Below are 72089 nucleotides of genomic sequence, written 5' to 3' on the forward strand. Positions count from 1 at the left end.
CTTAAATTGAGAATAAGGACGTTAGGTTAATTGGCTATATGATGTTCTTAGTTAGATAAATGTATTAGTAATGTTATGAAGTTAGGATTCTAAGATTATGTTGTTCTATTTTCAAGATAGACCCTGGGAATGATAATACGAATGTTTGTGGGGTTAATGGAGCAGGGTCTTCCAGTATGGGCGACGGTGATTTTGATGCAGTCTTGAGCAATGTTGCTCAACAGGTTATGGCTAAGATAGCATGGAATTCTAGGAAGCAAGGAGATGTCCGTCAATGGACCAGAGCTGCACTATAGAGCAGTTCACTAGGATGAATCTTCTTGCCTTTTCAAGAAGTGCAAACTCAATTGTGGCTGAGAATTGGGTCCAAGAGATTTAGAAGATACTGACAGTGCTGCACTACACTGATGAACAGAGAGTTCTGTATGTCACATTCAAACTGACAAGGGAGGCTGAGCGTTGGTGGTTTTCTATAAAACTCTTAAAGGAGCAAAGACCAGTACCTGTAGTCATGACCTGGAGTCGGTTTAAAGAGATGTTTTTCGACCGATATTTCCCCACCACTACTAAAGAAGATAATGTGGAGGAGTTCTTGAATCTGACCCAAAGGCACCTGACAATTCAGCAGTACGCGGCAAAGTTTGTTAAGCTGTCCCACTTTACCCCGTACATAGTCCTAGATGAGGCGAAGAAGGCAAGAAAATTTGAGAGAATTTTAAGGCAAGAAATCTATGAACAGGTAACATTTTTGAAGGTGCAGGATTTTGCAAAATTGGTAGATAGGGCCGCCGTAGCAGAGACGAGTAGGCAGAGGAGTGTCGAGGTGTAAAGTAAGAGGAAAAGGCCCACGTCTCCTGGATTTTAGGTGGATACTAGCCGAGGCCCATGGAGGATAGGCAGGTACAGTGGGGGACAGAGACAAGAGATGGAAAGCTGTGGATTTCAGGGCGAGCAGACTTACCCTATTTGCCTTAGATATGGCAGGAGACACGTGGGAGAGTGTCAAGTGGGAAGGAATGTCTACTACCAGTGTGGTAGACTGAGTCACTTAGCATGAGATTGTCATGCGCAGCCAAGAAATGCTCCCGCCCTCAGACAATTTTGGGAAAACAATCAGGCACCCCAAACTGGCCAACAAAGGAATAATGCACAAGCGCGGGTCTACGCACTGACACTAGGAGGTGTTGAGGCGAATGGCGATGTGGTGACAGGTATTATTGCAATGCTTCCAATTAAAACTATTATTTTATTTGATTCAGGGGTCACACACTCTTTTGTATCTATGAGATATATCAAGTTATATGAGGTAGAAACTCAGTTGCTAGACACTGAATTATCAGTAGCCACACTGCCAAGATCAGTAATGAGGTGTCAATGGGTACTTAAAGGGTATCCAATGGATTTTCAGGAGAGAGTGCTACCAACTGACCCCGTAGTGTTAGACATGCCCGGATTTGATATGATATTAGGAATGGACTGGTTAGCCGCCAACCATGCCAACATTGACTGTCATCAGAAAGATGTGGTATTCAAACTTCCTGAAGAGTAGGAAGTCATATTTGTGGGGTCACGCGTGCGTTCCTCACCATAGTTAGTGTCAGTTATTCAAGCGAAGAGACTACTCCTAGACGGATGTTAAGGGGTACATAACTTGTGTAAAGGAAATACCAGAGAAAGAATTGAAACTTACCGATATTCCAGTAGTGAAGGAATTTTCAAATGTTTTTCCAAAGGAACTACCTGAATTACCTCCTGACCGTGAGATTGAATTTGCAATTGATTTGCTTCCAAGAACGGCACTGATTTCTAAAGTTCCCTACAGAATGGCTCCAGTAAAATTAAAAGAACTAAAAAATCAATTGCAAAAATTATTAAATAATGGTCTTATTAGACCTAGTGTATCACCCTAGGGAACACCGGTTCTATTTGTAAAGAAGAAAGACGGATCGATGAAGATGTGCATTGACTACAGAGAGATAAATAAAGTGACAGTTAAAAACAAGTATCCTATTTCCCGTATTGATGACTTGTTCGATCAACTCCAGGAAACACGGGCCTATTCTAAGATTGATCTTCACTCTGTGTACCATCAAGTGAGAGTCAAGGGAGAGGATGTTTTCAAGATAGCATTCCGAACTCGGTATGGCCACTATGAATTTTTGGTTATGTCATTCGAATTGACGAATGCTTATGCTGCATTCATGGACCTGATGGACAGAGTTTTTCTTCAGTATTAGGACTAGCTTGTAGTGGTTTTCATTGATAATATACTGGTCTATTCGAAGAGTTCTGAGAAGCATGAGACACATATGAGGCTGATAGTTCAGATACTTAGAGAAAGGAGATTGTATGCCAAATTCAATAAGTGTGAATTCTGGTTAGAGAAAGTTACATTCATTAGGCATATGGTATCCGGGGATGGTATCTCAGTAAATACAAGCAAGATAGAAGCAGTGGTGAATTGGGCGAAACTAAGGAATGTTCAAGATATTAGAAGTTTCTTAGGACTAGCGGAATATTATCGCTGGTTTGCAAAGGGATTTTCTAAGCTATTAGAGCCTCTAACACGGCTAACAAGGAAGAATGCTAAGTTTGAATGGAATGATGATTGTAAGCAGAACTTCTAGGAATTGAAGCAGTGGCTCGTCACTGCACTAGTTTTGACTATTCCATCAGGAGATGGTGGATTCGTAATCTACAGTGATGCCTCTCAGAAGGGACTCAAATGCATGCTAATGCAACAAGAGAAAGTTGTAGCCTATGTTTCTCGTCAATTTAAAGAGTATGAGAAGAATTACCCTACGCATGATTTAGAGTTGGCTACAGTGGTGTTGACTTTACAGGTCACGTCCGGTTTTGATAATGACAAATACTCCGGTATTTAATAAATATCTAGCTCATGTGCAGGTCCATATTAGCAGATCATTAATAGCACGTGAAAGCTCAAAGTTTGAAAACAAATTGGATGCTCTCGATTCAAACATTTTTGTAATGAAATTTGTCTGTAATAGTAATTAGGGTATTTCGGTTTGTAATAAGCACACACATCGCATGTATGGTTTATTTTGTGAGTTCAAACCAATCATAATGCAAAATGACCTTTTAGTGACCTTAGGGTTTTCCCTTTGGTCAACCAACACTGAACTTTTTTCGGTGTCTTCAAATTGGACCTCAAGTGACCTTAGGATACACACATTTACACATATATTTGTTAGACGGTTCATTAGGGTATGTATGCTTCAAGATTGGACCGAAATGCACACATGGTGCACTTTTGGTCGACCAGCATAGTCAGTTCATTTTGGCCTAGTCGACCGAAACCTCCCTAAATCAAAAGTTTGACCATCTGGTCGACCAAACTAGGTAGTTCAAAACGACCTAGTCGACCAAAACCTTCCCTCGTCAACATTTTGACCATTTGGTCGACCGAGCACTTTTGTTCTCCAACTACCTGGTCGACCGGAGGGTCTTCGGAAGAAATCCCAGCGGTTTGGTTGATCGAACCAGCCAGTTCAAAATGGCCTGGTCGACTGAACCTTGGAAAATTAGAAAATTGCCCTCTCCTGGTCGACCGAGCCTTTGGTTTAATATTCCCCTAGTCGACCGAACCATATGAGACTTGGTCGACTGAAATATTTCTGGTCGACCGGACCTCTTGGGTTGCCCTGATTTTTTACTGCAGTTAATATTTTTTTAAATAGGGTTAAATTGGTTAAAATGTTATTAAACTTTTTCAACAATCTCTAATAGGTCCCCAACGGTCAAAAATTCTTATATGTCTATATATACCCTTTCATTTAGGAGAATTAAGCATTGATTAGCAAACATACTCAAAAATTCTCTCCCAAGCTAAATACATCCTACTTCTTATACTCTTGAAAAAAATCCACTCAAACTTACCGTCTTTATCCTTCTATATCATTTGTAAGTGTATTGAGTGTTATTGTGTAGAGGTTTGCTCTCATTATTTGAAGTGCTTTGAATTGATTTTCTTATGAGAGCACAACCTAAGTATTCTTAGGAGGCTTTTCTAATAAGTCTATCCTAAGGAGACTTGTTAAACTTCCGAGTGTTGCATTCTCATTACAATAACTTAGGAAGGTTGTATTTGTTTTTGGCTTGCAAAAATATTTTCAAAAGTACTTAAATATCTTGTGGTATTCATATTAATATATTTGTAAAAAGATATTTGTGTGTTATATTAATCTTTGTGGCAATATCCATTCAAGTCTATATCATTTGCTGAAATACAAAGATTATATATATCTTACAAACCAAGCATATACACTATTCACGTGATCGACATATTCTGCCATTTGGGATATTTGAATCTTGCATGATATCTTTGTTTGAGCACCTTGATTGAGAACATCTTTAAATACAAAGATTGCTTGTTGACACTCTCACGTACGTACTACACTAATAGAAAATACCTTTGAGAGTTAAATTATCTAAACCACATTAAGCTTATATTTTAAATCGTCTGTGGTGTTTGTGATTGAGGGCATTTGGATACAAATCTGCTTTACATGAAAGCACTTTAATATTGTACCATTTGATTATATATCTGAGAGATTCCAGGCGTGGCCTGAGGGGGCGGTAATCCAGTTCGATAATGATTGGTGTAAAGGTTGAGGTCAACCCTGTGATAATTTGACCTGATTTGTATAGGTGGCGCTCAACTCGTTTAAGTGAGTAAGTTATTGTGATAATCCTTGTGCTGGTTAACCAAGGCAGGGACATAGGCAGTTGGCTGAACTTCGATAACATATCTACATGTCACCCTTTGTTTACTACTTTCTGGTGCTTGTGCGATTAATTAAATTGCTTCATTTAATTTCTGATATATGTATATTATTCGCATTAGATTGATCATAGGGTTGTGAACATACTACTGTTAGGAGGTTTACTTAGGGGTTAAATTTTAAAAATACCAATTCACCCCCCCCCCTCTTGAGATCATGGTAAAACTAACAATTGATATCAGAGTCACGAAGCATAGACTAGTTGTTATTTTACAAAAAGATCACATATGGCTCATAACTCCGTGACCCCTTTCCTTAAGGGACCATCTTCCACACGACCTCCTATTTTCAGCGGTGTTAATTACACCTTCTGGAAATAGAGGATGCGCATCAACTTTCAGAATACTGATTGGAAGGTGTGGAGGATTGCCTCTAAGAGAAACTATGTCCCTATGAGAATTGAGGGTGCAGCTAGGGTTCCTAAAACTGAGGATGAACATGATGATGATGATATGAAAGTTGTTAGTCTTAATGTCATTGCCATGAATATTTTATATTGTAGTCTTAATGTAAATGAATTTAACAAGATTATGACATATTCTACTGCAAAAGAAATATAAGATAAGTTAGAGGTCAGATATGAGGGTACTAGAGATGTGAAAGACAGTAGGATAGATATGTTGACTAGTGAGTATGAGGCCTTTAGAATGAATGTAGGTGAATCCATTCAGAGCATGTACATTAGATTCACACACATCATAAATTCACTGCATGCATTAGGAAAGACCTATCCTACATATGAGATGATTGGGAAGATCCTTAGAGGCTTACCTCCTGTTTAGGAAGCCAAGGCTACGGCCATTGCTGAGGGTAGAGACCTTAAGGCCATGAGCTTAGATGAATTGATAGGATCCTTAATTACTTATGAATTGTCCATAAATGAAAGACTCAATGAGCATAACGAGGCTAAGAAGGTGACTACACTAGAAGCATCTAATAACACATCTAGTGAGTGCAGTGAGTCTGACACTGATGATAAAATGGCTATGCTAACCAAAAAGTTTAGCAGATTTTTCAAGAAGAACAAAAAGTTGTTTAAAAAATATAGAGACTCCACTAGTGAGAAGGGGGAGTCCAACAAAAGAAAGGAAAAATCAACTGCAACAAGGCGGGGCACATCAAACCTGACTACCCTCTGCTGAAAAATGAGGCTAAGAAAAATAAGAAAGTCATAAAAGCTAGAAGTTCATGGGACCAATTCAACAGCAGGGACTCAGATTCGGATCATAGTGTCACGGAGGTCGCTAATCTGTGTTTGATGGCACACGAGGATGAGGTATTGTCTTCTAGTTCATCATCTTCTTATTATTCATCTGATTATTGTGATTCTAACAGCATGCCTACATTTAGAAAATTACAATTTGAATATATTCGTGTTTCAAAATTACTAGGCAAAATGACTAAAGAAAATAATGATTTGAAAAAGAAATGTGAAAATTGGTCAAAATTATTTAATATTACAAAAACCTCTCATGCCTCTATTTTAAAAGAAAAGGATATTGCTATTGTTGAGCTTGAGAGGAAATTGGAGGATAACTCCAAAATTATTTTTAAATTCACCAAGGGTAAAGAAAACTTTGAAAAATTACTTGGTGCCCAAAGAAACTCTTTAAGTAAAGAGGGTCTTGGTTTTAATGGTATTGAAAATGTTAGACGATCTAATCTTTACCTACGATACTTTACACGTGAGTCAAAATCTCATATTCCTCCTAAAGAACCTAAGTATAGATTGAAATGTTTTAAATGTAAATAGATTGGTCACATTCAATTTGATTATCCACTTAGGAATAAGCATGCTAGAATTAGGAAGGTATGGGTAGTTAAGGGAGATCCTGCTACTAACCCTTGTGGACCCAATAATACTTGGGGACCAGCATCAGTCACTTAGCTTATCTTGCAAGTATGCCCAAGATCATCCTCCTCCAAGGACCGGTGGTACTTAGATAGTGGATGCTCATGATACATGACCAACGACAAGGAAAAATTCACTTCAATTGTTCCCGAGGATAGAGGCTATGTGACATTTGGCGACAATGCCAAAGGACGTATCATCGGGGTAGGTAAGGTTGGTAAGGATTCCTCTCCTACTATTGATAATGTTTTGTTGGTTGATGGACTGAAACATAATCTTCTTAGCATAAGTCAATTATGTGACATAGGATATAAAGTATCTTTTGAAAATAACAAATGCATAGTAGAAAATAAAATAGACCACAAAGTGTTTTTTACTGCTGATAGACATGAAAATGTCTATGGTACCTCACTTGATAATTTAGTTTCACAGCAAGTAACATGTTTTTCTGCTATAAATGAAGCTAGTTGGTTGTGGCATAGGCGTTTAGGACATGCTAGCATGGATTTATTGTCTAAACTTGTTAGAAAAGAATTTGTTAAATGTTTGCCTAATATGTCTTTTGTAAAAGATAAAATCTGTGATGCATGTCAAATGGGTAAGCAAACAAAATCTAGTTTTAAAAAAAAGAAATTCATATCTACTACTAGACTTTTGGAGATGCTTCACCTAGATTTATTTGAACCTAATTCTGTGCAAAGTCTTGGTGGTAAATCGTATGCTTTTGTAATTGTGGATGACTTTTCCAAATTCACATGGGTGTTGTTTCTTGCACATAAAAATAAATCATGTGAACAATTCACCAAACTTTGCAAGAAAATTTAGAATGAAAAAGGATACAAAATCACTCACATAAGAAGTGATGGAAGCACAAAATTCAAAAATGAAAGCATAGAAAAATATTGTGACTTAGAAGGCATACCACATAACTACTCTACACTTAGGACACCTCAACAAAATGGTGTAATAGAAAGAAAGAATAGGTCACTGCAATAAATGGGTAGAACTATGTTGAATGAGCATAACTTACCTAAATAATTTTGGGCTGAGGCTATTAATATTGCATGCTATGTTATGAATAGGGTGTTAATTTGATCATCAATAAATAAAACCCCTTATGAATTGTGGAACAACCATAAAGCTAATATTTCCTATTTTCATGTGTTTGGTTGTAAATGCTTTGTGCTTAGAAATAATGAGCATCTAGGAAAATTTGACTCTAAATCTTATGAAGGTATCTTCCTAGGCTATACACTTAATAGTAAAGCATATAGGGTTTCAATAAAAGAACTTTAACTGTGATTGAATCGATTTATGTTGTGTTTGATGAGTCTAATCCATTTTCTAATAAAGATGATGAAGATAATATTGATATTAGAAAATACTTAGAGAAAATGTCTATTGAAAATAATGTAAGTGAAAATCAAGAAGCAAATGAAAAATCACTTAAAGATAATGAAAATGGAAATCAGGGGTTGCCTAGAGATTGGAAATACATTAGAAGTCATCTTATAGATCAAATCATAGGCGAACCATCCAGTGGTGTAGCCACAAGATCCTCCTTGAGAAATATTATGAATCATTCTGCTTTCTTATCCCAAGAAGAACTTAAAAATATTAAAGAAGTCATAGAGGATAAGTCTTGGGTGATGTCCATGCAAGAAGAGCTTAATCAATTTGAGAGAAGCAAAGTGTGGACCTTAGTTCCTAGGCCTAATGAGCACACCATCATTGGAACTAAATGGGTATATAGAAATAAGAAAGATGAGAATGGGGTGGTAACTAAGAATAAAGCTAGACTAGTTGCCCAAGGGTATAACCAATAGAAAGGGATTGACTTTGATGAAACATATGCTTCTGTTGCTAGATTAAAAGTCATTCGTATGTTACTTGCCTTTGCCGCTTTCAAAAACTTTAAATTGTTTCAAATGGATGTTAAAAGCGTTTTTCTAAATGGCTACATAAATGAAGAGGTATACGTAGAACAAACACCCGGTTTTGAGAATCATAAATATCCCGATCATGTTTACTGCTTGTTTAAAGCCATGTATGGATTGAAACAAGCTCTTAGATCTTGGTATGAGAAGTTTAATGGTTTTCTACTAGAAAATGGGTTTACCCGTGACAAAATTGACACTACACTTTTCATCAAATCCAAAAATGATGATATGCTCTTTGTTCAAATCTATGTGGACGATATCATTTTTGGAGCAACTAATGAAGAGTTGTGTAATGAGTTTGCCAAACGCCTGCAAAGTGAATTTGAAATGAGCATGATGGGTGAACTTAATTTCTTCTTAGGTCTACAAATTAAGCAAGCTAATCATGGAACTTTCATATGCCAATCTAAATACATTAGGGACTTGGTAAAGAAATTTAATATGGAAGATTGTAAAATTCTTGGTACACTTATGAACTATTCCATTAAACTTGATAAAGATGAGCAAGGAATCCCTATTGACGTAAAATTGTATCGTGGTATGATTGGGAGTCTCCTATATCTCACTGCTAGTAGGCCTGACATTATGTTTAGTGTGTGCATGTGTACTAGATTTCAAGCTGCCCCTAAGGAATCTCATCTAAAAGCTATTAAATGAATCCTTAGGTATCTAGTTGGGACTATAGAGTTAGGATTGTGGTACCCTAAGCATACTACCTTTGAGATTGTTAGTTACACTGATACTGACTTTGCCGGTAGTAAGGTTGATAGAAAAAGCACTAGCGGCACTTGTCATTACTTAGGACAATATCTTGTTTCTTGGTTCTCCAAGAAACAAAACTCAGTTGTCTTATCCACAACCGAAGCTGAATACATTGCAGCTGGAAGTTGTTGTGCCCAAACTCTTTATATGAAACAACAACTTGTGGATTTTGGATTGTACTATGAAACAATACCAATTAAATGTGATAATACTAGTGCAATCAACATCTCTAAAAATCTTATCTCACATTCACGAACTAAACACATTGAGATTAGACATCATTTTCTTTGTGATCATGTGCAAAAAGGAGATGTAGCTCTTGAGTTTGTATGCACCAATGAACAGTGGGCCAATATTTTCACTAAACCACTACCCAAGGATAGGTTCATACAAATTAGACGTGAGTTAGGCTTAATGCATAGTAGAGAAGCTTCCTAAACTTAATTGTTTCATAACTTGCATAAAGTTAGGGGGAGCTCTTTTATGAAAACTTTCCAAGTCTTAGCAACTAATTCTATTGTTGACTTATCTTCTTGCTTCAGACTTTGTGAAAGTTGTTTGTTGATTGTGTGCATATGTTATACATATATCTATTGCATGATTATATTGATTATCATCTATGTTGCATAACTTGTCCAATTCATACTCATATTGATAGTTTATTTGTTGTATTGGACCATACTGAACTGTATGAGTAGTTATGGATAAATTGTTAGGAAATTTAAACTCAAACAGGTTACGTTTATATAGGTTTACTTTTGAAAAGTCCGATTTACAAACGACACTCTACCAAAAATTTTCAAATTCTTTCCAAAATTATTCTTGTATAAATGTACTAAACACCCATTACCTGGGATTTTAATTCAAATGACCATTTTTACTATTGCCAAAAGGGAGAGATGGAAAGAGGCAAAATAATGGGAAAAAGAACTTATGTTTTTAAACATACATTGGATGCATATTGTGAGGAGAAGCCTTCTTAGGCTTAACCCTATATTTTTTTTGTCAATCGTATTTGTCACCATAAAAAAAAGGGAGAATGTTGACCTTATAGGTCACGCCCGATTTTGATAATAACAAATACTCCGGTATTTAATAAATATCTAGTTCATGTGCAGGTCCATATTAGCAGATCATTAATGGCATGTGAAAGCTCAAAGATTGAAGACAAATTGGATGCTCTCGATTGTAACATTTTTGTAGTGAAATTTGTCTGTAATAGTAATTAAAGTATTCGGTTTGTAATAAGCACACACATCACATGTATGGTTTATTTTGTGAGCTTAAACTAATCATAATGCAAAATTACCTTTCAGTAACCTTAGGGTTTTCCCTTCGGTCGACCGACACTGGACATTTTTGATGTCTTCAAATTGGACCTCAAGTGACCCTAAGACACACATTTACACATATATTTGTTAGGCACTTCATTAGGGTTTGTATGCTTTAAGATTGGACCGAAATGCACACATGGTGCACTCTCGGTCAACCAGCACAGTCAGTTCATTTTGGTCTGGTCGACCGAAACCTCCCTAGGTCAAAAGTTTGACCACCTGGTCGACCGAACCAGGTAGTTCAAAAAGACCTGGTCGACCGAAACCCTCCCTGGTCAACATTTTAACCATCTGGTCGACCGACCACTTTTGTTCTCCAACTACCTAGTCGACCGAAGGGTCTTCGGGAGAAATCACAGCGGTTTGGTTGATCGAACCAGCCAATTCAAAATGGCCTGGTCGACCGAACCTCAAAAAATTAGAAAATCGCCCTCTCCTGGTCAACCGAGCCCTTAGTTTAATATTCCCTTGGTCGACCGAACCATATGAGACTTGGTCGACCAAAATATTTTTGGCTGACCGGACCTCTCGAGTTGCCCTGATTTTTTACCGCAATTAATATTTTTTTAAATAGGGCTAAATTGGTTAAAATGTCATTAAACTTTTTCAATAATCCCTAATAGGTCCCCAACGGTCAAAAATTCTTATATGTCTATATATACCCTTTCATTTAGGAGAATTAAGCATCGATTAGCAAACATACTCAAAAATTCTCTCCCAAGCTAAATACATCCTACTTCTCATACTCTTGAAAAAAGTCCACTCAAACTTACCGTCTTTATTCTTCTGTATCATTTGTAAGTGTATTGAGTCTTATTGTCTAGAAGTTTGTTCTCACTATTTGAAGTGCTTTGAATCGATTTTCTTACAAGAGCACAACCTAAGTATTCTTAGGAGGCTTTTCTAATAAGTCTATCCTAAGGAGACTTGTTAAACTTCCGAGTGTTGCATTCTCATTGCAATAACTTAGGAAGGTTGTATTTGTTTTTGACTTGAAAAAATATTTTCAAAAGTACTTAAATATCTTGTAGTATTCATATTAATATATTTGTGAAAAGATATTTGTGTGTATTATATTAATCTTTATGGCACTATCCATTCAAGTCTATATCATTTGCTAAAATACAAAGATTACATATATCTTGCAAACCAAGCATACACACTATTCACGTGATTAACATATTCTGCCATTTGGGATATTTGAATCTTGCATGACATCTTTGTTTGAGCACCTTGATTGAGAACATCTTTAAATACAAAGATTGCTTGTTGACACTCTCACGTACGTACTACACTGATAGAAAATACCTTTAAGAGTTAAACTATCTAGACCACACTAAGCTTATATTTTAAATCATCTGTGGTGTTTGTGATTGAGCACATTTGGGTACAAATCTGCTTTACGTGAAAGCACTTTAATATTGTACCATTTGATTGTATATCTGAGAGATTCTAGACGTGGCCTGAGGGGCCGGTAATCCAGCCCGGTAATGATTGGTGTAAAGGTTGAGGTCAGTCATGTGATAATTTGACCTGGTTTGTATAAGTGTCGCTCCACTCGTTTAAGTGAGCAAGTTATTGTGATAATCATTGTGCTGGTTAGCCAAGGCGGGGACGTAGGCAGTTAGCCAAACCTCGATAACATATCTGCGTGTCACCCTTTCTTTACTATTTTCTGGTGCTTGTGCGATTAATTAAACTGCTTCATTTAATTTCTGATATATTTATATTATTCGCATTAGATTAACCATAGGGTTGTGAACATACTGCTGTTAGAAGGTTTACCTAGGAGTTAAATTTTAAAAATACCAATTCACCCCCCCTCTTGGGATCACAGTAAAGCTAACAAGTGGTGTACGCATTTAAAAATCTAAAGACATTATCTATATGGTGGGAAGTGTGAAATATTTACAGATCATAAGAACTTAAACTATTTCTTCATGCAAAAAGAGTTGAATATGAGGCAGAGGAAGTGGCTCGAGCTAATTAAAAATTATGATTGTACCATCAGTTACCACTCAGGGAAGGCTAACGTGGTAGCTAATACGTTGAGCTGTAAATCAAGATGCGCATCCATATTAGCAATAGTAACTGTACCTCAAATCGGAATGGATTTAGAAAGACTTGGTGTAGAGCTGGTAGAGGGTAGTCATCAAGCATCAATTGCTCATCTGGTCCTTCAACCAACTTTGCTGGAGAAAATTAAGATTGTGCAGATACAAGATGCAGAATTAGTAAAGATCAGAGATAGAGGGCAGAGCGGACATGGAGTTGATTTTAATATTTTAGATAATGGAGCTCTAAAGTTTCGTAGTAGATTATGTGTACTTAATGATGCCGAAATTAAAAAGACTATTTTGGTAGAGGTGCACCGTTCCCTGTTTACAATACATCTAGGAAATACGAAAATGTACAAGGATTTGCAGATATCCTTCTAATGGAGCAATATGAGGAGAGAAATTACTGAATATGTTAAACAGTGTTTGACATACCAGCAGATGAAGGCTGGACATTAGAGATCAGCGGGATCATTGCAACCACTTCACATCCCTGAATGGAAGTGGGAACATATTTCTATAGATTTCGTATCGAGGTTACCGCTCGTACTTTATGGACAGGACATCATCTAGGTAGTCATTGATAGATTGACAAAGACTGTTCATTTTCTTCCCAGCAGAGTTAACTACTTCATTGGTAAATTGGCAGAACTGTATATATAGGAGATAGTCATATTGCATGGAGTGCCTGTGTCCATCGTTTCTAACCAGGATCCACGTTTAAGTCTCATTTCTGGAAAATCTTACAGATAGCTTTGGGATCCCAATTGGCTTTTAGCACAGTCTTTCATCCTCAAACCGATAGATAGACAGAACGAACTATACAAATACTGGAGGATATGTTGCGTTCTTGTGTGCTAGATTTTGGAGATAGTTGGATTCAATACTTGCCCCTAATGGAATTTGCTTACAACAACAGCTACCAAGTCAGTATTAGGATGGCTCCGTATGAGAAATTATATGGTCAGAGATGTCGATCTCCGTTATATTAGGATGAAATTGGAGAAAAACATATATTAGGGCCAGAAATGGTACAGCGAGCTTCTGAGAAAATCAAACTTATCTAGAAAAGAATTAGAACAGCTCAAAGCCGACAGAAAAGCTATAAAGATACCCGTCAACGAGCGCTGTAATTTGATGTAAGTGATAATGTGTTCTGGAAAATTACACCACTGAAAGGTGTAATGAGATTTGGGAAAAAGGGTAAGCTTAGCCCTACGTATATTGGGTCGTTTCAGATATTGGAAAGAGTTGGCTTAGTTGCCTACAAGTTAGCGTTACCCGTAGCGCTATCCAAAATCCATGATGTATTTCATGTGTTCATGTTGAAGAAATACGTTCCAAATCCATCTTATATAATAAGTTATGAGGCATTGGATATTGGTGAGATCTTATCCTATGATGAAGTGTCTGTTCAAATCTTAAATCATAAATAGCAAAAATTACGCACCAAGAAAATACCACTAGTGAAAGTACTTTGGAGGAATCATGTAGTTGAGGAAGTTTTGTGAAAGTTAGAGGATGAAATACATCAGAAGTACCCGCATTTATTTAGTGGGATCCAACATTAGCTAGGGAAAGGTAATGGTTCAGGTAAGAAATCATGTATGTAAGAAAATTTTTGTACAAATTAATTAGTTGAATGTAATAGTTTTCTATTTTGATTGGTTTTGGCAGAGTTTTGATTTAATTATTGTAATCTACCAAAATCGTATATGTAATAACGATATTCCTCCGACATAAGTAAGGGTAATTAATAAAATTTTAGCGTTTTTCTTTAAGGTTGGTGCAAATGAAAAATGGCAAATTTCGAAAACGAACTTTTTATGAGTGGAGAATGTAACGACCCAGAAAATAGGAATAATTAGAAAATACAGGAAAAGAAAGAATTTGGTTTGGTGGGGGAGCAGAAAATTGTTGACGATTTTGTTATTACTGCGGCACAGTTAAGGGTAAAATGGTAAAAATGTTTGGTCAAAAGCCAAATTGTCGATGGTTTTGTCTTGCAGTGCTTAATTAAGTCCCGCAACTCATTTTCTTAAAGGAAAATCAAATATCTCTCTTTCTCTCTCTTAAGGTTGCAACTCTCCTTCCTTCTCTCCTCGATTTCTCTCCTGATTTCAACCCAAATTAGCTGATAAATGTGATTTCGAGATCCTAATGGCGATTATCTACAATTTAATCAAAGTAATTTTGAGAATCGGGCATTTTAGGCACCACTCCAAAACAAGGGTAAGGAGGTTATTTTTAAAAGTTTAACTAGATATTGGTAATATATGGGTCTAGGTACGTTGAATGACAGTTATTTTGGAGTTAAGTTGATTGAATTACGATTTATAAATATAGGCTTTATGCAAGCGCTGCAGGCATAGTACTGAATTCCCTACAGGCATAGTTCCAGGAAACAAGTAAGGGGATAAATTATGTCAAGTATTTTAGAAAGTTCACTATTTAAAATACAGTATTTGATTTAGAAATTATATATATGAATTATATGGATATTCAGATTTATGAAAACAGATTTAATATTATTTCTTAGAAAAATCAAATCTTCTCAGACAGTTAGTATACTATAGAATAATACTCAAATTGTGTGGCATGAGTATAGATATTTCATTGCAAATATTAGCATGTCAGATTATTTTATGGTTACATAGAACAAACATGTTTTTATAACGAATTTTTAGAAAATCTATAAACAGTACAGAACTTAGGATATTTTTAGTATATTAAGATAATTCAGTCGGCTTAGATGCTGTGATAATTAAGTCAACCCAGATACCGTGATAATTCAGTCGGCCGAGATATCGTGATATTTCAACTGGCCCAGATGCCGTAATAATTCAGCCAGCCCAAATGCCATGATAATTCAGCCGGCCTAAATGCTGTGAAATTTCAGTCGAGCCAAATGTCGTGATTAGATATATTTATAACAGTTTATTCAGAAACATTATTAAGACAGATTTTACACATAATCATGAAACAGTTATGTTTCAGTTATTTATTAAATGTATTATACGATAGAAGAACTCAAATGGCTTAGTTTAGTTTCAGAGCATGGTATTGTAACTATCAGTTCATATTAGTGCCACCACACGTCTCAGATAGAGTGTCGGTGTATGGATAGTTGATTGAGCACAGTGTAGTAGTGTGCACCCCCTGACAATGCGGATTAGGCTAGATAGGCCAATCGTACTTACAGACAAGTCAGTTTTGACTTAACATGGTAGGTCAACCATTACTAGGTCCCGCCTACGGGCTACACAACCCAATCATGTGAGGGTAATACATGATATCAGCTAGCTATCCATCTCGGAAATAATTTTACTATTATACAGATATAGCAGATAATTTAATATTATATAGATATAACAGATGATTTAAATGCATACAAAAATTTATTATGACACAATATGTCTATGTTGAAATATGATTTCTTCAAATTTATACAGAACATATTTACATGATTTATTGGATGCAATTAATTACTTACAATATATGTTTATAACACAATTAAACTCATGTGTCACACACTAATGCTAATCTATCCTGCTTATTGAGAGGTGTCTGACCCCAAAATTCAAACATTTCAGGAAATCCAGACAGACGAGCAAAGCGAGCTCCTAGATAGAGGAGGTTTTAGTACTACCCTAATTGCGGGGTGTACATTTGAGTTAAAAGAGGGATTTTGTGCAAGTCCCTAGAGTATTTTATGGATTTTTGGGGACGTATATGTAAAATTTTGAAGTTAGTAGGACTCTAGTATTGTTATAAGGTTCAAGTATATAATGTTTTCCCGCCGCACAGTTAATAGAAATTTATGAACAGGTGTATCACCGGTACCCCACTTTGGGTCTGGGTTGACTTTGTTTACAATTGTGGTATCAGGGTTTATTAAGTAAAATGCAAAAAAAAAAAAATAATATATATAACCAAAATTTTTCGGGGCATTACACTTTCATTGAAAAAAATATTTTTGAAGAAATATTTTATTAGGGTATAATCTTTGGAACATTCATCATATATATCTTCATTCAAAGAATGCAAAATTATTGTTTTGAGAAAAATACCCTTACTCACTTGAGCTTATTTCATATCATACATATATAGTGCTTCATTGTGTACATTCAACTTTTTGAGAAGCATTTCTTTATATGAAAAATTTTACATCTATTGTATTACAGGCGTGGTCTAAAGAGGAAGAGTTACCCTGTAAGGAGACCCAAATTGGTTCACACCCGGTTAGGAAAGTTAAGATTTGCACCATCCTATAAAGTGTGCACAGTTTGGCTCAGCCTAGTAATTGAGTTGAGGTGTCTCCGCCTCGTAAGGAGAGTTAGTTGTGGCACAACCCCGTAATTGAGCTGTGAAATCTCCACCCCGTAAACAGAGTGAAAGTGGCGTCGCTCCACCCGATTAAGTGATCAAATAGTGGAATCATCTTACTTGTTAGCTTAAGGCAGGGATGTAGGTAGGATTGGCCGAACCTTGATAACAAATATAGTGTTGTTTTTTCTCTTCCCTACTCTGTTTATTATCCGCACTTCAAATTCTGCACTTATATGTTTATGTTTAATTTATTTTGAATACTCTGCATGTCTTTAATCATTTGAATATTTGATTGAGTTTGTGATTGCTTAGAAAGGACCCTAGGTTGTGTAGTACCAGCTGCGGTTCTTAAAACAAAACACTTTTGACCTATGAATTTTTAAATACCCAATTCAGCCCCCCTCTTGGGAATACACCAATCACATCAAGCTCTAAATTAGAAAATGAAGAGTCGAGCAGGATAAAGCAAAAATCATATACTCCCACATGTTACTATTGTAATGAAGTCGGTCATATAAAACTAGATTGTCCACTAGAAGAAAGATTCAAAAAAAAAAAGGTGATGAAAGCCACTTCTTGGGATAGACACAGTACTAGTGGTTCAGACACTGACTCCAGCGACAACGAAGTTGCGAATATGTGCCTGATGGCACATAGCAACCATGAGGTATATTCATCATGCTCTTTATCGTCTTATTATTCTAGTAATGATTCTAATGTTGATAGCATGCCTACATATAAAAAATTGCAGATTGAGTATATTCGTGTTCATAAATTGCTTGATAAAATGACTAAGAAAAATGATGATTTGAAGATCAAATATAAAGATTTGTCAAAAGTTTATGAAAAAGAAAAGGATTCCCATTCTTCATTATTGAAAGAAAAATAATTGAACATTTCTAGTATTGAAAGAAAATTTGATGATAACTCCAAAATTATTTATAAATTCATAAAGGGCCAAAAAAATTTTGAAAAACTCCTTGGGACCCAAAGAAATTCTCTTGATAAAGAACGTTTTGATTTTAATGGAAAAGAGAATCACAGGCAAAAAAATCTTTATATGAGATCGTAAAAGAATCAAAATCATTTATTCCATCTAAAGATTCCTATAGGCACACTACATATTTTAAATGCAAGAAGATAGACCACATAAAATTTGACTGTCCTTTTAAAAACAAGGATGTTAAGATTAAGAAGGTCTGGAAAATCATAAAAGCTATAGGCACTAACCCCTATGGACCCAAGAGAATTCGGATAGTCACTTAAATATTTTTGTAGGTGTGTTTGAAGTTGTCCTTCTCTAAGGACAAATGGTACATGGACAACAACTGCTCAAGATGCATGACAGGCGATAAGGCCAAGTTCGCGTCCATCACACCAAAGTATGGAGGATTCGTGACCATCAAGGACAATGCAAAAGACAAGATTATCAGGGTAGGTAAGGAACCCTCTCTTGTCATAGATAATGTTTTACTTGTAAATGGTTTAAAGCATAATTTGTTGAGCATAAGTCAATTGTGTGATAAAGGTTATAAGGTATCCTTTGAACATGATAAATGCTTAATAGAGAATATATCCGAGAACAAAATACTCTTTTCTATTGAACAAAATGACAATGTCTATACTACTAGTTTTGATAACTTAACCTCTCAACATGTGAAATGTTTTTCTGCTATAAATGATACTAGTTGGCTTTGGCATAGGAGATTAGGACATGCTAGCATTGATTTATTGTTTAAGCTGGTTAAAAGTGAATTAGTTAAAGGTTTACCTAAGACACAATTTGTGAAAGATAAAATATGTGATGCATGTCAACTAGGTAAACAAACTAAATCTAATTTTAAAAAGAAGAAAATCATCTCCACTACTAGGTCACTTCAAATGCTGCACCTACACTTATTTGGTCCTAATCAAGTTCAGAATCTAGGAGGAAAATCATATGTCTTAGTAATTATTGATGATTATTTTAGATTCACATGAGTTTTACTTCTTGCACATAAAATGAAGCATGTGAAAAAATTTTTAAACTATGTAGAAATATTCAAAATGAAAAAGGTTATAAGATCACACACATTCGAAGTGATAGGAGTAGAGAATTTAAAAATCAGGATATGAAAAATTTTGTGACTTGCATGGTATATCTCACAATTTTTCTACACCTAGGACTCCACAGCAAAATGGAGTAGTTGAGAGAAAGAATAGGTCTTTATAGGAAATGGATACAACAATGTTTAATGAACATAACTTACCCAAATATTTCTGGGCATAAGCGGTGAGCACTTGTTGCTATGTAATGAACAGAGTTTTAATCAAGCCCACTCTCAACAAAACCCCATATGAATTGTGGAATGGTCATAGACCTAATACCTCATATTTTTACGTCTTTGATTGTAAATATTTTGTACTTAGAGATAAAATAACCTAGGAAAATTTGATACAAAATCTGATAAGGGAATCTTTTTAGGTTATGTCATAGATAGTAAAGCCTACAGGGTGCTCAACAAGAAAACTTTGACTGTTATAGAGTCCATCCATGTAGTGTTTGAAGAGTCCAATATCTTCTCTAAAAAAACTGATGAGGATGATCTTGAAATAAGAAAAAGATTAGAAAAATTATCCATTGAAAATAATGAAGATAAGAGCACAAATATTAAAAAATCATCTGCAAATGATAATCAATTAGAGAGTGAGGTATATGAACTACCTAGAGAGTGGAAATTTTTGGAGCGTCACTTCAAAGATCAACTCATGGGTGAAATATCTCGAGATGTAGTTACCTGATCATCTCTTAGAAACTTGTGTAACTACTTTACATTCTTGTCTCAGGAGGAGCCTAAAAATGTCAATGAGGTCATTGAGGATGAATCATGGGTAATGTCCATGCAAGAAGAGTTTAATCAATTTGAGAGGAACAAAGTCTGGACCTTGGTTTCTAGACCTGATGATTATACTATTATTAGAATTAAATGGGTGTATAGGAACAAGAAAGATGAAAATGGAATAGTTATTAGAAATAAAGTCAGACTAGTAGCCCAAGGGTATAACCAGGAGGAAGGTATAGATGTTGAGTAAACCTATGCTCCTATAACTAGGATGGAAGTCATCCAAATGTTATTAGCATATGCTGTTTTTAAGAACTTTAAATTATATCAAATGGATGTTAAAAGCACATTTTTAAATGACTACATCAATAAGGAGGTATACGTGGAACAACTTCCAGGATTCGAAAATCACAAATTCTCTAATCATGTGTATAGACAGTTTAAAGCCTTGTACAGATTGAAGCAAGCTCCTAGAGTTTGGTATGAAATGCTACGTGATTTTTTGCTAGATAATGGGTTTACTAGAGGGAAGATAGACACAACATTCTTCATAAAGTCTAAAAATGATGACATGCTCCTTGTGTAAATATATGTTGATGACATATTTGGAGTAACAAACGAAGAGTTGTGTAATGAGTTTACCAAATGTATGCAAAATGAACTCGAAATAAGCATGATGGGTGAACTTACATTCTTCCTAGGACTTCAGATTAAATAGGCCAAACATGAGACTTTTATATGCCAATCAAAATATGTTAAAGACTTGCTCAAGAAATTTAGTATGGAAGGCTCCAAAATTCTAGGAACACCTATGAGTACTTCCACCGAATTAGACAAAGATGAGCAAGGCATACCAATAGATGTTAAGCTCTACAGAGGTATAATTAGTAGCCTATTGTATCTGACTGCAAGCAGTCTTGATATCATTAAAGCATATGCATGTGTCCTAAATTTCAGGTTGCACCTAAAGAGTCATTTATTAGCAGCCAAGAAAATATATGATACCTTATTGGGACTGTCAAATTAAGATTATGGTATCCTAATCATACCTCTTTTGAGATTGTCAGTTATTTTGATGCTGACTTTACTGGAAGTAAAGTAGATCGAAAGAGCATGAGCGACACACATCATTATCTAGGATAATCTTTAGTTTCTTGGTTTTCCAAGAAACAGAACTCAATTACACTGTCCACAGCCGAAGTTGAATACATAGCAGTGGAAAGTTGTTGTGCTCAAACACTTTATATGAAGCAATAACTCATGGACTATGGATTGCACTATGACACAGTTCCCATAAAATGTGATAATACTAGTATAATAAATATCTCAAAGAAACACATATCACACTTATGAACTAAGCACATAAAAATTACACATCATTTTATTTGTGACCATGTACAAAAGGGGGACGTGGCACTTAAGTTTGTATGCACTGATGAGCAATGGGCCGGTATATTCACGAAACCTCTTTAGGAAGACACGAAAATATAATCACGGTATTCCTCCACCATAAGTGGGGGTAATTAATTAAATTTCAGCAGTTTTCCTCAGAGATTGATACATGAGATAAATAACAAATTTTGAGGACGAAATTTTATAAGAAGGGGAGAATGTAGAGACTCGAAAATTTTAATTTATGAAAATAATAAAGGAAAAAGGTAATAAAGGAAAAAGGAAAAAGGAAAGGAAAGAGAAAAAAAAAAAGGAAAAATTAATTTAAAAAGGGGCATCAATAGGGACTTGTCAACGAACCCATTGTCTTCGTCGACAAACGTTTTTCTTGGTCTCGTCGACGAGTACACGTGTCTCATCAACGAGGAGATACCAAGAGTAAAGAATTTCAGGTCATTAAGGGTTCATCGACAAACTCATTATCTTTGTCAACGAACATCCTTCTATGACTCGTCGACAAGTACACATGTCTCATCGACGAGACCATGTGGACAGCTATCTATATAAAGGTTCAAATCGAATTTTTAGCGAGAAAAACATCCCCCTCACTTTCTCTCTCTAACTTTCGGTTCCTTCCTCCTTCTCTCTTCGATTTTAGCTCCTTTTTAGCCTATTTCGACAATCAGGAATCACTACGATGATCTAGGGGTGATTCTCTACAAGTTGATCGGAGTGGATTGTTGATTTGGAGTCCTTAGGCACCACTACACAATAAGGGTAAGTAAGTTATTTTAAGGTTTAAATGATTATTTGGAATATGTGGACTCAGGAAATGTGTTAGATGATAAATATACTGGGGTTGAGTTGATTGAATTGGCAATAATGCGATTTCAGAGTTTTGAGTTTTAAACGTCACGAGCATAGTTTAGGGTTTTTCAGCAAGCTTCTCAAGAGACAAGTAAGGGGATAAATTAAGTCAGATATTTTCAGGAAATTAATTATTGAATATACAGTATTTGATTCAGAAATTTATATATATGATTTAGTATAGTTTTTGGGAATACTAATGTTGAATTAAGGAAACTTTGAAAATAAATTTAATATTATTTTGTTAGCAAACTATGTTTTTCCCAACCAGATAATTTATTACAGAGTAGTAGTCACTTGTGTTTGGCATGAGTATAAATTTTATTGTACATAATGGTATGTCAAAATATTTTATGAATTCACGGTACAAGCATGATTTGACAACAATTTTTAGAAAAATTATAAACAGCACAGAAAATTCTATTTTCAGTATATATATGATATTCAGCCAGCATGAATGTCGTGATTATTCGGCCGGCACAAATGATGTGATTATTCAGCTGACCCAGATGCCGTGATTATTTAGCCGGCACAGATGCCGTGATTATTCTACCGGCGCAGATGCCGTGAATAGATTTATATATATAACAGTTTATTTTAAAATTATGATATGACAGATTTTATACAAAAATATGAAATGAGATATGTTTCAGTAATATATTATATGAAATGTATTATATGATATCAGAATCCCTAATGGACTAAGTATGTTATGAGCACGATACCGTAGCTAGCTGGCCAGATCAGACAATATACCCCTGTGTGCCGACCCGAGAAGTGTTGCGGAGAGTAGGATGGGCGGACCATGTTGACATTAGCCTACAGTACAATCACACTATTCAAAAAATGTTGGGTCGGAAGCTGATTAGCCCCAAAATGTTGCAGAATAGGATACTCATTGTGTGCCGACCCGAGAAGTGTTGCGGAGTGTAGGATGGGCAGACTAGGTTGGGTGGGCAATCATGCGTAGTAATGTTATATTTGACTTTGTTAGGTCTAGCTCTCGGGTCGCACAACCTGATTATGCGGGTTTAATTCATGATTCAACCTTCCATCAAGGGTATAATTTTAGTAATATACAGATATAGTAGATGATTTATATGTATACAAAAATTTAGTATGATATAGTATGTTATGTTGATTTACGATTTATTCAGATTTATACAGAACAATTTTACTTCACTTGTCAAATGTAGTTGAATTATGTACAGATTTTCCCTACTTATTAGATACAGTTTATCACGAACAGTATATGTTTATAACACAATAATACTCATGTTATCACACACTGATATTAGTCTATCCCCCTTACTGAGAGGTGTCTCACCCCAGCAATGCAAACATTTCAAGAAACCCAGACAGACGAGCAGAGAGAGCTCCAAGATAGAGGAGGTTGTTAGTGCTACCCTGACTGAAGGATAAGTAGTTGGGTTGAGTTCAGGATAGATTTTTGGGACATGACCCCAGGATATTTATGGTCTTTTTTAGGATGTATATGTGTATTTTTTTTATTGTTATTATAGTAAGACTCTGGTATTGTATATAAAGCTAAGTAAATCATGGTTTCCGCTGCATAGTTGGTAAATATGTATGGACAAGTTTATCCCCGGTACCCCTTTGGGTCCGGGTTGACTTAGATTATGTTTTATGGTATCAAAGTATAATTATTATTGTTATGAAAATAAATAAATATATATATATATATATATATATATATAGCAAAATTTTCGGGACGTGACACAAGGTGCACTGCATAGGCAATGTCTAGTCTAGTGACAATGAGATAAATCAAGCTCCCAACAAGTTGTCGATAACGAGTAGCATTGGGAAGGAGCTCCCCATCAGTAGGACGGAGTTTGATGTTAAGCTCCAACAGACAATCAGCTATCTTACAATCTGTGCAAAAGGCATGTGTGAGAAGATCAAAAGGCATACTTGGCTTGGGTCAAATAGTAGCCATCAGAGATAGGGACAGCTCTAAGCTAAGGAAGTAGCTAAGAGAACTGAGGTCTTGTTTCTCAAACTGCTGACACAGAAACTGCTTAAGCTTATGAATACCAGAAGTATCATCACCAGTAATGATCATATCATCAACATAACGTAGTAGAATAGTGATGCCAGTATCAGTGTGGCGAGTAAAACGAGCTGAATCATATGAGCTAAAAGCAAACCCAAGTTGTGCAAGAGTGGAGCTGAACTTGGCAAACCAAGCACAGAGAGCTTGCTTAAGCCCATATAATGCACGTCAAAGACTACAGACCTTACCAGGAGGATGAAGATGAGGCTACATATATACTTCCTTAGCCAAATCACCATGTAAGAAGGCATTCTTGACATCCATCTGAAATAAAGACCATTGTCAGGCAAAGGCAACATCCAAAAGGGAGTGAACGGAGATAATACGAGCAACAGGGGAAAACGTCTCCTCATAATCAATGTCATACTCTTGAGTAAAGCCATTTGCCACTAAACGAGCTTTATGTCTTACTTTAGAATTGTCAGAGTTCATTTTCCTTTTATACACCCATTTGTTCCCAACTATAGTCTTTCTAGGAGGTAGGTAACCAGGTCGCAAGTATGAGTTTTTGTAAAGTGTGTTAAATTCTTCAAACATAGATTGCTGCCAAACAGGAACAAAACAAGCCTCGCGATAATTGCGAGGCTCGTGAAGAAAGTCAAGAGTAGAAAAACAGTGGTAATCACTAAAATAGGAGGTGCCCTTACCCTACTAAAATGACAAACATCCAAATCAGAGGACTCAGACAGAATGGATGCAATGGCATAATCATCAGACGGTCCAGGTTCGTGAGAGGTAAATGTGGAGTGATCACCTGATGAGCTGTCATGACATGCATTAGAGGAAAAATCTGAAGAGGGATTTGTGTTAGGGTCAGTGAAAATGGGAGAGTATGAGGGACAATCGAATGAAAGTGGAGACATACTAGTGAACATTTTGTGTTTCCAAAACTGAACATGCCGAGAGACTCAAAGACGCTTGGCTATGAGGTCATAGCACCAATAACCCTTGTGTTCAATGTCATAACCAAGAAAGCAACAGAGACGAGAGCGAGGTTCAAGTTTTGTATGTTTATGAGGTAAGAGTAAAATAAAACAAGCACAACCAAATACTTTGAGACGAAAATAATCAGGTACCTTTTCATAGAGGACCTCATATGAAAATTTATTGGAAAGAGTAAGGGTTAGAACCCGATTAATAGTGTAAATAGCAGTAAGAGTGGCTTTTCCCCAAAAGGATTCTAGGAGCGATTCCATCATAAGAAAAGTTCAGAGCAAACAGTGTCAAGCATGTGACGACGTTTACGTTCTGCACGGCCATTTTATTGGGAGGTGGATGGACAAGATCAATGGGACAAGGTGCCTGCCTCTTTAATTTCTTCAATGAAAGGGGTAGGAGTATAACTCATGGGGTGAGATTTTCTCTCACACTTAATAAGTGACCATCAGCCCCTTCCACAACCGATGTGGGATAACCCAACAATCTCCCCCTCAAACATCAGGGTCTCTCTCGGCAAGGCAACCATTGGGGTCTCTCCCGACACGGCACACTAGGGAGAATGTTGGTGAACCAGGTTCTGATACCATGTTAAAACTAAGAGAAGAAAGAAAGAGTTTTAAATAACTTCTGTATTCTTGTATATATAAAACTGTACAAGGATCATCTTTTTATAGGTGAAGGAGACAAGGTCACAAAGGTAAATCATTAATGACATTAATACTAATTACACAAATCATGCTCTAATTACACAAATCATGACCAAATCACGGAGATTGATTAATCAACTTAATTAGGGAGATATACTAACAATAAATAAGTAAAAATATAATATTTGAAAAATACCTATATCTGTACTCAATTTATAATGGCATAATAACAAATTGAATGAAATTATTGCACCAGCTTGTAGCGAGAGCTATAGTCAACTTGACAAATCGCCGTACGTTCAAGGCTTCAGGCACATTGGTCTCTGTCTTTTTGGTTTTTGTTTTTTTTTCTCTTTTCAGTCTATAATCCTAAATTGAATAATTTCAAATTTCAATGACATCACAATTGATTTGTGAAATGAAGTAAAATTTTAAATAGAGGACTTAAAGAAATTGAATAATAAATTTGATTCCCTTCTAAGTGATTATATTCTACTCATCCAGCAGGAGTCAATCATCCTTTCGCTTAAGATACAGGAGCATCGCCATCCAAGTGCATCTCCAATTCTTCGTCCCTACGCAACGTCTTTTGCATTTTCTCAATGAAGCCGAGCATGACTTGCAAAGCCTTCTCATCTAAATCCCAAAAGAAAAAAATATACATATAAAAAAAATATACTACAAGTACAGTATCTATTTCCCAGTGATTTGAGGTCATTAATTACCTAGTCTGGGTACTGTGTGGCCTTTGGGATGATTGATGACGAGAGGTTCTTCAAATGAATCTAAAAGTTTAATCCCATACTGCTTCAGGAAGTCCGTCTCTCCTGCAACAACATCAAACATGGTGACCCATTGTTGGACACTAACCAAAACAGACAAACTCATCATTCTAGAAGCTTGAAACGCCTTCTTCTGTTCAAATATCTTTGGCAACTTTTTGACACAACCTGTCTGAAGTTTAATTTATTTTTTTTTTATTAATTTTTTTTTTTTTTTTCAAAAGGTGAGACCGAAGTTGCCAAATTTAAAAGTGAAATCTTCAGGCAAAACTCTTTTAGCCTTTTCAGCTTTTTTATTTACTTAATAAAAATCTAAAACCCTCAACTTGAATTTAACTGTTCATACAAGAGAATCATTGAGCAAATTTTTGACAAGTAATGTGATGTTTGGACATCAGTTGGGTTTTCACTTCACTTCAAGGAAAAAGCAAACGGAATTGGTAAAGCAAAAATATAGGGATGTAGAAAAGGAAAAGTTGCAGAAATACCCAAAAAGTGGACGGACAGGCAGCGAATGGGAGAGGAATAAGCTTTCTCAGCGACCGATGATGATCTAAACATTGCCCCGCCGATTATTATCAGAAATTTAATTTTGGGCACCTTCGTCAGAGCCATTCCCTGCGATAATCAGTCATCCATCGATCGAATTCCAATTTCTCATCGTCATTTTCCGTCCTCATAATTTATAAATTTTAGAAGTTAAAAGGTGGAAGAGAAGCCTATGCATACCTTGGTCTGCAGCCCCGGCAGCGCCGCGGATAAAATGGCCCCCTGAATTGTTCATTAACAGCAGAAGTATCCCAATTTAAGGAAAAATAAAATCCAACAACACCAACAAGAATAATACTGTCAAGAGAGCAATTGATGAGAAAATTTACCTGTGAAAATCCAAGCAACCCATCTATAGGTCCGTGCTTTATCATGCAATCTTCGATGTACGCTAAGGACTCTTCGAAGTTCGTGTACTCTGTAAATTCCTGGCGAGAAAACAAAACAAACTCAGAACCAATTTTTCCCGCAAAGGAGATTTAGCCCTGATTGGAAACCGAGAAAGAGAAAGAGCAAAAAAAAAAAAAAACAGAGAGACGGAAATTGAAAGTAGTTAGTAAGGAAGACCGACCTTGTTGAACTGGAACCACTCGTAGTAGGGAGGATCGAAGATTCCTTCGACGTCGGACTTGCCTTGGGCGGGGAACGGAGCGTCGACGAAGACAAGATCTACATGGGAGAGAACCGACTCCGGCCACTTGGAGAGCTGCGCCTTGAGGATTCCGGCACTGGTTCGGAATCCATGGAGGCAGAGAAATCTGGGTTTCCTCTGGATCTCGCCTTCGCTACCCATGGCCACCGTCGATGTAGTTATTGCTGTTACTGCGAACTCGGCGTTGTGACTCCGGCAGTTTTGGGTGCGCCAGGGGCCCAGAAGCGGTGGGAACTTTTATAGCCGCAAGCATCGCGTTGGACATTGCTTGTGAACATTTGCGGTCCTTACTCGGGCGGACGCAGGCTTAAGGCGGCGACTTTGACTCCCTTCTGCCGCCTCAAAAGTTGGGGCCCTTTGGTAAATGTAAAAAATTAAGAAAATAAAAAAATAAGAACTAAAAACTAAAACCAATCATGGTTGAAATTTATAAAACTGACATAAATTAAAATTTTAATTAAAAGGATACTCATTTTCATCTTTAAAACAAATAATATTGTAAAAATATAATTAAAATTATAAATTTAAAATAATATATATTAAAAATTATTATAATAAAATAAAATTAATTATAATTATTTTACTTAATTTTTTTATTTGAAAATTTTACTCAAATTTTAGTTTGCAATGAAAATTTCACATGAAAGTATTTTGTAATTGATTTTATTGTTATTTTTTAAAATTTATATATGTATTTATAATTATATTTAAATTATGATCATTTAATTTTTATTTTAATTTAGAAGTATATAAAATAAATAATTTAATACAAAAAATTATGTCTAAGTATTAAAATTTCTGACAAGCTGTCAAAATAACTAAAAATCATAAAACTTAGCTTTCTATTTTTCAACAAATAGTTGAAAATTGGTAAAACAAATAGAAAACTAACAACATAAATAAATATGTTTTCTTTAATCTGTTTCTTCATTGTAGGAAAACAGAAACAGAAAATAGAAAATAATAACGCTACAAAGGGGACCCTAAAATTAAAGTGCTACTTTACAAGGACAGCTTAAAACTTTTAAATATTGTTAGTTTTTCTTTAGCACCTTAATCTACCATTTACTATTTTTTCTTATATTTCTTAAGAAGTTCCTTCAAAAAAATTATTGAAGATCTTAAATTTTTATACAAATTTTAAAATTTAAAACATATATACTAATTTAAGAACAAAAATTAGTAAATTAATCCTAACAATTTATATTTAGACATATTAACTTTGTTCGGATAAATGATATTGTTGTGAAGAAAAAAAAAAAAAGAAATCTCACCTATCATTAATATTACCTCTTGATATTAAATATTATTAAAAATGAAAATTCATTGTAATATGGTTAAATTTTTTAAAAATATCAATTTTAATGATGTGTAAAATCAAAATTTTGCTCACTAATTTGTAAATATTTTCTTTTCTTTTTTTATATCTCTTGATAACTAAATACAAAAAAAAAAAAAAATTCCTTTAGACTTCACTCCGAACTTGCACTCAGCACCAAGAACAAAGTCGGCTTCATCGATGGTACTATATCCAAGCCCTCCAAGACATCTTCTGCTGAGTATCAACAATAGAATCGTTGTAATGACATGGTAAAAGCATGACTTCTTAATTCCCTTTCAAAAGAAATTTCTGCTAGTGTTCTCTTTTAGATCCTCCTCAAGATATCTGGATAGATTTGAAGGAGCAATTTTCTCAAGTATTAGGTCCTAGGATGTACCATCTTGAACAGGAAATCCATAATCTTGTTCATGGAACTACATCTGTGGCCACCTATTTTACAAGGCTGAAATTGCTATGGGATGAATTATCATCTCTTCAGTCTAATCTTTTTAAGGGAGATGTTGCTCCATACCAACAGTACCAGCATATCATGAAGTTTCTTATGGGACTTAAAACTGCGTAATTGGCCACTTTAATCTGGTCTTTACGGTTTATATTTTTAATTAAGTATTCAAATTTGTCCAATATTTTAATAAAGTGCCAAAATTATCATTCTTGAGTTTTATTATGCAATTTATGAATTTTTGGTAATATTTTATTGTAAGAAAATTCCCAAGAACCAAAACCGATATATGTTCGTATTTCGTACATAACTTTTCTGTCCGAGTTTCGATCGAGATGATTCAAATTTCTAAAGAAAGATAAAAGGATTAGCTACAACTTTTGTGTTTCAAGTTTTGTGAAAAACCAGCTCCAAAAGGGTCAAATTTTGTGGTGAACAGAGAACAAAATATGACAAAACAAAAAAAGGAAAAAAAATTGAATTAGGCCGGGTCTTGATGTGACTCGGCCATGCAAATGGAGGGCTGGCAGTGTGAAGAGGCACTGTAAACTAGAGGGTAAGGGTGGAAAAAGAAAAGAAAGGTAGAAAAAGAAGGGGCAGTGGGCATTTATCAAAGAAAAGGGAGGCTAGGGTTGCGTGTGGGGAGTCTTTTGCTGGGCCTGGGGAGCTGCGCCGCGGGACATAATAGGGGGAAACGGAAGCAGCTGCTGCTGCTAAGCTCCAGCCTACGATCACCTCCAATCTCTCTCCCTCATTCTCTCTCTCTCTTGTTAATTAATTGTTATTATTTGTTTTTAGTTTGTCATTCAACGCATGTTTTACACTTAGTTTTAATTAATCATATATTGAATGTTCTTCCTTGGAGTTAATGTTGAAATTTAAATTCTTGTTTAAGTTAGTTTGTCCATTGATTTATTTTGCTGTTAAAGAATCCTTTAGTCTACTCCATCTCTCTCTCTTTGTGTTATTTTAATATTTGTTTAAATCTTGTTGGGGTCACTTAGAGTGGTTGCTTTTGTTCTTTCCCTTAGTTTTAAATCTTGAATATTTGTTGGAATGAGATGTTGTTGGGTTTTTTTTTTATTGAAGTTAGTTTATTTTTCTTTTTAATTAAAGTCACTAAATCTAATCTAAGTAATGCTTTGTGTTGAGTTTGTTTGCTGCATTTGTTTAAAATTAGTGTTGGATTTAAATATTTGTTCAAGTAGTATGTTAGGTTAGTTTATTATTGAAGGACCTTTGTTTAGGTTAGCTTAGTTAATTTATTTATTTAATTGTATGTGAGTTATTCTCTTATTTATGCACATGATGTTATTGTTTTAGGTTTTAATTTGTTTCAATTTCATCACAAATTTTCCAAAAATCCAAAATTTCAAATCTGAACCATATTCAGTAAAATTTGTTTTCTTATTTTCTTCTTTTTGTTTTGCGCTAGTTTAGAACTAATCTGCATTCCCCGTGGAGACGATTTGGCCTATTTGGGCTAATTATTACACGATGTAACTCCTATACTTGGGATAGCCTTAGTGCTATTTATTTTTAAAAGTGAGTCAAGTTTTTTGGCGCCGTTGCCGGGGAGTGCCAGAATTAGTTTTAATCTAGTGTTTCTCCATTTATTTTGATTTTTTCCAAAATTTTAAAACACTAAAAAATATATATAATATTTTCAAAGAAAAAAAAAAATTTGTATCATGTTTGACTGCTGCTATGCTAGTGACTGTCTGCTGTTTGGGTTGATGTTTGATGCCTTGGGTTAGAGATATTTCACATAGGTTACACAAAGTGTCACCTAATACAGGTAGTAGGTTTCCTATTTCTATTGTAATTGAGGACACTGAAATTGATTTGAGTGATCTTTTTGAAGAGAATTTTAAGGAAACCATGGCTGAACCTCCACCTGCACCTGGCACCTTGAAAGACTTTTTGCAGCCTACATGCACCACTACACCATCCTGTATTGCTTTGCCAAATAATGCACCGAATTTCACCATTAAGAATGGTATGTTGTCAGTAATACCTCAGTTCCACAGGATGGATTCTGAGAGTCCTTACCAGCATCTGACTGATTTTGTGTTGGCATGTACTACCTTCATTACTAGAGCAGGAACTGATGAATACATTAAGCTTCGTTTATTTCCTTTTTCCTTGAAGGATAAAGCGAAGATCTACTTTAATTCTCTAAGGCCTAACTCTATTTCTGATTGGACTGACATGCAACGTGAGTTCTTACATAATTTTTTTCCTTTTCATAGAACTCAGTTCCTACAGGAGCAAATCAATCGGTTTATGCAAAGAGGCGATGAGACTTTCCAGGCTTGTTGGGAAAGATTCAAAAAGCTTATTAATATTTGTCCGCATCATGGGTTTGAGTCTTGGAGGCTGGTAAATTATTTCTATACAGTCCTCACTCCTGATTATAAGCAGTTTGTTCAGACTATGTGTAAGGGGGAGTTCTTTAGCAACGAACCAGATGAGGCACTAGCATTCTTTGATTACTTAGCTGAAAGTGCACAACAGTGGAATACACGATCTGATCGGGTACCAACGGCAGTACAACCTCTCAGGGCAATTGGTGGTGGAGGTAGATATGATGTAAAGGAGGAAACTGATATCCAGGCTCGTATTGCTGCATTAGCTAGGAGGGTAGAGTTTATGGAGTTAGAGAAGGTGAAAGCAGCGAAATCAGTTGAGGTGTGCTCTCTATGCGCCGACTCTAGCCATAAGGCCCAGGATTGCCCGATCATGATGGTAGTGCAGGAGAGTGGGTCTGATCATTTTCAGTCAGCAAATTGGGTTAACAAAGCTCCCAATCAGCCCTTCTCAAACACTTACAATCCGGGATGGAGGAATCACCCAAATCTTTCATGGAGGAATGATCAAGCTACTCAATCTTCTTCACAGTTTCAGCAGCCTTCACAGTCCTTTGCACCACAGTCTCAGCACCCGTATAAGCCACATCCGATTTCCCAGAACTACTCCCCTCCAGGGTTTCCATCTAATGTTACGCCCGTTCCACCAAAAAGGTCTCTTGAGGATACTCTTCAGTAATTCATGCAAATTCAGGCCACAACTAACAATGAACTTCGAGGTGCCATTAATAAGATTAGTACACAGTTGAGTACCTTAGAGAAAGGGAAATTTCCAGCGCAGCCTCAGCCTAATCCTCAGGTATACCGGCAGCAACAGCAGCCAGTGCATAATGTTTCAGGGGATTCTATTGAGACGGCAAAGGCCTTCATTACTTTGAGAAGTGGGAAGGAAGTTCCCCGACCCGAGATATCTACTGAGAGGCAAACAGTTTCCTCGACACCAGAAGTTGCAGTGGAGTCAGATGAGGCCCAAGAGAAACCAGAGGAAGTAAGCCAAGAATTGAAGAAGTCAGTTGATGTGGAGGCCGAGACTAGTAAGGAGTACCGACTTGTGGTACCCTATCCTCAGAGGTTGGTAGCTGGTCAAAAGAACAAATACCATACTAAGATTCAGGAGATCTTCAAGCAGGTGAAGATCAATATTCCGCTTCTAGATGCCATTTAGCAGGTTCCTTCGTATGCAAAATTTTTAAAGGACTTGTGCACAGTGAAGAGGAAATTGAATGTAAAGAAAAAGGCTTTCTTGATAGAGCAGGTTAGTGCATTGATATTGAGTGAGACTCCTCAGAAACTCAGGTATCCTGGTTCTCCCACCATCTCTATTATGATCGGTGAATCTCGCATTGGGAGAGCTCTACTTGATTTGGGGAGTAGTGTGAACTTGCTACCATTCTCGATATATGAGCAGTTGGGGTTAGGTGAGCTAAAGAAGACCTCCATTGTGCTACAGTTGGCTGACAGATGAGTGAAGGTACCCGGGGCATTATTGAGGATGTATTGGTTCAAGTCGAAAAATTCTACTACATGGTGGACTTTGTGGTTTTGGATATGTAGCAGCCTATCTCTACCATTTCCTAGGCACCTGTCATACTTGGATGCCCATTTCTTGCTACCTCCAATGCGTTGATCAATTGTCGAAGTGGAGTGCTGAAGCTCACATTCGGGAATATGACATTGGAGATGAACGTGTTCAATGCTTGCAAGATGCCTAGTGGTTGTGATGACTCCGAGGTACGTGCAGTTGATGTGATTGATAATTTTGATATTTCAGAGTTGTTATCTGTGTTTGGCTCTGACAGTGCATTTGAGAATGACTCTCCCGAGCAGCCTGACATTTTTGATGAGATAGTTCCTTTGTCTAGAGAGTTGACAGAATCTGAGGGGTAGTGCACGGAGATAGATGGTTCCCCTCAATTGTTAAATGCAGGTTATATAAGTAGTTGGCATAAGCCAACTTTTGAAGCTCTTGACTTACTAGAAGTCATGAAGTCATCAGAAGAAGAAGTCCCTACACTTGAGTTGAAGCCATTACCTGAAGACTTGAAATATGTTTTTCTTGGCCCAGATGAGGACACATTCCCTGTGGTAATTTCTTCTCATCTTACTTTGAAGCAGGAAACTGAGTTATTGCAGGTATTGAGGCAACATCGAGGAGCAATAGCCTGGACTATTGCAAACATAAAGGGGATTGATCCTGCAATCTGTACTCACAACCTGTACTCACAACATCTTTCTAGAAGGAGATGCAAGGCCAGTTCGTGATGCGCAGCGGAGATTGAATCCAACCATGAAAGAAGTGGTAAAGAAAGAAGTGCTGAAACTATTAGCTGTTGACATCATCTATCCCATCTCCGACAGCAAGTGGGTAAGCCCAACACAGGTAGTACCAAAAAAATCTGGTTTGACTGTCATTGAGAATGCTAGTGGAGAGTTGATCCCATCTAGGAAAGTAACGGGTTGGAGAATGTGCATTGATTATCGTAAATTAAATTCGGTTAGCTGAAAAGATCACTTCTCGTTACCCTTCCTAGATCAGATACTCGAAAAAGTAGCTGGTAATGCTTTTTATTATTTTTTGGATGGTTTTTCTGGGTATTATCAAATTGTCGTAGCACCAGAGGATCAAGAGAAGACTACCTTCACTTGCCCCTTTGGTACTTACGCTTTTCGCAGGATGCCATTCGGATTATGCAATGCACCCGCTACTTTCCAGCGCTGCATGATGATTATTTTCTCTAACATGTTAGATGAGATGTGTGAAATTTTTATGGATGATTTTTCTGTGTTTGGTAAGTCTTTTGACACTTGTTTGAAAAATTTGACTGCTATCCTAAAAAGATGTGAAGAAAAGAACTTATTGTTGAATTAGGAAAATTGTCAGTTTATGGTAAGTAGTGGTTTGGCACTTGGCCATTTAGTTTCTAAGCGTGGTATAGAGGTTGACAGAGCCAAGGTAGAGTTGATTTCCCAATTACCTGTCCCTAAGACAGTGAGGGATATTCATTCTTTCCTTAGCCATGCCGGCTTCTATAGGCGTTTCATTCAGAATTTCAGTAGTATTGCTAAACCACTGTGTTCTTTATTACAAATTGAGACTGAATTTTTATGGACTGATGCATGCCAACAGGCTTTTGAAACACTAAAAAAATATTTGACCATGGCACCCATTATGCAATCTCCTCGGTGGGACTTGCCATTTGAGATTATGATTGATGCTAGTGATTTCGCCCTTGGGGCCGTTCTTGGTCAAAGAGTTGGTAACAAACCTTCTGTCATTTACTATGCAAGTCGTACCTTGAATGATGCTCAGAAAAATTATACCACCACTGAGAAGGAGTTGTTGGCTGTTGTGTTTGCCTTAGAAAAATTTCGCTTTTATGTCATTGGATCTCCTGTTATTATTTTCACTGATCATTCTGCGTTGAAATATTTGTTAGTAAAAAAAAATGCTAAGCCCAGGTTAATCAGATGGATTCTACTTCTTCAAGAGTTTGACATTACCATTCGAGATAAAAAGGGAGTAGAAAATGTTGTAGTTGACCATCTTTCTCGTTTACAGTTACCTTATATATTTGTGTCCCTTTCCCATTTAAATGATGATTTTCCTGATGAGCGTCTTTTTGCAGTGTTGCGCGCTCCTTAGTTTGCTGATATTGTGAACTACCTTGTCACCGACCAAATGCCAGACCATTGGCTCACCCAGGACAAGCGTAAGTTCCTAGCTGAGGTAAGACATTATTATTTTGATAATCCATACCTGTTCAAATATTGTTCTGACCAGTTGGCGCGTAGATGTGTTCCAGATGATGAATTTAATTCCATGATGCATTTTTGCCATGGTGGGACATGTGGAGGCCACTTTGTTGTTAAGAAAACTGTTTCAAAAATATTACAAAGTGGACTCTACTGGCCCACCATGTTTAAAGATGTTGAAAATTTTTGTAAAGCATGTGAGGCTTGTCAAAAGTTAGGAAAAATTACTGCCAAGAATGAAATGTCCATGTCCCCCATATTGACTCTTGAGATTTTTGATTGTTGGGGTATTGATTTTATGGGACCTTTCCCCATTTCTTTCAGGCATTCTTACATTTTGGTTGCTATGGACTATGTTTCTAAATGTGTGGAGGCAATACCTTGTCGAACCAATGACCACAGGGTCGTTATCCGTTTTCTCAAGGAGTTATTTGCACGTTTTGGCATGCCCAAGGCTATAATTAGTGATGGAGGGTTTCACTTTTGTAATAAACCGTTTGAAAAACTCATGCAAAAGTATGGAGTGACCTATAAGGTCTCTACTCCATATCACCCTCAGACTAATGGTCAAGCTAAGTTGGCCAATAGAGAGATCAAAAGCATACTTGAGAAAATGGTGCATCCTAATCGTAAGGACTGGTTAGAAAAACTTGTTGATGCGCTCTAGGCCTACCGAACTGCATTTAAGACAAATTTAGGGATGTCTCCCTATAGGTTAGTTTATGGTAAGACATGTCATTTACCTGTTGAGATTCAACATCGTGCTTTATGGGCTATAAAATAGATTAACTTTTCACTTGATGATACCAAGGATTTAAGGAAATTGTAGGTATGTGAGCTTGAAGAATCTAGGAGGGAAGCTTATGACAATGCCCACTTAGCAAAGGAGCGGATGAAGTTGCTCCATGACAAAAAAATCAAAGACAAACAACTTTTCCCTACTCAGCAAGTGCTTCTCTATGACTCCAGATTGCATCTGTTTCCTGGGAAAATGAAGTCTCGGCGTACATCGTTGAAAAAGTTCATTCCCATGGCACGGTATAAATTGTAGATCCAAAGAATGGCAACAGCTTCACAGTCAATGGCCAGCGTCTCAAGCCCTTCATGACTCCATTTGATCCACATGAGGAGGTCTTGCTTCTACAAGACCCTAGGGGAGTTCTCTGACTTTTCTCGTTTACTCTTTTCTTTTTATTTTCGTTTTATTTGTTCTTATTTGCATCTTTATTTTATTTTTCTACTGTGTTTGCTGGTTGTGACTCTCTATTCTTTTCTTTTTTTTTTTTCTTTTTTTTATGTTAGTTTGTTTCCCCTATGCATATCTCTTCTCTTTTCCCCTATGCTTTCACATTGAGGACAATGTTTCATTTTAGTTGGGGGGAGAGAATTTGCATGCCCTAATAGTGTGCTTCCACTTAATGAGTTTTAATGTGATATTTGCATACTATAGATGTTTGCATGTTGGTTAGACCCACCTTTTGGGAAATACTGGTTTTGAATTCAGAGCATGCTGAATTCCTTATTTGTGAACGTTACATGCCCAAATTTTTTATTTTTTATTTTTTTTTTTTTTGAGGATATGAAACAAGTAGAATGTAGTGCAATCAAAGTTTGAATGAAAAGAAAGTTTTATCCATTTCATTTAGTTGTAACCAAGAGAAGAATGTTGAAAGTCTTGATATACACATTGCACAGGTTAGAAGACTTAAAAAGACTACCTTACACCATTTTTGGTTGATATACACTTCATTTGTTTGGGACTCTAATGAACCATATCCTAACGGCTTAGAAAAAAACGTTTGAAGCAAATGAAAACAAGAAACAAGTCAGGGATCAGTTGTGAAAAAAAAAAAAAAAGGAAAACAATTGTGTATCGGAAAGGGCTACCTATTACCGGGACTAAACAAAAAAAGTGGGTACCTTTTAAAGTGCAGTAATGTGAAAGCCACCTTTGTACATTCATGCACTGGAAACGGCTACTTACTACCGGGGTCCTAACTAATCAAAAAAAGTTGGTGCCTTTTAAAGTGTAATAGTGTGAAAGCCGCCAATATAATGGTTTTGAATTAGAGTAAGACCGCGCTGTTGTCTTAGACTAATTGATTGTATTTGAAACCATTAATGTTTTTTGGTGGTCAATCTTGGAATTCTGAACCTCTCTTGTACACGTGAGCTTTGTTACACTCCATTACCTTGATTGTTTTACTAAATGGTGTATAAATCTTTCAATTGAGACGTAACTTGGATTAATCTGTGTCTTGTGTTCCTAAACTCATTAAGAATATTTCATGGCATGTAATTTTTATAAGTATTGAAATTTAGTGCTTCTCTACTGGTTTGATTGCATTCACGTTATTTGCTAGGAACTAGCAAAACATTAGTTGGGGGGTGTGATTACGCGCCGAAACTGCGTAATTGGGCACTTTAGTCCTGTCTTTACAGCTTATATTTTTAATTAAGTGTTCAAATTTGTCCAATATTTTAATAAAGTACCAAAATTATCATTCTTGAGTTTTATTGTGCAATTTATGAATTTTTGGTAATATTTTATTGCAGGAAAATTCCTAGGAACCAAAACCAATATATGTTCGTATTTCATACATAACTTTTCTGTCCGAGCTCCGATCAAGATGATTCAAATTTTTAAAAAAAGAGGAAAGGATTATCTACAACTTTTGTGTTTCAAGTTTTGTGAAAAACCAGCTCTAAAAGGGTCAAATTTTGTGGTGAACAGAGAACAAAAAATGACAAAACAAAAAAAGGAAATAAAATTGAAGTGCGCAGGGTCTTGATGTGACCCGGCCATGCAAATGGAGGGTTGGCAGTGTGAAGAGGCACTGAAAACTAGAGGGTAAGGGTGGAAAAAGAAAAGAAAGGTAGAAAAAGAAGGGGCAGTGGGCATTTATCAAAGAAAAGGGAGGCTAGGGTTGCGTGTGGGGAGTCTTTTGTTGGGCCTAGGGAGCTGCGCGGTGGGACATAATAGGGGGAAACGGAAGCAGCTACTGCTACTAAGCTCCAGCCTACGACCACCTCCAATCTCTCTCCCTCATTCTCTCTCTCTCTCTCTCTCTCTCTCTCTCTCTCTCTCTCTCTCTCTCTCTCTTGTTAATTAATTGTTATTATTTGTTTTTAGTTTGTCATTCAACGCATGTTTTACACTTAGTTTTAATTAATCATATATTGAATGTTCTTCCTTGGAGTTAATGTTGAAATTTAAATTCTTGTTTAAGTTAGTTTGTCCATTGATTTATTTTGCTGTTAAAGAATCCTTTAGTCTACTCCATCTCTCTCTCTTTGTGTTATTTTAATATTTGTTTAAATCTTGTTGGGTCACTTAGAGTGGTTGCTTTTGTTCTTTCCCTTAGTTTTAAATCTTGAATATTTGTTGGAATGAGATTTTGTTTCGTTTTTTTTTTATTGAAGTTAGTTTATTTTTCTTTTTAATTAAAGTCATTAAATCTAATCTAAGTGATGCTTTGTGTTGAGTTTGTTTGCTGCATTTATTTAAAATTAGTGTTGGATTTAAATATTTGTTCAAGTAGTATGTTAGGTTAGTTTATTATTGAAGAGCCTTTGTCTAGGTTAGCTTAGTTAATTTATTTATTTAATTGTATGTGAGTTATTCTCTTGTTTATGCACATGATGTTATTGTTTTAGGTTTTAATTTGTTTCAATTTCATCACAAATTTTCCAAAAATCCAAAATTTCAAATCTGAACCATGTTCAGTAAAATTTGTTTTCTTTTTTTTTTTTTTTTTTTGCGCTAGTTTAAAACTAATCTGCATTCCTCGTGGAGACGATCTGGCCTATTTAGGCTAATTATTATACGACGTAACTCCTATACTTGGGATAACCTTAGTGCTACTCATTTTTAGAAGTGAGTCAAACTACATCTGTGGCCACCTATTTTACAAGGCTGAAATTGCAATGGGATGAATTGTCATCTCTTCAATCTAATCTTTTTAAGGGACATGTTGCTCCATACCAACAGTACCAGCGTACCATGAAGTTTCTTATGGGACTTAATGACTCCTATGGTGCGATTCAAGGCCAAATTCTCTTGATGGATCCTTTGCCCATGATCAACCGCATCTATAGTTTGGTCCTTCAAGAAGATTGTCAACGGAACATCCAAACTACTTTCCCCATTGATGGGGTTGCATTAGTTGCAACCAAAAGATGGTAAGCTATTCCACAAGCCCAAACCAAAGTGTACTCACTGTCACAAAAAAAGGTCATATTGTGGATCGCTTCTATTTCATCCATGGGTTCCCATCTGGACCCCATAAAGCTAGCTCGGGTTCCAAGCCACATGCACACCAGGTCACTTCCACTGACAACAATCTGTCCACTAGCAGTGTAATGCCCCGACCCTCTAAGTGGGCCGGAAGTGCTACTAATCTATTCATTTACTTACTAACCGACATTCTAATATCACTTATGCAGTGGAAAACATAAATATAATCTTCCAACAAACATAATACCATAGTTTTCTACTCCTATCTATACACCATAATAAACCATGCATCCACCTTTTTTTCACATATATACATATCTCCAAAACATAACCTACACTTCCAGTATTCACAACCACCCATTTCTCAGAAGACTTAAAACATAAAACATAAAACATAAAATTTATACATTCCCAAAAGTATCATCAGAAATTATACCATTTCTATTACTCTATTCCAAAATGATATAACAACCTTGAGCCCTCTAAGATTGATCTCGTGGAGGTCCTGAAAAAGATAAGTTCATATTCAGGTGAGAAACATCTCAATAAGGGAAGAAACAAAATATTAAAACAGTGTGTGGCCAACATGAGATTTGTAAATAACATAAGTATACATTTTCATCATTTGCAAATCATTAGCATAATTCCTGTAATCATTTCTTGTTCCTAATCAAACACTTGTAAGACATTTTACATCAAGATTACCCAAGGATAGGAGTGATTACCCACCCATACAAGTAGCACTCCTCTGCTATGATACTTTAGGTAACCCAAAGGTAACAACTGAAGCATACCAGAGCACTCACCCTTCTCAGTAAGCCCTTAGGTAGTGATGTAATCTCGTACTCACCCAATTCATACAAAGGTTTTCTAGCGAAGGCCCCAAGAATAAGGAAATCTACCCATCCATACAAGTAGTTTTCCTCTGCCCTAACACGTTATGCAACCTACTACTACATCTGATACAACCAGGGCACTCGCCTTTCTCAGGAAGCCCTCTGGCGAAGAGTTTTTCTCGCCCAAAACGTAACATGTTCTACTAGCATAAATACTGATAATACCATAATACATTATTTTGTTTGCCATTATTTTGCATTTCTCAACTGTTCATGTTTTCATCTTTTACATTTCATTTCATTCCACTTTACGCCGCTCTTTCCCATTTTATATTGTTCACATTTCACATTTCATTTCCATTTCATCCATTTTCATTTTCATTTCATACCCAGCATTTTTTAGTTGTTTTACCCAGCATCTTTTAGCTATTTTACCCAGCATTAATCAGCTGTTTTACCCAGCATCTTTTAGTTGTTTTACCCAACATCTTTCAACTGTTTTACCCAATATTTTTTAACTATTTTACATGGTTGCATTAATACTCACATACAGCATATTTTATATAACATTTTCATACTCAGTCCATTTCCTGTATATCCCGCATCTCATACATATAACATATTTCCACACAGCATTCCTATTTACTCATGGCACACTATTTAGCAGCAAAATTCATATATATTTCCTATAAAATAAGTCAACCCACATTTAACATTCACATACTGGAAAAAAATACCTTTAATTTCTTACATAATTATTTTGAAAAATATTTCGTTTTCATCAGTTCAATTTCACATATACGTATCTAATAAAATAGCCCTAGGCTCAGAAAGCATAATTTAAAGGGTTAACATTTTAAACTCATACCAAAACATATACACGTATATATAACACAATTCATTTTCCATTAAATTCATAAAAATTTTGGTTTAATATATATTCTTTCCCTTACCTGGTTTCTTGAACTACGCCAACAGGGACCCTGAAAAGATACATGCGGCGCTCACCCGAGTCCCGAAATAAAAATCCTAGTTCCATTAAATAAACCCTAAATAAAATATTATTTTAATATTTCCTAAGCCTTTAAATTTCAAATAAATAATTATACCCTTAAATATAACCAATTTACTTATTTTTCCAAATCCCACTCTCGCTTTGGAGTGGGGCCAAAGAAACCAAATTGAACCAGCCAAAATGATGACAATCATGACTAGGACCTCGTTGTGGTGCTCGATTGTCGATTTAACGACAGATTTAAGGAGAAATTGAAGAAATAGGGAAAAGTTACCTTTTTCCAACAGTGGTGTATAAGCCACTCCAACGATAAATCCGCTCTAGTAGAAATATCGGTGGCGGAATTAGGAATCTAACGGCACCTTCCGTTTCCCGATCAGCCGAATATTTGTGGAGAAATTAAGAATAGAGAGATGGAGACGGAGGTGAGCGTGAGCAGGAGAGGGTGGGAGAACTGGAGAAGGTGCATACTCTGAAATCCCAAATTCAATTTTGGGACGAAGCTTCGTAAAGAAGCTTTAATATACATACATACATACATGCATACATATATATATATATATATATCTTATTTCAATTAGTTTTTTTTCTTTCATACTATTCCTTTTTTTTATTTTTTTATTTATTATTTTTCCTAATTATTTTAATCATTTTAATTTTTCGGGTCTTTACAAGTAGTCTCCCTTTTACTCTGGATCAATGCCAATAGCTTTTAGCCCTGCTCCACTCCCAATCATCGCCTATGGCAAACCATATAGGTACTACTGAGTCTTTATCAGGTATATTCTCCCATCATTCTTCTGAAAGTATTTGGATTCTTGACAGTGGAGCCACCGATCACATGGTGCGCTCTCCTACTGACTTAACCTATTCTATTCCTATTTCTGGTCACACAGTACGACTCCTTGATGGTTCTCATGATGTGGTAACACATATTGGATCCATTGTTTTCTCCCCATCCCTTATTTTGAAAAATGTTCTTTGTGTTCCTTCCTTTCATTTCAACCTCATTTTTGTTTCCCTATTATGTCAAAATCTCAATTGCTTAATCGTTTTTTCTGCACACATGTGTTTTATTCAAGACCTACGCTCAATAAGGATGATTGGACAAGGCACTGAGAAGGATGGGTTGTACTACTTCCGCAAGCCATCTCTTGCATGTTGTCAGGTGGCTACATCGAATTCCCAACTTTGGCATCACTGACTCAGACATTTATCCAATAAAGTCTTGTCTTTACTTTCCCAACATATTTCAGGCATTTTTTCTAATTTAGATCCATGTTTCATTTTCCCATTAGCTAAACAAACACGTCTTGAATTTCCTTCGAGTTCTATTTCTTTCACTGTACCTTTTCAATTAATGCATGTTGATATTTAGGGGGGTTACAGTGTTCCATCACTCACTGGGTAACAATTTTTCTTGACCATTGTTGATGATTACACTTGATGTAGTTGGGTCAATTTAATGCGTCATAAGTCAAAGAATCATTCTCTTCTCCAAACATTTATTCGACTTGTCAAAAATCAATAACCATACAATCAAAATTGGGCGCAGTGAGAATGGTTTTGAATTTAACATTCCATCATTTTACTCTAAAATGAGCATTGTGCATTAAACTAGTTGTGTTTCCACTCCTTAACAAAATGGGGTTACGGAACGTAAACATCGTCATCTTTTAAATGTTGCCCGTGCTCTTCTATTTCAAGCCAACATGCCGAAGAATTCTAGGGACACGATCTTCTTACTACCACTTATTTGATCAATAGAACCCCTACTCCTCTTTTGGGCGGGAAATCTCCCTATGAAAAACTCTATAATACCCCGTCTAAATATCACCACCTCGAGTATTTGGGTGTCTCTGTTATGCCTCAACTCACTTCTGGCACCTTTCTAAATTTGACCCTTGTGCCATTCGTTGTGCCTTCATTGGATATCCCTACGGACAAAAGGGTTGTGCGTTATATGATCTTGCCACTTGCAAAACCTTTGTCTCTCGTGATGTGATCTTCCATGAGGATCAATTTCCATTTAGCCACACCTCTTTTGAAATATCTTATTCTGTCTTACCGCAACCTCCTGAATCTCCAGATCTCCTCTCCACCAACCCTACCCAGACACCTCCTGGCTCACCCCCTCTTCATTCCCCTTCTAATGCTCAAATGGTCCCTGTTTGGCGATCCACACGTGTAGTTCAGCCACCTCCCTACCTACGGGATTACCATGTTGAACAAGCACTCCCTTCTCATCCTATCCCATCATTTGACTCAGCGGCAGTCCGTTCTTCAAGTACTTCTTATCCTCTTTCTAGTTTTCTTTCTTATGATTCCCTTTCTTCTACACACTGTGCTTTCACCACTACTAACTCCATTGCAAAATAACCCTAGTCTTTTTTGCAAGCCATGCAGGATCCCAAGTGACGTGTTGCCATGCGTGCTGAGATTGATGCCTTGGAAGCCAATCAAACTTGGACTTTGACTCCTCTTCCACCCCACAAACGACCCATTGGTTGCAAATGGGTGTACAAAATCAAACACAATCCTGATTGATCTGTAGAAAGTTACTAGGCTTGCCTTGTTACAAAAGGGTACAACCAAAAGGAAGGGATTAATTACACTGAAACTTTTGCCCAGATAGCCAAGATGGTCACTATTCGCATTGCCCTTACTTTTGTTGCTGCCCACAATTGGCACCTCTTTCAGCTTGATGTTAATAATGCCTTTTTGCATAATGATCTTGATGAAGATGTCTACATGCATCTTCCTCCTAGTTTCGAACGAAAAGGGGAGACCAGAATCTACAAGCTTAACAAGTATCTATACGGTCTCAAACAAGCATCCAGGCAGTGGTATGCTAAATTATCTTTCACACTTATCAATGTCGGTTATAAGCAATCTAAGGTAGATTACTCTATGTTCGTCTGATCCCATGAAACAAGCTTCACCATCGTCTTGGTTTATGTAGACGATATTATTTTGGCTAGAAACAACTTGGAACAGATCAATGGGCTTAAGAAACACTTTGGAGAATGCTTCAATCTGAAGGATCTTGGTCCCTTGAAATACTTTCTAGGGATAGAGGTGGCTCGCTCCAAAATTGGAATTTTCCTATCACAAAGGAAATATGCCTTGGAGATACTTAAGGAAATTGGTTTCCTTGGGGCTAAACCATGTAATCTACCAAAGGAACCAAACTTGGCACTTAGTGAGATGGATGGAGAACTTATCTCAAATCCATCTTCATATCAAAGACTGGTTGGGAAATTGATTTATTTGACTATCACTAGACTAGATTTGGCATATGTGTTGCACACATTGAGCCAATTCATGGATAAGCCTCAAACTTTGGATGTAGCACGTCAGGTTTTGCACTATCTCAAACAGTCATCTAGGCAAGGAATTCTTTTGTTAGCTTCCATTGGTATTCAATTGCATGCATTTTGTGATGCCGATTGGGCTCGATGCAGAGATACTGGGCGATCTATTACTGGGTATTGTATTTTACTAGGAAAATCACCAATCTCTTGGAAAACCAAGGAGCAAACAACAACTTCACGGTCCTCAGCTGAAGCAGAATACCGCTCTATAGCATCAACCTGTTGTGAAATTACTTGGTTAAAGCAACTTTTGATAGATCTCCAGATAGCTCACCCACAACCAATCAAGTTGTATTGTGATAATAAATCAGCTATTCACATTGCATTTAATCCAGTTTTCCACGAGCGAACAAAGCATATAGAGATCGATTGCCATCTTGTACGGGAGAAGATCCAAAACCAAGTTATTCAAACTATTCACATACCCACAAGTCAGCAACCAGCGGATTTATTCACAAAAGCACTCGAACCCACACAATTCAACCATTTACTGAGCAAATTGAGTATGATTACTATCTACTCCAACTTGAGGGGGAGTGTTGAGGATCACACAACTCATTCCACCGAAGCTTCCCAAATATAGCTGCATTAACCCCCATAATTGTAGATAATTATATTTATTCTAGGAGATTAGTTTCCGTTATATTTGTAATCTCATTTAATTGTAATTATCTCTTGTAAATATATATATAGCAATCCACACCCACATTGAAGTGTCGTGGTTTCTCAAAATATTCACAAAATCTGCAAAATGAGCACAATTCTCAACAAACCCACTAAAGATTTCTTTGAAAAGAATTCAAAACCCAAAGACTTGAAAAATGTACTAGTTATCAATGACGGACCAATGCGATCTTCAAAAACATCCCAAGTACGAAAACCCCACCAACAGAAACCCCAAAAATATTTTTATAAAAAACACAGAAATCTCTCAAAAATGGCCAAATCAAAATAGAGTAGATATTCTGAGAAAATGTTTGAAGTGAAAGTTGTGAACTGCAGCCCAAGACAATCAGAAGAGATTACATAAAGAGAGAGCTATCTACTAGAATTTTCCAAAAGGGAGTGTTGCACAAAACTCTTTCGTTTTATTATTGTAATCTACGTTGGTTGTTCTTCGTCCCCATTTGTTTTTATTTTTTATTTTTAAATTTTATTTCCTTTACTTTGAGGTCAGAGAGAACCTTATGCTGGAAAAAAGCAAAGACAGCAGAAAACAATGAGTTTTTTCCCATTTTTTCTTTATTTTTAAATAATATATTAAATAATACACTATTTGGAAAAATATTTCCCGAAATAATGATTATGTAATCTCGCTGCTTGGTTCATTTAAAAAAATATTGCTAGACCAAGCAGCGAGATTTGACACGTGTCAATATCAACTTTTTTTTTCTAGACAAATCATACTGGACCAAGTAGCGAAATTACGTAAGTGTCATTCTAAGAAATATTTTCCCGCATATGTCTTGATCTTGATTTAAATTTGTGGTCTGAATTTCTTCTTATTGGCCTAACAAGGTTTAGAATCTCGTTTTTATGATAACAAATCAAGGGTACTTAACATGTTTGTTTAAATAAAGTTTCAGAGCTCAAATGCTTTCATGCAAGCATTATTTATTTTTCAAATAATGTCTTAATGAAATTTCTAAAATGTGAGCCTAGAATAGTAGAAGGCAATAGATGGATGGATTCTTTTGCTTTAATATATTTTGCATTGGTTGATCCTTATTCAAATACAATGACCAACCTTCAATAGGAATGAGCCACGTAGCACTCATTATATGCTTCTTTCCTAACTATCGTTTCCCTTCTTCTTCTTCTTCTTCTTCTTCTTTCTTCTAAAGATATAATTAATTAATGGCTAAAGTGTACTAGTCAAGATCATCAATAAGGCTTTGATTAGAGCATTTTCTAGGTGCTTGATCCGTCTTGGTCAAGCAATTACATTTAGCTTTGATCTTGTTTTATTTGTCGTTTTTAGCACTTATATATATATGCTTCTCTTCTCCTAATTGTTTAGAAAATCTGGAAACTCCAACCTACCTTTAGACTATACATTCTGGAAGTCCTGAAACTACATCTCTCATTTGATGTGGTCTTCTAGATTTGTACGCCATGTGTGTATGATATTTGTTTATTTTCCTTTTGGCTTGTATGGTTCATTAACTATCTTGCAGATATTAGAGATGTAGCAGCATTGTACAAAGATAATCTTTTGGCCTCACTAGCATGTTGAAACCCCCCAAAAAAATTCCTTTTGTTTCTTGAATCATTGGCCTAAATAGAAACAAAAATTTGGCTTCTAATACTTGATAACATCAATATCTATATCCTTTGGATCCAAAGTATTAATGTTATCAAGTATTAAAATGATGATTTTCTTATCAATTATTTTCTTCATTTATCTTAGATTAATCTTCACTCATTAGTTAATTAACTGTTTTATTTAGGGATGAGTTAGCGAATCCCAGTTCAACCATGTTTTGAACATTGAGTTAGATCAAATTATAGAGGTGTTTGTGCTTATCCAAGTCCTTTTCTTACACTTGTTACCCCCACTATTTCATTAGATTAATTTGAAATAGATTTGTGATCATAAATTTTTTTAACAATGTTTTATATGTGTAGCATGTAAGTTCCTTGATGATAAGTGGTGTCCCAAATTTGTGGTAATTATTGCTTAGAAGAATCATCATACTAAGTTCTTCCAAGCTAGTGGGTGTCCAGACAATGTTACTCTTGGTAAGCGCACATGCTGGAATGGATTGGTTCTATCTCATCAGTTTTCATTTATCTTCCTCTCTCATATTGACCTACTAGTTGGATTGGTTCTAATTATTACTAAAATCAATGCATCTTAATCCCTTCCATGTTTTATTTGTGAGATCAACTAGGCCGTCTCCACATGAGATGTACTCGAGAGGACTCCACTATAGTCCAAAGGAATGTTGTAGATGTAGATACTATTATATTGTTGACTAGTGACTCCCATTGCCCATATATAGCCATGCACTTTGAGTTTTTTATTTGTTGTTGAACCAATATTATATAGTATGAATAATATCAAGTAAGTATTGGAGCTCAAAATTTGATATATATATATATATATAGATATATATATATATATATATATATATCAACCTTACAACTTACAAGCTCATGTTCTGGTTACAAGTGTGCCTCGTCCACACATATAACGAGAGGGCAGTGACGAAAACCCTGAATAGATGCTGTAAACGACCAAAATATGGATACAAATATTGTAGTGTTCTCGCTACCTGGAACAAGAGTCCATCTCCTTTTGACTATAGTCCTAGGATTATACGCGCACATCACTTCCATCCACTTTGGCAATGTTTGATAGGACATCTCCCTATCACTGAATACTTGGGAAATTGCCTTCTATTTACCCAACTAAACCTTCTTATACGAGATCGAATAGCCAAAGCGATGATCTATGAACTCTTTCAATATGGCAATTGATGTTGACGCATCTCCCCTTATCATATTCACTATCTCCCTAGCAATGAGGCATGATGTGATTTGGTTATGGTCCTGTGAGAGAAGTTCGTTCAATTATATGTGTGGACCACCATATTGGGTGATTTCGAATAATCGATGTTTCATCTGATACATTGCATGCACTCTCCATCTGCAATCGAACTCCTTACACCTAGCAACCCATAACACTAGGGTAGATCACATAATGTGGAAGTCATGGTGGGTTCAAGCGTGATACACTCACACTGTTGCTATCAACTGATCCTTTAACCCGAATAGCATCCCCCTACTCAGCTCAGAGGATTCATCCCAATGAGTTGCCCATATAGGAAGCTCCTCTTCTACAATTAAATCTGCAGCATCTACGTCAATATGACCATACATCGGAGGTTCATCTATAAACTAGGTGTCATATGTGGTATCATTCGTTTCACGGGGGGGTGGGTTCACATCATCGGGGAACTCATTTAACCCTTCACCCTTTTCCTGCTCGTATGTGTCTTCATCTTGAAGATTAACATCATTCGTAATGTTCATCCTCTCGTCTAATGCATTGTTCGTAATGGCGAACAATGATCCTAGACTCTCTCTTGGAACTTCTTCGCAACCTCCCTGATCATCTGTGTCAGGAATAGGTGTTTTGTACATCGGCAGCTCAAATGACGATCCTGGACATTTGTTGAAATCCACCATAGGCATACCACCAACCTCCGCACTCATACTAATATGACGTGTTTGTTGGGTGTCTTCTTCTACTTCAACCAAATGCTCAATAGGCGCCCCCGGCTACCTATCCGTGGCGACACCCATTTAAGGAATGGTTCCGACATATAATTGCACAGTTAAATATATCAAACCTACGTAGTGTGCATCCAAGACAATGTGCAAGCCATAATCATCAAATATGAGAACAACCTCATAGAAGACTGTATCATTGAACCCTCGCATAGGTATCTTACGATCACTCGCAATACATATTAATCTGGATCAATATGCAAATATTTGTATATTTTCGTATACAATTTATTTAATTTACACCTATGGCCAATTTGAATTGGTCAAACCGACTTAGTACTATAACTAACACGTTCTACTCCGGTGATAATTCCCCCCCATATACAGCAACACTGTCACTAAAGCACTACTTGAGCATCCTGCCATTTAGATCGACCCTCAGGATATGGTAAAGACCTATAATAAAAAAAATTGTATATATAAGCACATCGCATAAGACATCTGTTCATTTATACAACATTTGTTAATCATTCATCTTGCTGAAAAACCCAAGTTAAGCATATTTATAAAATGCAGATTCATCGACGAGACACGTCACCTCATCGATGTGTCTATGAAGAGAGTTTGTTGACAAACTCGTAGCCTTCGTCAACAAACTTTAGACTCTGCTAAACCCCTCTTGGTAAGTTCTCATCGACGAGAAACATATCCACGTCGACGAGCGCCTTGCGTTCGTCGATGAGACCCTTTGTGTCCTTTTTTTTTTAAAAAAATTTCTTTTTCTCTCTTTTCTTTTATTATTTAATTGGTATAATTCTTTGGGTCTCTACATTCTCCCATCCTTATAAAATTTTGTCTTCGAAATTTGCTATCTGTATTGAACACCATCCATTAAGGAAAACGGGCTACTTATTTTATTAATTACCCTTACTTATGGTGGAGGAATACCGTGGTTACATTCAAGGTTCTGAGAGATTACAAATATACTCATAAGAGAAAAATTCTCCCAAAACCAAAATACTATCTATCCTATAATCTAAAATACAACTATACATTTATCACTCTATACTGAATAAAATAAAACTGTCGTTATTTGAACAATACTAACTATTACTGTATCCCACTAAATAAGTGTGGGTATTTCTGTCAAATTTCCTCCTCAAGCTCCCACGAAGCTTCCTCTATTGCATGATTCCTCCATAGGATTTTTACTAATTGAATTTTCTTGGTGCGCAATTCCTATTCCTTCCTGTCTAGGATCTGTATTGGTGCTTCCTCATATGACAGTGAGTCTCTGAGCTCTATCTTCACGTAACTTATAAGATGGGAAGGGTCTAGAATGTATTTTCTCAACATGAAAACATTAAATATGTCATAAATTCTAGATAGAGCTGGTGGTAAAGCTAGCATGTAGGCAACTAACCCCACTCTCTCAAGTATCTCAAATAGGCCAATGTACCTATGGCCCAGCTTACCCTTCTTCCCAAATCTCTTAACTACTCTTAGTGGAGCTACCTTCAAAAATATCTTATCTCCCACGTCAAACTCTAACTCCCAGCAGTAGTATCTGCATAACTTTTCTACCGACTCTGAGCTGCACTAATTTTGTCTTTAATAAGCTAGACTTTATCGTATGCCTGTTGTACCAACTCTGCTCCCTATACTCTCCTTTCTCCCACTCCATCCCAGTATAATGGAGAACGACACCTCCTATCGTATAAAGTCTCGTACGATGCCATCCCAATGCTGGCCTAATAGTTGTTATTGTACACAAACTTGACCAACGGCAAATATTGGGTCAACTACCCCTAAAATTTAGCATGCACGCTCACAGCATATGTTCAAGTATTTGGATCGTCTGCTCTGTTTGCCCATCTGTCTGAGGATGAAAAGTGGTGATGAATGCTAACTGTGATCCCATAGCCTCCTGAAAGCTCCTCCAAAATCATGAATGTATAACTCTTCCAGTCTATCCATAGAATAGTTGACTCTGATAGGGATAAAATGAGAGGTCTTCGTCAGCCATTCTATAACCACCCATATAGCGTTTTGTCCCTACCGCGCTGGTGGTAGCCCTGTCAATAAGTCCATGGAAACATGATCCCATTTCCGCTCAAGGATGTAGAGTGGTTGCATCTGCCCTGGCGGTCTTTGGTGCTCAGCCTTTATCTGCTGGCACGTCAAGCACTGTTTTACGAATTTAGCAATCTCCCTCTTCATGCCACTCCACCAAAAGGATTCCTATAAATCCTGATACATTTTCGTGCTACCCGGATGCACAGTGTAAAGGGATCTATAAGCCTCCTCTAAGATCATCCTCCTGATCCCAGCATCTGCAAGAACACATAGTCTGGCACCAAACCTCAAAGTTTCATCATCTAAAATACTAAACTCTTCCTCCTGTCCATCCTGTACTTTATCAATCAGTTCTGCTAATTCTAGATCACTCCTCTAGGCGGCTTTAATTATTTCTTGCAAAGTAGGTTATACCACCAGATTAGTAATGAATACCTAGTGATCACCCTCCATCAACTCCACGCCTAACCTATCCAAATTCATCTGGATAAGGTGCTGAAACTCCACTGCTGACAATACTAGTCCCACTGACTTTCGGCTCAGTGCATCAGCTATCACATTTGCTTTCCCTGGGTGATAGCTAATAGTGTAGTCATAATCTTTAATGAGTTCCAGCCATTTTCTTTGCCTTATATTCAGTTCTTTCTGAGTGAAGAAATATTTCAAACTTTTGTGGTCCATGAAGATTTCACATTTTCCTCCATAAAGATAGTATCTCCAAATCTTGAGTGCATACACCACTACAGTTAGCTCTAAATCATGCACATGATAGTTCTTCTCATATTCTTTAAGTTGTCTGGATGCATAAGTAATAACTCTCCCATGCTGCATCAATATGCACCCAAGCCCCCTCTAAGACGCATCACTGTAAATGACAAATCCATCCTCTCCTGATGGAATAGCCAACACCGGGGTAGTAACCAGCTGCTGTTTCAACTCCTGAAAGCTCTGCTCACATTCATCAGACCATTCAAATCTCGCATTCTTCCTTGTGAGCCATGTCAAGGGACCTGCTAGTCTGTAAAACCCATCCACAAAGCGCTGGTAATACCCTGCCAGTCCTAGAAAACTCCTGATTTCTTGAACATTTCTCGGCCTTGCCCAATCTACCACTACCTCTATCTAGCCTGGGTCAACCGCTATACCATTCCCGGATATCACATGCCCTAGAAAAAATGACCCGCCTCAACTAGAATTCACATTTCTTGAATTTCGCGCACAACTTCCTTTCCCTCAATACCTACAACACTCTAGCCTCAAATGATGTCCATGCTCCTTAAAACTCTTCGAATAGACAAATATATCATCTATAAAAAGCACAACGAACTGTTCTAGATGCTGATGGAACACCCAATTGATTAGGTCCATAAACGCTGCCGGTGCATTCGTCAGACCAAATGGTATAACGAGAAACCCATAATGCCCATAACTGGTCCTGAAGCCGTCTTCAGAACGTCCTCTACTTTAATTCTCACCTAGTGATAACCTAACTAGAGATCAATCTTGGAGTAGACTTGAGTCCCTTAGTGCTGATCAAATAAATCATTGATTCTAGGAAGAAGATATTTATTCTTTATCGTCACTTTGTTTATTTCTCTAAAATCAATGCACATCCTCATGGTCCCATCTTTCTTCTTTACGAATAAAACCAATGCTCCCTAAGGTGACATGCTAGGCCTGATAAAACCTTTTTCTAGAAGCTTTTACAACTAATCTTTTAACTCTTTTAATTTCGCTGCAGCCATTTTGTAAGGCGCTTTAGATATTGGTGTTGTCCTTGGAAGTAAATCAATTGCAAATTCTATCTCTCGATCAGGTGGTAAGCCAAATAACTCCTTTAGAAAAAAAATCTAGAAATTCTCTAACCACTGAAATATTAGTAAGCTTTAATTCTCCCTCTGGCCTCTCCTTTACATAAGCTACAAATCCTTGACCACCACCCTGAAGCAGCCTGCTCACCTGTAAAGCTGACACTAACTGTGGTGGGGCATGCACACGTGATCCCACGAATCTGAATTCCTGCTCACACGGGGGACTGAAGATCACTTCTTTTTTATGACAGTCAATGCTGGCATGATTACCTGCCAACCAATCTATACCCAATATCATGTCAAATCCTTGCAGGTCTAAAACCACGAGATCAGCTAGTAGTACTTTCCCCTGAATAGCTATTGGAAAATTCCTAAGTACCTTCCTACATCTCACTGCAAATCCAATCGGCGTGGCAACATACAACTCTACATCTAATAGTTATACTTAATCCCAGATAATTTAGTATAACCCAATGATACAAATGAATGGGTGGCACCTCTGTAAAAAAAAATAATAAGTTCATATGTTAAAATAGTAAAAGTACTTGTCACGACGTCTACGACAATCTCTGTGTCTCCCAGTGTCAGCGCATAAACCCTCGTCGAGGTTACATTCCTTTACTAGCCACCGCCCTTGGGTGCCTGATCATGTCTCTGGATCTGTCTAGGGGTTGGTGCTCTGTTTGGTGACCACTAACACTCCTTTGCTATTTGTCCAAGTCTTCCACAACTGTAGCAAACATTGCTCCCCAACCGGCATGCTCATGTATGTCTCCTACCACAAATAGAGCAAATAGGGTATGCTTGCTCACCCCGATACCCGTGATCTCCTCCCTCCTGTCTCTGAACTCTGTCAGATCTATCTCCCCTCCAACGGCATTGTCTAAAACTCATCTGAAATCCTGAAGATGCAAGCCTCTTTCTTTGACTCGAGGTCCCCACATCCCTCTAGCTCAATGCTCCTACATCTTTCTGCTCGCTCTCCTCTACCATAGTAGCCCTACCAACCAGCTTAGAGAAATCCTGCAGCTTTAAAACCACCACTTGTTTATAAATATCCTATCTTAAACCCCTCTCAAACATCCTAACCTTTTTCACCTCATCTAGAACAATATGTGTGTTCAGGTTCGATTGACCGAACACACTAAACTTGTGCATTTAAGTCCAGATTTCTATTTAAAGTCACCCCTTCTCACATAATTATTATTTCTAAGTTATAGGGGACTTTTTATGTGATAATTTGGGACCTACGATCAATCTATGGTCATTGAGCTAACCTAAAAAATTTGACGTCAATCGACCAAAAGTCAACCGAAGGGTGATGTGGCTCCCTATGGTTTGTCTATGGTCATTATTGAGCTTTTATCCATATCATGCACTCAATGCATTATTACATACCAAATTATAAAAATAAATGTCATTACAAAATAAATATTATGTCTTCTTCTTCTCCTTTGCTCTTGGATATCATATAATACGCTAGATTTGAGCTTTAAGTCCTATCTTGGCTTCCATGTTCTCTTGATATTATGTGTGAGTTGAACTATACCTACTCAACACTTAAACACACACATAAGAAACACTTGTGTTTGTCAGCATCAAAATGGAGATTGGACTCAAAAAGCCAAAAGGATGTTTGGAAACCTTTATGTATAAAGGAAATTTAGAACTCTAGTAATGTATGTTTGGAGAATGTTTCATTATTTCCATTGCATTTATTTATTATGATGTGGTATCAGGTACACAGACGCTAAAGTAGTACCCCAAGGCCACATGGCGGGTCGGGGCGTTACAGGTGGTATCAGAGCCTAGGTTTGCTAGGTTTTGCAAACTTTGATAGTGGATGATTACCAGAGTATAGGTTGACATAAGTTAAGGATACGAAGGGGTAAGTTAGGTTGGGTTTTAGTTTGGAAGCTTAGAGGTGAGATTCATTGATGGTCTTCTGTGTTTTTCTTGGAATGACAATTTCAGGAAAACAATGGTAAATCCATCGGTGGTTTCGTTTTTGGGTTGAGAGACTAGAGCTTGAATATTTAGGTTGCGAACGTTAGATTGGAGGAGCAAATATGTAGTGTCAATGTTATGATTAGGGGCTAATACCTTGGCAGTTTTGTAGCAGAAGTGTATAAATGTTTCCTTTAACTACAAACTCATATGTTTTAATTATTAATCATTCCATACTTGTATCAACCACGATAAATGTGGACTTTCTAAGTCGGTTTCCATCTTATCTTTAGGATGGATCCCAGGGGAAAGGAGATTATGGCTGGAGGGGATAATCATGTCGATACCTCCAATGAAGATGACGTTGATACCTCGGCAATGCTGCGCAGTATAGCACGTCAAGCTAGGAAGGAAACGCGAAGGGATTCCCAAGAGTAGAATAAGCTATTGGCGAATAGGGGCTGCATGTTCTAGAAGTTTACCAGAATGAATCCACCGGTGTTTTTAGGAGGTGCAAACTCGATTGCAGCTGAAGATTGTGTTTAGGAGATGGAGAAGCTATTAGGCATGCTAAAGTGCATTGAGGAACAGAAGGTGAGGTTTGCCACCTTTAAGTTGGCGGGGGAAGCAAAAAGATGGTGGAGGTCAGCCAAGCTAGTGGAGGAACAACACCCAGGGTATGCATCTATTACCTAGAGCTGTTTCAGGGAGGTCTCCTTCGACGGATACTTCCCTATTGCCACCAGAGAGGCGAAGGTAAAGGAATTCCTACATCTAACTCAGGGGTCCATGACTGTGCAGCAGTATGCAGCCAAGTTTGCGGAGCTGTCTCGTTTCACTCCGCACATGGTCCCAGATGAGCCAAAGAAGGTTGGATGTTTGAGAGAGGTCTGAGGCAGGGTGTACGATCATAGGTAGTGGCATTATTGACTCAGGTGGACAGGGCCATGGCAGTCGAGAACAGCATTCAGGAGGGGGAGAGAGTAGTAAATTAGTAAGAAAATGCCTTTTCCTCAGGGTTTTTAGTCCAGCTCTAGCTAGAATTCATGTAGGTGGCCTAGTAATTTCACGAGCCAGCAACAAGAGATGGAATCTCAAGCCCCTTGGGGGAATTCTTAGCATCCTATCTGTCCTAGATGCCATAAAGGGCATTGGGGTGAGTGTAGGGTTGGAATAGCTGGCTGTTATCGGTGTGGTGGGGCAGGACATCAGGCGTAGGATTGTCATGTGATAGTGAATTATGCACCTCCATAGCATTAGTCTGGGAGAAGTAACCAGGCACCCCCGAGGTGGTCACCAGAGGGGCACCGCCTAGGCGTGGGTATATTCTATGACTAAGGGTGACGTCAAACATGCAGGAGATGTAGCTATTTATGTGCTTTCAAATAAAAATGTTGTGCTCTTTGATTTAGGTGCGACCCACTCGTTTGTATCTTGGGGGTTTGTTAAAGTGTGTGGAATAGAGACTCAGTCATTAGAGGTCAAGCTAGGTGTGGTCACGCCGACAAGGTCGGTGGTTGTATGTAGTAAGGTGGTTAGAAGCTATCCAATGGAGATTCAAGGGAGGAGGCTGCCTACTAGTTTAATCATCTTTGATATGCATGGATTCGACATTATTCTGGGGATGGATTGGCTAGTATCTAGCTATGCGAGTATAGACTGCCACAGGAAGGAAATGGTGTTCAGACCTTCAGGGGAGCAAGAATTTAATTTCATCAAGTCGTGTGTGCACTATGCACCATAGATCCTTTTGGTGATTTAGGTAAGAAGGTTAATTCTAGAGGGTTGCTAAGGTACCTTGCATATGTGAGAGAAGCACCAAAGGAAGGACTAAACCTAGAGAATATTCTAGTGATAAGGGAGTTTTCAGATGTGTTTCCTAGGGATTTATTGGGATTACCTCCAAATCGTGGAATGGAATTCTCCATTGAGTTAACTCCAGGGACGACACCAATTTCGAAGGCTCCATACCAAATGGCTTTTGCTGAATTAAAGGAGCTAAAAGAGCAGCTACAGAACTTATTGACAAGGGGTTCATCAGACCGAGCGTATCACCCTGGGGAGTGCCGATATTGTTCGTAAAGAAGAAGGATGGGTCAATGAGGAAATTAATAAGGTGATAGTGAAGAACAAGTACCCATTACCTCGTATAGACAGTTTGTTTGACCAAATGAAGGGCACTCAAGTTTTCTCTAAGATCGATTTACGATTCGGGTATCATCAGTTGAAGGTGAAATCAGAGGCTATATCGAAGATAGCTTTTGGAACCCAGTATGGCCATTATGAATTTCTAGTTATGCTGTTCGGTTTGAAGAATGCACCAACAGCATTTTATGGACCTAATGAACATGATGTTCTACGAGTACTTAGATCAGTTCGTGGTAGTGTTCATCGATGACGTCCTGGTTTATTCGAAGAGTGTTAGCTTTGGTGTATTCCCAAGAAGGGGGTGAATTAGGTATTTAAAAATTTCTACCCTAGGTTCAACTAGTTCAGCAACAGTATATTCACAACCTAGGATCAGTCTACCCAAATGCGCAGATAAGTAAAATATGTGGAATTTAAATCATGCACATTATTCACACAAAAACATACACGTGCGGTAAATATAAAGTGCGAAAATATAAAAAGACACATAATATGTTATCGGGGTTTGGCCAACTGTGTCTACGTCCCCGCCTCTAGCTCGCAAGCCTGAGGATTCCACTAAATCTCACTTAACGGGTGGAGTGACACTGATTACAACCAGGTCAATTAGCACAGGGCTGACCTTAACCTTTACAACCAAGTCAATTAGCGGGGCTAATCTCAACCAACACGCCTTAACAAGATGGTGCACCTAACTTTCCTAACCGGGTCTAAGCCAATCCAGGACTATTTTACAGGGCTAGTCTCCCTTTTTAGGCCCGTACTTGGAAATACAACAGTATTTTTCTCAATCAAGTTGGTACAGTGATTATGCTTTCATTTAAAGCATATATGTACCCAATACGCGCAAGTAATAATCAATCTACACCATACATGTAAGAACTATAAGCTCAGTGGTGTATATGTGCAATCTACACTCAATATAATGACTTTATATAATCAAGCACAAAAGTGTTCAAGCAAGCTAATATTTGAAAGCAAAGTATATGAGATCTCAATATCAACTTAGTGTTTCAAAGATGCTAGCAATATTATTCAAACAAACTCAAAAATATTTTCTCAAATTGTATCAAGCATAAGAGTTGTTTGAAAACAAGCTTTCAAAAATATTTTGCACACAAAAATAATTACTCAAGGAATCTTGCAATGACAATGCAAAGATCCTCAAGCTAAAGAGTTTTCCCAGCACAAGATTTATCAAGTTAAATCAGTGGGAAAATCTTTGCTAAACTCTTAATATGAAAATCAAATATCAACAAATGTAATGAGAGTTATAGCTTTGTAGGATTACTCAAGATGTACTTACTTAGAAAGATTTAGCAAAGGAATGATAAAAGAATGAGTATATGAGATGCGTACATGCACAGTGTCACATGCGAATGCTCATCCCCCCTAACTAAAGTGGAACATTGTCCTCAATGTGAAAGCATAAGGAAAATAGAAAAAACTGTGCACGGAAAAAATAAGGCGTACCTGAGTGGTGAAATAACGGAAAACAAAAATCGAACTACAAGAAAATAGACCTGAAAACTAACTAAAAATAAAATAAAATAAAATAAAAGGAAAAAAAGGGAAAGAAAAACATCACAATTGTCTTGGCGGAGGCTCTGGAGGAATTTCGTCTGGTGGCCGCAGGTCTATAAATTGCATCGGCGGGTCTCCAAATTTGAGCCGCCACAATCGATCAGTCGTCATACCTGCACGAAAATCAACCCCAAATGAATAAATGTGTGTCAAAATACCAAACAATACGTGTGCAGGTTGACCCTCGTGTGTGCACAAGAAAGGGTCTTTATTCAACATTGTGTCCAGGAAATGTGCTTCTTTACGAACTAATGGTTGAGAGAAAGTGATCGGAATAATTACCTGCAGTTCTTCAGAAGCATTAACATTAAAGGTTTTACCTGGTTCTTTGAAAATTAGGCTCTCACCAGTCTGGTCACCCTCTTTATTGGGTCTATATATCATCATACCACTGCAAGCGTCTGCCGCCACATTAAGCTCCTTAACATTTGATTCAAGCGAGAGTGAGGAGCTCAGAGTATGAGGTACCACAGGTTGGTACTCCGTATGAGTGTCAGTATCCTCGTCAACTAATTATTCCGCTTTTGGGTTCGTTTCCTCTGATTTTTCTTTGAATTCATCTATTTCAGTCATAACTTCCGGTGTTGGGACAACTATTTGCTCGGCGATGAGCATTTCAGATTGGGGATCGTCTTTCTCGCTACTGAAGGTGATGGTGGCCTTTGCTGTCTCAAGAGAAACATCATGTATTTGTTGTTGCGGTTGCTGGTACTCTTGAGAACTAGGCTGAAGTTCTGCGAGTGATTCCTCTTGTTCTAAGATGTCTAACTGCGTGCTTATCACATTAATGGTATCCCGCAATTCATTATTATGATCGACTTGAGTTTGCATGAATTGTTGGAGCATATTCGCCATCTGTGTTATGCTATCCTCGAAAAGGTCTAACGACGTATAGCTCAGAGGGATCTATTGTGGCTGATATTGAGGCGGAGGGTTGTTTGGGCATTTTAGTGGTTCATATGCATCACCACCACTAATTGTGCTGATAGGGTGTGCAGTCATGGGTGCCTGAGTGTATCGTGTGTTGCACTGTGAGACATTGTTAGCTAAGTAATCAAAGAATGATAATACCTGATCTGGATCCTCGCTGACGGGCTCTCCATTAGACATAGTATAGACAAAACACTTGCAATCAGGAGTAAGAGCACTATAAAAATAATCAGCTAAACTCCATGAATCAAACCCGTGATGTGGGCAAGTACTTAGCAGATCCTTGAATCGTTTCCAGCAAGCCCCAAATGTCTCATCATCCTGCTGCACAAAATTAAGAATCTGTTCCTGCAAAAATTGAGTTCTCTGTAAGGGACAAAACGCATGCAGGAATTCACGCTCCATATCAACCCAATTAATGATAGAGTGTGGTCTCAAGAAATGAAACCAAATCAGTGCCCTATCCTGCAAAGTAGCAAGAAATAAATTCAGTCTAGTAGATTCGTCAGCTCTAACATGAGAGAAAAACATGTTGCAGGTTAACTCAAACTCTGCTAGGTGCTGATAAGGGCACTCAGATTCCATCCCGTAAAACTCGGGTAGCAATGACATCCTTCCGCGCTGCATCATGAAATTAAGCTCGTCATAAGGCAAAACAGTGGAAGAGGATGCAGTGGCATATTCAAGCTGCAAAAAGTCCATTATCGTGCGCGGTGCAGGTGCAGCCATTTTTCAAAACTCAATTTTTTTTCTTTTTTTTTATTTTCTGTTTTTTTATATTTTCCCTAAAACTAATAAAAATGAAGGGAAAAACGTAAATTGAGACTAAGAACGACATTCCCCGGCAACGGCGCCAAAAACTTGACTCACTCGAAAAATGAGCAGCTCGAAAGCTATCCCAAGTATAGGAGTTACATCATGTAATATTAAGCCCAAGGGCTAGATCGTCTCCTCAGGGAATGCGTTTTAATCTCAATTTCACGTTCGTCCAATCGAAAACAAAAATGCACTGAACTCGGTTCAGATTCAGGTTTTCAAGATTGTGGAAACTTAAATGAAAACACAAATTAAAGTCCTAAAACTAGCACGCACGGAATTAAATAACCATAATAAAAACCCTAATCTACTTAAGGAAACACTAGAGCATACTAACTAAAAATGGAAACCTTAAACATGGAATTAAAAATACGCAACCACAATCACAATTTAAACATGAAACAAACAAAACTCTAAACCTAGCATGCAATGAAATTGAGAGCAAAAATGGAAACTCTAATCCACTCAAGGAAACATTGGGACACGCGTTAATTAAAAATGGCAACCTAGAACATGGAATTAAAAACACACAATGGAAACTAAATTAGACACACACTAAAAAAAAACCAAACCTACTAAAAATTGGACCTTTAGCACAATTAAGAGATCAAATCAAGACTCACAATTTAAATGTAAACATGAACTCAACGGAAATTTAGAAGACATAAACAATAACGGAACACAATAAAAACACAACCTTTACTAATCATAGACCCTAACTAAATCGAATTTCGACAAAAAAAAAATATCTGAATTTAATTAAGAATGCTAAATTAAAATAACTATCAATTAGATAAACAAAGAAATTAATTTAACAATAATGAAATACTCAACATTACTCAACTTAAACAAAAAGAAAGAAAACTCCAATAACATTAAAAAAAACTAAAATTTCTTCAATATTCCAAGATTCAAAGAAAATTAAATAAAAGAAAGAAAGAAAGGAAAAGAGAGAGAGAGAAACAAATCCATGGAGCAGTGAAGTTGCTGCTGTGCTGGAGAAGTTGCTGCTGCGCTTTGGTGGTCCTGCTATGGAGTCGGCTGGTGTTTTGCTGTGCTTGCGGACTGCTGAAGATGGTGGAGGAGGCTGGCCGTACTGCAAGAGGGTAGAGGAGGCCAAGAGAAACAGAGGAAAGGGGGAGAGTGAGGGAGGAACGACAAAGGGAAGGAAGAGAGACAAGGGGAGAGAAACAGAATTGAAAAGAACAAAAAAAAAACAAACTAAAGAAGAAGAAGAAGAAGAAGAAGAAGAAGAAGAAGAAGGAGAAGAGGAGAATGGGGAGCCATGGGGGCTGCCTACGCAGGAAGAGAAAGAGAAGGGTTAAATAGGATAGGGGGGGAAAGCCCTAGACCCGAATAGGAAACCCGAATTGCTATATTTTTTCATTTTTTTCATTCTTTGTTCATCGCAAATTTGACTCTTTTGGAGCCCGTATCTCACAAAACTCAAAACACAAAAGTTGTAGATAATCCTTTTCGCTTTCTCCAGAAATTTTAATTGTCTTGATCGGAGCTTGGACGGAAAAGTTATGCATGAAATACGAATAGGTATCGGTTTTGGTTCCTAGGAATTTTCCTGCGACAAAAAATTACCAAAACTTCATAAATAGTGCAATAAAGTTCAAGAATGATGATTTTGGCATTTTTTTAAAATATTGGATAATTTTAGATATTTAATTAAAAATATAAACCGTAAAGCTCAGGTTAAAAGTCCAATTACGCAGTTTCGGTGCGTAATCACTAATCTCTCATTAATTTTAGCAAATGTTCTTATATGTATAGACATGGGGAGAATTATAACCGTTAGGGACATGAAGGGTATTATTAGGATTGTTTTAAAACATTTAAGAATAATTAACCCTGTTTAAAAAAGTTAACCACGGTAAAAAATCATGTCCAACCCGATAGCACCGGTCGACTGAGGCAAGTTCGGTTGACTGAAGTTTTTAAGGTTTGGTTGATTGAGAATAAAATGAACTGTGAACTCAATCAACCGGATTTGTAAGTCCAAGGTGATTTTCCCCATTTGCGAGGTTCAGTCGATCGGGGATATTTTGAACTACCATGGTCGGTCGACCAAACCATTGAGTTCCTGCATGTGGGAACTCAGTCAATCAGGGCATTGCAATGTATTTTCTTCTCGGTCGACCAGGAGGTCAATAAAGTTGACCCCTGGGAAGTTCGGTCGATCGGGATCAAATGACCTGCGTGAGTTCGGTCGACCGGGCTATGGTTAACTTGTTGACCCAACACCGGTTCAGTCGACCGAGAGCTTTTTGTACATGGGAGTTCAGTCGACTAAACATGTAATTTTTATACATTTCGGTTCTATTTTAAGCATTCACTCACCCATTTCAAATGATCATTTATATACGTGCAAGAGTGAGTGTCCTAGGATCATTTTAAGCCTTTTTGAGTGCATCGAAAAAATCCAGTGTCGGTCGACCAAAGGGTGTTCCCTAAGGTCTTTCTATGGTCATTTTGATTTTCAGGAGATGTGTAAGGACCTAGAGTCATTCTATGGTCTTTGAGCTTTGTAGTACCTACATGCATGAAATGCATGAAATGTTATAGACCTTTCCTACTTAAGTATTACAGACCCAAATGAATAGTAACGAATTACAACATAAATGATCTTCAGGGTTTTCATTTTCCTCTAGGTCTCCGAGTGACATCATATGATACCGCCAAGATAAACCTACACATCAACTCGGCAGACATTAAATACCTGAGTATTTGTCATAATCAAAACAGGATATGACCCATAGGGTTAACAAAGACTCCTACAGAGCATGAACCTCATCTGAGGCTAGTACTTCAGGTACTTAGAATAGTTGCATTTCTGGGACATGTAGTGTCTAGGGAGGGGGTTTTGGTGGACCCAAGTAAAGTATAGGCATAGTTGATTAGGTGAGATCGAAGAATGTGCATGAGATTAGAAGTTTCTTAGGTCTGCAGGGTACTATCGCCAGTTCATCAATGGTTTCTCTAGATTGTCAGTTCCTCTGACACAACTTACGAAGAAAAGCAGTGAGTTTGAGTGGACTAGGGAATGCAAGCAGAGCTTTTAGGAACAGAAGCAACGGTTAGTCACGACCCCAATATTGACCATTCCATGAGGGGATGGTGGTTATGTGATCTACAGTGACGCATCCTAGAAGGGACTTGGGTGTGTTTTGATGCAACAGGGAAAAGTTATTGCATATGCTTCTCACCAACTTAAGGAGTATGAGAAGAACTATCCTACACACAACTTGGAGCTGGCAGCAGTGGTGTTTGCACTAAAGATCTAGTGGCACTACCTATATGGTGAAAGGTGCGAGATCTTTACTGATCATAAGAGTCTTAAATACTTCTTCACCAAGAAGGAGTTGAATATGAGGCAATGCAGGTGGCTTGAATTGATAAAGGACTACGACTGTACCATTAGTTACCACCCAGGAAAAGCTAATGTAGTAGCTGATGCTTTGAGTCGTAAGTCGGTGGGTGCGTCAGTTTCAGCAGTTATTGTACAACATCGGATCAAAATGGACTTGGAGAGGTTGGGGGTAGAATTAGTGGACGGGCATCCAAAGGCGATCATGGCTAGTCAGATCATTCAGCCAACCTTATAGGAGAAAATTAAAGCCGCTTAGATGAGAAATGCAGAGTTGACGAAAATTGTGGAGAAAGTACAGAGTAGGTCGCAGACGGATTTCAATGTTTCTAAAGATGGAGTTCTTAGATTTCATCCTAGATTGTGTGTGTCCGATGATGTGGAGATTAAGAGGATGATTCTGGATGAAGCTCATCGCTCTCTCTATACTGTTCATTCAGGGAGCACAAAGATGTATAAAGATCTGCGAGAATCATTCTGGTGGAGTAACATGAAGAGGGAGATTGCCAGATTTGTATTGCAGTGCCTGATATGTCAGCATGTTAAAGCAAAGCACCAGATGCTAGTGGGACCACTCCATTTACTTGACATTCCTAAGTGGAAGTGGGAGCATATCTCGATGGACTTTGTATTAGGGTTGCCTTCGGCGGTGCATGGGCAAAATACTATCTAGATTATTGTGGATCGACTGACGAAGACTGCGCACTTCATTCTGATCAGAGTCAATTACTCTATGAATAGGCTGGCAGAGCTTTATGTACAAGAGATAGTACGGCTTCATGGCATTCTGGTTTCTATAGTTTCACATCAAGATCCACGGTTTACCTCTCATTTCTGGAGGAGTTTACAAGATGCCTTGGGATCTCAACTCACTTTTAGTACCACGTTTCATCCGCAGATGAATGGGCAATCTGAGATAACCATTCAGATTCTAGAGGATATGCTGCGGGCGTGTGTACTTGATTTTGGTGGTAGTTGGATTAGATATCTGTCGTTAGTTGAGTTCACATATAATAACAGTTATTAGGCTAGTATCGAGATGGCACCATATGAGGCTTTGTATGGTCAGTGCCGATCTCTGTTGTATTGGGATGAGGTAGGTGAGCGGTAGATTTTGGGACCGGAATTAGTTCAGCAGACCTCTGCAAAGGTCGAGCTTATCAGAGAGAAGATAAAATCAACACAGAGTCAGCAGAAGAGTTATGTAGATACTCGTCGAGGGGAGCAAGAGTTCAAGGTCGGGAATATGATATTCTTGAGAATTGCTCCGATAAAGGGAGTGATGATATTCAGAAAGAAAGGCAAGATGAGCCCTCGGTACATTGGGCCATTTGAGATCCTAGAAACGATTGTCCCAGTTGCCTATCAAGTGGCATTACCTCCAGCATTGTCTAGAGTTCATAACATCTTCCACGTATCAATGCTGAGGAAGTACGTGTCAAATCCTTCGCATGTGATAAGTTATGAACCCTTAGAGATCGGGGATGTTTTGGCTTACGAGGAGGTACCAGTTCACATTCTGGATTGAAAAAAACAAGAACTGCGTACTAAGGAAATACTATTAGTGAAAGTGCTGTGGCAGAATCATGCATGTTAATTCAGGTGTAATCCCAAGAGGGGGGTGAATTGGGTATTTTAAAAATCTTTAAGTTTATTTTACCATTTAACCCCTATTTCTATATTTAACAAATTAATTGCAGGGGTTTTCAATTAATTCATATTATTATCTCAATAAATTCTATTTTACCCAATTAATTATTAAGTGCGCATAATATAAATCAACATACAAACATGCAAAAACTGATAATGAAATGCAAGCGAAAATTAAAAAGATAAGGGAAGAGAGAAGGCAAACCCGATTTTATGAGGTTCAACCAACCTAACCTACGTCCTCGCCTTGAGCAACCCACTTAAGGATTCCACTAAATCCTTGCTCCTTTAACCAAGACGAAACTTCCCTTACAATCTGCTACTTACAAGAGGCACAGCTTCCTCCTCACCCAGTTCACAACCCGAACCATGATTACAATATAGAATTTCAAATTTGTAAAAACTCAATATTGCTTCTAATAAAACTAGTGAGTACAATGGAAAACCTAACACATATTCATATGATAAAACTTGAAATTCAGCATGTATGTAACAATGTAATCGTTATATGAATGATATGTTTAACAAAATTTCTCTTTGATCAAATCTCCTAAAAAAATTATATAAGTAAATACTTTGGAGAACTTAGGGTTTTAGTTCAACTTACTAGATGCAAGAATACTGAATGTGATCTTATTAAAAAATTGGTCTTAAATATTATGACGATCTAAGTTCTTGCTATCAAATAATTTGTAAAGTTGAATTTTTGAATAAATAAAAGACTTTGAATATTGCAAAAATTTAAACACTACTTGTCACAACAATATTTCTCACAAATATATATTGAGAACCTTTAGACTTTTCAATCAAGAAGATTTTGCAATAACAAAATACTGAGTCTTTGAATGAAAATAAGAACTTGAAGATCACCAAATATTCAATGTTTAGAAAATCCTTTCACAAATAAATTTTTATGTAACAACACAAGGTTTTTTCTTTTTCAATAAGAGTAATAGATGTATGAGTATGAGATATGAAAAATCTTCAAGATATCTATATATTGAAAATGCAAACTAATCCTTTGTTTACCAAACCTCAATCACCAAAGCTTGCTATCAAGATATGTAAATGAAATCCCTTCGAAAAGCTGAGATGATTTGCCTAAACTTGATGAGTATAAGTTGGAGTGCAGGCAATCATATTGCAATATGTTCAAGTTTCTCAATATTATCCAAAAAGTGAGGCACTAGGGTTTAGAGGTTTATTTTATAAGTGTTCTCGGTCCTAGGTTAAGTCTTGACCGTTGGATCAACTTGATTAAGTAAATAACTTGCGTGTTCTCTCGCTAAAAATTAGATTTTTCAAGTTTTTGCAAGTTCAGACGATTGAGGTCTCGGGTTCAGACGACTGAAGTTCCATTAAGCTTTGAAAAATTGAACTGGACACAGGGTCAGACAACTGAACTTAAGGTTCAAACTTTTGAAGTCCCTGCTTCAGATGACTGAATTGAAGGTTCAGATGTCTAGAGGTGTTCTACCTGTTCTATGTTTCAGCAATTAAATCTTTAGATGACTGAACTAAATCTTCAGTTTTCTGAGGAAATTTTTCAGACATCTAAAGTAAAACTTCAGTCGTCTGAAGTTGCATCTTCAGACTTCTGAGGGTAATCTTCAGTCGTCTGGCAGTCCAACTTCAGGTTTTTTATTTTTATTTTGTTTTCAAAAACCATTTTTGCTTTCTTACTTTGCTTCTTCATAAAACATTTTTCGGGATTTTAAATAGAGTCTCTAAGTCAATGAATAACCCCTAAAATATTTTCATAAGATGCATGAGTCCTAAGGTTAGTCTAGGGTATATTTTGAACTTCGAATTAAATCACATGAAATATGTAAATGCATTCAGTTCTAAATACCCATTCCCATGACGATCTTGAACTTGCCACTTGCTTCTTCATTATTTTACTCTTTTAGTTCCATGGATAGTGTCAAGTTGTATATCCTTTAATCCTCATGGCTTCCATGACTTTCTAACCTTCCGTGCATGCTAAATACTATTTTTGTTCACAATTTCAATGCATAGATCAAATACCAAGTGATTTGTCATTATCAAAACAGGATTGGACTCACAGAGTCAACAATTTCTCCCTTTTTGATGATGACAAATACACAATAAAAAATATAAAATAAATATAAAATGGGTTACGCTCAACAAGGCTCCCTCTTAAATAGTGCACAATCAAATATTCATAAATATGAAATATGCTTATACACAATTGAAAGTAGGCAATAGTTTTGCATGTATAACTCATGTACTTATGTACTTTTGCCAACTATTTTTGCTATAATCTTATATTCTTCTCCCCCTCTTGACATCAACAAAAAGGTATAGAACAAAAATGTTTGAACATAATTAAATCTCACTTTTTTTTTTTTAAATATGCAACCTTCAGATTTCAAAAATTGTACTATGAAATATGTCTTCCTATGTTAATTTAATTTACTTCTTCCCTTTGCTAATGCAAAAAATTGTGTTATTGAATTAAATTGCAATGTGAACATACACAATGTGTCAAATTTCATAAACATGGATAAGCAAAAATAGTCACTAAAGTTCAAAGGTTATGTGAGGATTAACATGTGTCAGTTAACATGTACTCATCATGATATGAGTTAATACCAAATGGAAACAAATGTGATACCAAATGGGAACAAATGAGCCAAATTTGAAATTTTTAACCAATTGTGAATATGAAGTGATGTTGCTTCCCCTGAATTATGTCATCTAATATAATTCTAGCCAACTTCTCGACTATGCATCAAGCCTAATTCACGTCTAATTTTGGTAAACCTATCCTTTGCAAGTGGTTTCGTGAATATGTTTGCCCATTGTTCATCTGTGCATACAAACTCAAGTGTCACATCTCTTTTTTGCACATGATCACGAAGAAAATGATGTCTAATTTTTATATGTTTAGTTCGTGAATGTAATATAGAATTCTTTGATATGTTTATTGCACTCGTATAATCGCATCTTATAGGAATTGTGTCATAGCTTAATCCAAAATCTGTCAGTTGTTGCTTCATATATAGCATTTGAGCACAACAACTTCCTGCCGCTATGTATTCTGCCTCAGCTATGGAAAGAGCAACTAAATTCTGCTTCTTGGAAAACCAAGAGACTAAAGAATGTACTAAGAAATGACATATGCCACTCGTGCTCTTCCTATCCACTTTACTTCCAGCAAAATCATCATCTAAATAGCTAACAATCTCGAAGAATGTATACTTAGGATACCATAATCCAAGTTCCACAGTTCCTATTAGGTATCTAAGTATTCATTTGACAACTAATAAATGTGACTCTTTAGGTGCAGCCTGAAATCTTGCGCACAAACATACACTAAACATTATATCAGGCCTGCTGGTAGTCAGATATAGTAAGCTACCAATTATTTCATGATAGAGCTTGACATCTACTAGTATACCTTGTTCATCTTTGTCTAATTTCAAAAAAGAGTTCACAGGTGTCCCTAGTATTTTTCCATCTTCGATATTGAACTTTTTGAGCAGATCTCTAATGTACTTTGATTGATTTATAAAAATTCCATGTTTCGCTTGTTTGATCTGAAGTCCTAGGAAGAAATTTAGTCCACCTATCATGCTCATCTCAAATTCATTTTGTATAGTACTTGCAAACTCATTACACAAGTCTTTATTTGTTGCTCCAAATATGATATCATCTATGTATACTTGAACTTGGAGCATGTCATCTTTCTTAGACTTTATGAAAAGTGTTGTGTCTATCCTTTCTCTAATAAATCCATTATCCAGTAGAAAATTGCTTAGCCTTTCATATCAAGCTCTAGGAGCTTGCTTTAAACTGTACAAGGCTTTATTTAGTCTATAAACATGTTTTGGATACTTATGGTTTTCAAAACCTGGGGGTTGTTCTACATATACCTCTTCACTTATGTAACCATTTAAAAATGCACTTTTGACATCCATTTGATACAGCTTGAAATACTTAAAAGTGGCATAGGATAAAAGCATTCGAATGGCTTCCATTATAGCTACAAGTGTAAAGGTTTCTTCAAAATCTATTCCTTCTTCTTAGTTATATCCCTGAGTTACTAGTCTTACCTTATTTCTAACAACCATTCCATGTTTATCTTTCTTGTTCTTATATATCCATTTTGTTCCAATAATTTTTTTATCCTCGGGTCTAGGAACTAATGTCCATACTTTATTTCTCTCAAACTGGTTTAACTCTTCTTGCCTGGATATCACCCAAGATTCATCCTCAATTGCTTTACTCACATTCCTAGGTTCTTCTTGAGACAGAAAGGCAAAATGACTAATCATATTCCTAAGTGAGGATCGTGTGGCTACTCTACGTAATGGTTTACCTATTATTTGATCAATGGGATGACTCTTTATGTACTTACATTCTCTAGGTAGTTCATTAACCTCATTTTCAATTTGATTAGTTTCAGTAGATGGTTTCTTAATTTCATTTCTCTTTTCTGAATTATTTTCAATAGACAATTTTTCAAATTCCTTGTTTATCTCAATTTCATCTTGATCAGTCCTTTTAGAGAAGGGATTTGAGTCATCGAATACTACATGAATGGATTCTATAACGGTTAATATTCGTTCATTATATACTCTGTAGGCTTTACTATCTAAGGCATACCCAAGAGTATACCTTCATCTGATTTCACATCAAACTTTCCTAAATGTTCATTGTCTCTAAGCACAAAACATTTACAGCCAAAGACATGAAAATATGATTTTTTTGGTCTATGGCCATTCCATAATTCGTAAGGAGTCTTATTTAGAGATGGTATAATCAAAACTCTATTTAGAACATAGCAGGCAGTATTTACTGCCTCAGCCCAAAAGTACTTAGGTAACTTATGTTCATTAAACATAGTTCTGGTCATTTCTTGTATAGACCTATTCTTTCTTTCAACTACACCATTATGCTGTGGTGTTCTAGGAGCCGAAAAATTATGAGCTATTCCTAATGAATTGCAGTAGTCTTTCATGCCTCGATTTTTAAATTCTCTACCCCTATCACTTCAGATTTTAGTGACAGTATAACCCGTTTCATTTTGAATTTTCTTACACAGATTTATGAATTGTTCACATGCTTCATCTTTGTGACCTAAAAATAGTACCCATGTATATCTTGAATAATCATCAATTATGACGAATGCGTATGATTTTCCTCCTAAACTCTGAGTTGGGTTTGGACCAAATAAATCTAAGTATAGCATTTGAAGTGGCCTAGTAGTAGAGACTACTTTCTTCTTCTTAAAGCTAATTCTTGCTTGTTTTCCTAGTTGGCATGCATCACAGATTTTATCTTTCACGAATTTAATCTTACGCAATCCCTTAACTAATTCTCCCTTAACAAGTTTAGATATTAAGTCCGTGTTTGCGTGTCCTAGTCTCCTATATCAAATCCAACTAATCTCATTAATAACAGAAAAATAAGTAACATGTTGAGAAGCAAGATTGTCAAGGCTAGTGGTGTAGTCAGTTTCATGATGATCAGCAGTAAACAATATTTTGTTTTCAAATTTGTTCTCTACAGTGCTTGTTCAAATGAGACTTTATAACCTTTATCACATAGTTGACTTATACTCAATAAGTTATGTTTCAGTCCATCAACTAATAACACATTATCAATGACAAGTGAAGATTCCTTACCAACCTTACCAACTCCAATGATTTTACCTTTAGAGTTATCCCTAAATGTAATGAATCCTTCATCTTTGTATATGATAGACGCGAATTTAGCTTTATCTCCTGTCATATGTCATGAGCATCCACTATCCATATACCACTTGTCCTTTGAGGATGACAATCTCAAGCACATCTGCAGGACATAATTAGATAACCACTTTTGGTACCCAGATTTTCTTGGGTCCATAGGGGTTAGTACTAGAATCTCCTTTGACTTTCCAGACATTCTTAATTTTTGACATCTTTATTTTTGAAAGGACAGTCAAATTTTATGTGACCCAATCTCTTACATTTAAAACATGTAATATTTGTATGATAGTCTTTAGTTAGAACATACGATTTTGACTCTCTTACAAAATATCCTATGTAAAGATGTCTCTGTTTTAGATTCTCCTTCCCATTAAAACCAAGACCTTCTTTCTATAGGGAATTTCTTTGAGCTCTTACGAGTTCTTCAAAATTATTTTGACCTTCTGTAAATTTACAAATAATCTTTGATTTATCTTTCAAATTCTTTTCTAACTCCTTAATTTTCAAATCCTTGTCATTCATGAGGGATGCATGAAATTCATTTTGACTTTCAACTAACTTCTAAAATTCTTTCAATTTTAATTTCAAACCAAAATTTTTCTTATTCATTTTCTCAAGCAT

The 72089-nt window shown here is 36.8% G+C and overlaps 2 protein-coding genes across 2 annotated transcripts; one reads left to right on the forward strand and one right to left on the reverse strand.

Annotated features, from left to right (window-relative positions):
* Positions 1-26007: 26007 nt before the first annotated feature.
* Positions 26008-28120, reverse strand: LOC131161563 (uncharacterized). The gene is made up of 6 exons (XM_058117400.1): positions 27726-28120; positions 27484-27582; positions 27335-27376; positions 27094-27223; positions 26549-26650; positions 26008-26459 (listed from the first exon to the last, which is right to left on the reverse strand). Exons 1-6 carry the CDS (start codon positions 27945-27947, stop codon positions 26350-26352), a joined length of 705 nt encoding a protein of 234 aa, XP_057973383.1. The 5' UTR covers positions 27948-28120; the 3' UTR covers positions 26008-26349.
* Positions 28121-31621: 3501 nt separating this feature from the next.
* LOC131162688 (uncharacterized) lies at positions 31622-32638 on the forward strand. The gene is made up of 2 exons (XM_058119295.1): positions 31622-32383; positions 32492-32638. Exons 1-2 carry the CDS (start codon positions 31622-31624, stop codon positions 32636-32638), a joined length of 909 nt encoding a protein of 302 aa, XP_057975278.1.
* The last annotated feature ends 39451 nt before the right edge of the window (positions 32639-72089 follow it).

Source organism: Malania oleifera, chromosome 8, assembly GCF_029873635.1.
Source record: "Malania oleifera isolate guangnan ecotype guangnan chromosome 8, ASM2987363v1, whole genome shotgun sequence".
Lineage (NCBI taxonomy): Eukaryota > Viridiplantae > Streptophyta > Magnoliopsida > Santalales > Ximeniaceae > Malania > Malania oleifera.

Excerpts from the sequence above, each read along its gene's own strand:
- LOC131162688 (XM_058119295.1), top strand. The coding sequence starts at position 31,622 with ATGGATTCTGAGAGTCCTTACCAGCATCTGACTGATTTTGTGTTGGCA. Across the intron at positions 32,384-32,491 it reads ATTTTCAGTCAGCAAATTGG|TTTCAGCAGCCTTCACAGTC; the intron begins GTTAACAAAGCT and ends TCTTCTTCACAG.
- LOC131161563 (XM_058117400.1), bottom strand. The coding sequence starts at position 27,947 with ATGGGTAGCGAAGGCGAGATCCAGAGGAAACCCAGATTTCTCTGCCTC. Across the intron at positions 27,583-27,725 it reads AGTGGTTCCAGTTCAACAAG|GAATTTACAGAGTACACGAA; the intron begins GTCGGTCTTCCT and ends TTTTCTCGCCAG. Across the intron at positions 26,460-26,548 it reads CCACACAGTACCCAGACTAG|ATGAGAAGGCTTTGCAAGTC; the intron begins GTAATTAATGAC and ends TTTGGGATTTAG.